A 72,089-nucleotide genomic window follows, 5' to 3' on the forward strand; every position below is an offset into this window, starting at 1 on the left:
TGACTAATCTTAAGCTCTTTAGTTGTCATCTGCTTGCTGCTTTGCTATAGTGATGTAACTTTCTCTGTTCTCTTTATTCTTGTTTGCTTCTCTTTTCATGTGATTTTGTCTTTGTGCACTGTTTTCTTCTTACAGTTTCTTTAATCATCAGTAAATAGCATGTTTGGCAGACCTATCATAATTTGATCACTTACCAGTCCAATTATTTTGACTGTTACAGCGTCTTTCGTCGGAGTGAAGTCGCCGTTACCGTTCAAATTGAGGAAATATGGAAAGCCATTGATACCGCATGGGATGAACTTTGCCCACGGAGGTACAGGGGTGTTCAATACATTAGTTCCAGAACCAAACATGACTACCCAGATTGATACATTTACACAGCTATTGAAAGATGGGTGGTACACAAAACACGACCTTAATCACTCTATGGCTCTCCTCTCGGTCGCCGGGAATGACTATGGTACCTTTCTTTTCCGCAACGGCAGTGATAAGGTAAACCACATTTGTATTCCTCTTACTGAGTAATGCAAACCGTAATCAACCCTTAAATCATCTCAATGTATACTGATTTTCGGAAGTTTTGATTTTTGCAGGATTTGCCGGCTTTCATAACAAAAGTGGTGACTCAAATTGGGGTAAATCTAGTGCAAGTACATGGATTAGGAGTAAAGAAAGTGGTGGTAATGGGCTTGCAGCCACTTGGATGTCTGCCAAGTAAAACATCACCTTTGGCATATCAAAAATGCCAAGAATCTCAAAACACAGCTGTGGGCTTTCACAATTTGTTGTTGCAACAAGTTGTTGAGAAGCTCAACAATGAAACAACTGGTTCTCCATTTCATGTCCTTGATCTCTACACTCCTTTCATGTCTGTTCTCGATAAGCAAGGACCGAAACAAAACTCAGGTAATTGATTTTAACTAACATTTTTTCGTATTTAACTACATTGCAACCGACGGACTAGAATTTGAGTATATTGATTGTTGTAATGCAGGCCATAAGTTCGAGAACCCGTTAAAGCCTTGTTGCTTAGGCATAAGTGACAAATTTAGCTGTGGAAGTGTTGATAACAAAGGGGAGAAGAAATATACTATCTGTGAGAACCCAAAAAGTGCCTTCTTCTGGGATGGGGTACATCCTACACAACAGGGGTGGAAAGCAGTGTATGCAGCTATGCAACCGTCTCTCGATAAACTCTACTACTAATTCATAACTTTTACAACTAAACTTAAGATGTTTTTTTAGTTTTTGTTACCTTTGTGTATGAGTTGGTGTTGCATTGTGGTTTTATACTTTTGTTTGTCAAGGGATGTGTTCAATTCAGATTGTTCGTTCTTAGCCTTCTTCTAGGGCTTTTCATGTTAGTACTCCATCTCTCAGCAGCAATAATATATATGTAAAATTTCAAATTCAGATTGTTTTACAAAACTACATCCCTGGAGGACTAACTGCACTGGTGTATTGAGGGATAACTCTTCCATTACATCTTCTTGTACTACTGTTTAATCACCTTGGGCTTTCGATAATGGGCTTTGTTTATTTCATGGGCTGAGGTAACCCAAATTTATCATGTTACGGCTATGAATGCTTAACATGGGTCATCTTACATCGTCAATAACCAAATTTCCGATTGAACTCAAATCATGAAACAACATTGGTTCAAGTCTTAAATCTTCAAACTACAGGGAGACCCATTCTCCCAGATTTTTCCACTGAGAAACCCACGCTCAGAAAACTACAGGCGCGCACCCATTTTCTGGAAAAAAAAAAATATTCTCAAACCCACAATTTCAAAAATTATGTTTTCGTCTGTTTTAATGGTCGAATTACACTTCTTCTTCAGTTCTTTTTCCTCTTCCTCCAACTGTAAAGTAATCGTTAAAATCTCTGGTGCAGGTTCAGGATTTGTCTCACAAGACCTTTATCTTCATGGGTTCTTTAGTGTTTCGATCAAATTACCAGCAGATTATACAGCCGGGGTTGTCGTTGCCTTCGATGAATAAATCAAGTTAGAACTGGAAGATGGTGATGCTGTTAATGTTTGTGATTAATCTCTTCTCTGTTGCTGCATCTAGGGTTTAAAATTGATGCTGCTACAGATCGAGACAAAGAGAAGAGTTGCTCAGAAATTGAAGCTCGGATTTTGAATCTGCTTCTGAGATTCAGATGGAAATGGTGGTGAATTTTAGTTCAAAGTTGCGATTTGAGAAACAGATGATTAATATAAAAATGGTGGTTGAGATGAATTTCATTGGTTAGAAGATAATCTGCTGCTGCTGTGAATTGGGGGTTTTAAGTGAAGAAATATGAAACTGGGTTTAGTGTTTGAGCAGTTGAGGAAGAGAATAAACTGAGATGCTCATGTCACTGGATTCATCATTGTGTTGCTGCTGGTGATGACTTGTAACCGATAGTGCTGTCTCAATATCTCCAATAGTTGGACCTGAGTAGAAGCTGTGTTCTGGTGGTTGTAGTTCAATTTGCAGGTCAATTTGGGTATCGAAATGGTGGTTGCTGTTTGGTGAAGATGTCAGTGGAATTGAGATTTGTTCATGAGCAGAAGCAATGGGTTTTTGAGAGCACTTCGATTGCAATAAGAAAAAGGAGATGTGCCTGTGCTTTGGTGGTTTTGCAGCCGAGTTTGGAGCTGAACTGGGTTCGATTTGAGCTAATATTTCATCAGTAAAATGTTGCTTCTATACAACTGAATGATGAACTGTTTACAGGGATTCGAATTGGATTAGTGTTCTCAACGGCGTGGCTCAAGTTTGTAAGGGTTTGGTCAAGTTTTTCTCAGGCGAAGGAGTTGGTGTTGCTGCTACGACGGAAGTAGAGCTGTTGAATAAAGGGAAGTTCATGAAAGCAAGGAATGAGGCTGGAATGACCAAGTCTGGGACTTATTTTGGTTGTATGTTGAGTTGAAGTCCAGTCTTAAGATATGTATTATTGCTATGGTTCTTTGCAGCTGTTTTCCAAGGATGTTGATGAATATTTACTGAGAGTCAGTGAAGGAGATATAATAATAGGAGGCAGATATGATGGCATTTTAAGCCGTGTACTGCTGGGATGATTCGCGGTTGTGTTTGAGGAATCAGGGCGTGGTTTAGAAGCCTGAGATGAACAAGGATAAGGAGGTTTATGGCACAAATATCATGGGTTTGTATATGGAAGTAAATCTCTCTTACTAACTCGGCATAATCTTCTGTTGACCCATCAAACCAATTAGTTGTTGCTCTTAGTAAATATTCCTCCATTACGATGATCTTCAACTTAACGCATACAATTCACAACATTACCAGAAGAAAAAGAAGTATTGATGGTAGTATAAGTAAAGATGATGAAATAAAGGGATAGGTGTTGTTGGTTGGAAAGCTACAAATGTATTGGTGTTGTTGTTGTCCATAATGGTTGAATAATCTGTTATGCAACTCTAAAACAGTTGCATAACCTGTTATGCATCTACAAAATTTGTTGCATAACGTGTTATGCAGTCCCAAAAATGATTACATAACACGTTATACAACAATATTTTTGTTAGTATTGAAACCAACAAAAAATAAGGTTGCATAACTTATCATGCACCTACAATAATATCTACATAACATGTTATGCAGTCGTGAAAATGGATGCATAACCTGTTATGCATCCGAAAATATGACTGCATAATGCATTATGCATCGAGAAAATTGTCGCACAATCTTTTATGCATCGAGAAAATAGATGCATAACCTGATATGCATCCGTAAATATGGATATATACTGCATTATGCATCAATTTTTTATACTCAAGAAGGGTGCGAAAACAATGGGTACATGACTTGTTACAGATGCATAACTTTGTTATGCAGTCGAGAAAATGGTTGCATAATTCGTTATGCGTCTGCATAATGCGTTATGCATCCTTTTTGGTGGCTGCATAATGGTTATGTATCAAGTTTTCGAAAAATTTGCCTAAACGATTATCACCTCCGATTTTTTCATGAAAAACGAAAATTTGATATTGTTGTTTGTACTCGTTGCTTAGCTCTCTTTAAAAGATTTCCAACCATATAAAATTTGTAAATTTCTAAGGCGCGGATTTTTAGATATGTTATGTCCAAGTTGAGTTGCCAATTATACCCTTGATGCATAACTCATCATGCAGATGCATAATCCGTCATGCAGAAGTTTTTAATAATTTCATATAATTATGGGTGTCACGGAAATAATTATGGGTGTCACCGTACCCAAAATTAATTATGGGCTTGACAATGAAAATATTATTTTTTTTGAGTCTCCCACTAATTTTCCCAATATTCAAATTGGAAGAATATCAGGAGAGATAAAGAATTCCGACTATTTTTTAGATTGAAGAAAAAAATATGAATTCAGTATATTTTTCACTCACATTTTTTCCTACAAAAACGTTTTATGAAACTCTTCAACTCCCAAGGCCCCAAATTTGGAGTGTCCCCTTTCACATTATTTAGGATTTCAACAAGGAATTGATATGTCGTGATCAAAAGTGTGGTACTGCATTCATGGCGGAACCAAAAACTAACTAATGGAAAGCAAAGTCTTACTAGAGATGTAAGAATGCAACTTGGAAGCAAAATTCTTCTAAATTAATTTTATGCTTGGGACCCAGTTGGGATGGGTGTCCTCCCCATACTTCCAACCGGCTTCGTCCCTAACCACTTGGAGCAGTGGTTATATATTGTATTAAGAATCGAAATATATTCTGAAGAAATAATATCTATTTGGGGTTTCTTCTTAAACTAATGAATTCTCTTGGACTCAAAAATGATACGATGGAAGAATATTTTTGGTCTTCCAATATCAATATGTTGATTATTTCGCTCCACGATTTCGCAAAATAGTAAAAGGTTGTCGAGAACTGTTTCACAAATTCGAGGAAAAGCATTTGGGTTCTTTTCAATAAACTACATATGTATCGTGCCTGACTTTAACTGGGATTAATTAGTAGTTCGAACATTATACATATTATGTGCGGTTAAGGAAAAATAACAAAATATGTTTAAAAACTATGTAGAAAATCTGATATCAAAGACTTAATGAAAGAACACATAACTAAACTCAAACAAACTTCTCTTAATTAATGTGTTTCGACTCATGGCTCAGCAACCTATTTATATGACTAACAAACTTGACTCTCAAGTAAAAAGACTTTCCTAACATAATCAAATTCTAACAAAGAAACTTCTAGAAAATTCTCACGAAAACAAACTCTTAAAACCAGTAATACTTGCAACCCAAGTAAACTTCTAAATACCGTACCACCGTATCAACAATACTTGTTGATCCATTCACATCGTGTCAATTGTACCAGTTGATCCAACCTCATTCTGTCAACTCTTATAGTTGATCCATACTAATTGTATCAACAACACTTGTTGATCCCTTATGTCTTCTTCATAGTATATTGGTTTATTCTTCAACATCCTCCCTTAAACCAAGATACTCTTTGCTAATCATTCCTATCTTTCCACGCAAGTAAATGAAAGTGTTAGACTTCAAAGACTTGGTGAAAATATCAGCCAATTGTTCTTCACTTTCAACAAACTCCACAGTTATCTCCTTATTATTGACAAGCTCTCTGATGTAATGATACTTACTATCAATGTGTTTACTTCTCCCATGAAGTACAAGATTCTTAGTTAGTGAAATTGTCGACTTATTATCACAAACTATTGTTGTTGGTGTTGTTTGTTCTTGAAACAATGACTTCAGCATCATTCTTAACCATACAGCCTGTGTAGCACAGTTGCTAGCAGCTATATACTCATCTTCTGTTGTATATAATGTAACAACTTGCTGCTTCTTAGATGACCAAGAGAAAAAACCAGTTCCCAACTGAAATCCATAACCTGATGTACTTCTTCTTCCTTCTGTATCTCCAGCCCAATCACTATCAGTAAAACCAACCAACTTTGGATCTTCTGAAACAGTATAGAATTTTCCCATGCTTGTTGTTCCTTTTACATACTTCAGAATACGTTTTGCAGCTTGTAAATGTGATTTTCTAGGAGATTCCATGAACCTACTAACCAACCCAACTGTATAAATGATATCAGGTTTTGTAGCAGTCAAATATCTCAAACATCCAATAAGACCTTTAAATTTTGTTGAATTTACAATCTCTCCTGATCCATCTTTTGTTAGCTTCAGTCTCTCTTCTACTGGTGTTAAAATTAGATTACAATTATCCATCTTGAAACGCTTCAAAATTCCTTCAGCATACCTTTGTTAATTAATAAAAATTCCTCTTTCAGTTTGTTGTACTTCAATACCAAGAAAATATGACATCAAACCAAGATCTGTCATTTCAAATTCCTTCACCATATCCTCCCTGAATTCATTAATCATCTCAGAACTATTTCCAGTAAATAAGAGATCATCCACATACAAACATACTATAATATGATTGCCAAGAGTATCAACTTTCAAATATAGAGTATGCTCATGTGAACATCTTGTAAATCATTTCTCAAGAAAATAAGAATTTATTCTTGTATACCAAGCTCTTGGTGCTTGTTTCAAACCATACAAAGCTTTGTTTAGCTTGTATACTTCATTCTCCTTCCCCTCCATAATGTAGCCAGCTGGTTGCTCTACATAAACTTCTTCTTCTAATACTCCATTCAAGAATGCTGACTTCACATCCATCTGAAATATCTTCCAATTCTTTTGTGCAGCCAAAGCAATGATCATCCTTACTGTATCAAGTCTTGCAACTGGTGCAAATACTTCTGAATATCAACTCCTTGTCTTTGTCTATAACCCTTAGCTACTAAGCTTGCTTTCAGTCTTTCTATTTCACCATTTGACTTGTATTTTCTTTTTGTAAACCCACTTAACACCAATAGGTTTCTTACCTGGTGGAAGTGTTGTTAGTTCCCAAGTATTATTCTTCTCAATTGACTCCAATTTTTCATTCATGGCTTGAATCCAACCTTGTTTTTTAGAAGCTTCTTCATAAGCTACAGGACCACAATCTCCAAATAGTACAAAATTCATTACTTCATCATCAGTATCTTCATCATCTCTTGATACAACATAATAATTCAACCTAGCAGGTATGATATATTTTCTTCTTGGTCTTGTATTTTCTTGTTATGTTATTGTTTCAGTTCTTGCTTCTTCATGTTATTCTTTAACATTTTCTTGAGCTTGCACTTCTTCCTCAACTATAATTGGAATTGTTCTGACAGCAGCAGGTGGACCAACATTCCTTGTTGATCCAACATTATGTGGATCAACATCCCTTGTTGATCCTTTGTTATTAGGATCAACATTGATTGTTGATCCATTATTCCAATTCCATTGTGAATCTTCATCAAATATCACATCTCTACTTATAACTATCTTTCTAGTTTCTGGGTTATATAGCTTGTATCCTTTAGTCACTGAACTGTAACCAACAAGAATACATTTTTCACTCTTATCATCCAGCTTCTTTCTCAATTCTTTTGGCACATGTGCATATGCAATGCACCCAAAAATTCTCAGATGTCTTACACTTGGTCTTACTCCTCTCTATGCTTCTTCTGGTGTCTTGTTATTCAAACTATTTGTAGGACATCTGTTAAGTAGATACACCGATGTATTAACTTCATAACCCCAGAAATTCTTTGGTAAATCTTTTGTTCTTCTTATAATTCTTGTCATCTCCATTATGGTTATGTTCCTTCTTTCAGCTACACCATTCTGTTGAGGTGTATATCTTGTTGTTAGCTGATGTAGAATACCATGTTCTTCCATGAAACTATCAACAACAGTATATATTATGTCCCTCTATCAGTTCTTAATATCTTGACGTTTTTACCAATTTGTTTCTCAGCATAGAAACTTCTAAAAGCATGAAAAACATCACTCTTTTGTTTAAGCTAATATACCCATGCTTTCCTACTAAAGTCATCAATGAAATTTATGAAATAGTTATTACCTCCATGTGATGTAACTTCTATAGGACCACACAAATCACTATGAATGATCTCCAACTGTTGTTCAGCTCTTCTTGCTTTGTTAACTGAAAATGGATCTCTATGTTGTTTGCCAAAGATAGAATTCTCACATCTTGACTCTGGAATTTGAATGAAAGGTAATTCTGACACCATCTTCTTCTTTGGTATATTTTGCAAACCGTTAAAGTTCACATGTCCCATTCTCTTGTTTCATAACCAAGTATCATTGTGAACACTGCTACTGTAACATCTTTCCTTTTGATGTTGAATGTTCAAAGGAAATAGTCTGTTTTTAGTCATCTCCACCCTTGCTATCAATCTTCTTCTTCTATCTTTGATGAAGCATAAACCATTGTAAATATTCGTAGAATTTCCTCTTTCAGAAAATTGACCCATACTTACAAGTTTTGATGTAAACCTGGAACATAAAATACATCCATGATGTATGCTTTAGAATCATTCTTGAGAAAAATTCTTATTCTTCCTTTTCCCATAACTGGAATAGTTGAACTATTTCCAAACTTCACTGTGGATCTTGCAGACTCATCCAAGCTTTCAAACAAATCTTTTCTGCCACACATATGATTGCTGCAACCTGTATCCAAGTACCACTTAAGTTGAGGTTGTTCTTCTGCTGTATGACATGCTAGTAACATGTTTTCAGTCTTCTGCTCTTCTGTTTCTTCTTCTTCTTGACTTTCAACAATATTAGTTTTGAAATTTGCTTTATAGTTATTAGCAACTATCTTTCTAGGTTTTGGACATTCAGTAGCAATGTGTCCAAAATCTCCACAACTATAACATTGTATCTTGATCTATCAAATGGCTTCCTATAACTCCCATTATTTGATATTCCTCTATTATTGTATCCTCCTTGAGAACTTCCAGCATTAGATTTTCCTTGATTGTTTCTCCAACTAACTTGACTCTGAAGTGCCTCTTCAACTTGTTTTGCAGCTGTTGTTTTCTCTAACAATCTTTGTTCATAAGCTTGTAATGAACCCAATAACTCATTAAGAGTCGTAGTTGCAACTGTGCTGCATTCCTCTATAGCAGTCCACCTTTGATTCAAATTTTTAGGCAAACTTCTTAATATCTTCTCAACAACTGTTGAATCTTCTACAGTATCACCACTAGCCTTCATCTCATTAATAAGATTCAAAGTCTTTGAGAAAAAATTTGATATTGTTTCAGTACTTTCCATCTGCAATAATTCATATTTTCTCTTTAGGTTTTGCAATCTAACCGTCTTGACCTTGTCAGACCCTGTGTAATAGCTAACCAAACCATCTCATGCTTCTTTCACTTGCTTAATATAGATAACTCTATCCATAAGAGATTCATGAATACCCTAACGAAGAATATATGTAGCTTTAGAATTCTTCTTTTTGTTTTCAGTTAATAGAGTTACCGCATCTCCTTCAAGTACTACTCCTTATGCTGGTTCAACATAACCATCTTTCACAATATCCCATACCTCCTGGTATGTGAAAATATTCTCCATCTTCAACCTCCAGATTTTTACCTTCAAACACTGGTACCTTAATCGAACTTAAACTCGTCATCTTCTTTAACTCAAATTCTCATACCCATAGCCCTAGAACCTGATACCAGTGCTCTGAATCAGATGTAGAAAATATGGTATCAAAAACTTAATGAAAGAACACAAAACTAAACTAAAACAAACTTCTCTTAATTAATGTGTTTCGACTCATGGCTCAACAACCTATTTATATGACTAACAAACTTGACTCTCAAGTAAAAAGACTTTCCTAACATAATCAAATTCTAACAAAGAAACTTCTAGACAATTCTCACGAAAACAAACTCTTAAAACCAGTAATACTTGCAACCCAAGTAAACTTCTAAATACGGTACGTACCACCGTATCAATAATACTTGTTGATCCATTCACATTGTGTCAACTGTATCAGTTGATCCAACCTCATTCTGTCAACTCTCATAGTTGATCCGTACTACTTGTATCAACAACACTTGTTGATCCCTTCTGTCTTCTTCATAGTATCTTGGTTTATTCTTCAACAAACTAAGATACCAACAATTAGTGGTGTGCGTTAATATGGGAATATCTAAAACTAGATCTTCTCGACATCACTCAATTTTACCTATACAACTATCACTTCAGAATTTTTTCTAGATAGCTCTAAAATTTAAGGACCAATATGTCATCAATTATGTTAACTAGATACCTAAGCTCTATTGAAGATTTTCTTATGTAAATCAAATGAAATAGAAACAACCATTTTTATCTTTTGTTTATACGAAAACTTTGACAAGCCTAAGAGAAATATGAAAAAGAGGATGTAACAAGTACACCGCTAAATTTTTAGTTTCGCAACCCATATGGACAAAAAATAATACACTTGCAAGTAGACCGACTTAATGATCCTTGACAATGTGTATGTAGAGTGTATATCTCTAACTCTTTTCAATCCGAAAGTCTAAACACAAGTGTTCGTGAATCCGATTGTAAGGATGAGTACCTGGACAATCTCGAAAATCAATATCCAAGATCAATCTAGTGTTATCCAAATAGTTGAGTCTGCATTCTTCCATGAATGAAACTTGTTATCTATCTTTCATGATACGAATTATTCTACAAGAAAGAGTCTTGTAATCTATCACAATTAATATGATTTTATACTAGAATTAGTTATTTACTACTTGTGTTATTCCTATTATAAAGATAAAAAAAAAATATAATGCGAAAAAGGATAACATGGAAGACACCAGAAGTGCAGAAAAAAACCCTGGGAGCTCGTCCAGATTTGAACATCGAACTATATATATGAATCCACTACAAACACTATCCTACTATCAAACTTCGGACTGTAATGTAGTTAAGAACCAATTCACCCTTCAAGCAATTCAGAAGCAGTTGTGCTCCTTACGTGTCTTGAACCTAGCAAGAATCTACGTAATTGATTCCCTTGGATGACATCGTTTACAACCTAAGAGTTGTTTCAGCCTATGTGAAGACTTTTTATAGCAATCTGCCTTTAATAGATAAGCCTATTTGATTTTCGTTTAGGTCTAACAGATTAAAGCTTGGATATCTATTTGTAGTAGACAAATCTTGAAAATTAATCACTCGAGAATAGTTTTTCAGATATCTATCTCGAGGAATTACAAAATATGAGACAAAGAGAACTTTGTGATTTCTATCTATCTTGTTCCTAAAAAAGATTGCTAAAACATCGATAACATAATGAACAAGATCAGGATACACGAATCGCTAAGGAAGTCTTTCGGTCGTAAACCTAATTATGTCTCTCGAGAAAACCTAAGTCAATATAAGAAGACTCTGGCTAACAACTAGGACATAGAAGTGTGAGAGATTAAAGCTTGGAGATCTATTTGCAGTAGACAAATCTTGAAAATTAATCACTCAAGAATAGTTTTTCAGATATCTATCTAGAGGAATTACAAAATATGAGACAAAGAGAACTTTGTGATTTCTATCTATCTTGTTCCTAAAAAAGATTGCAAACCTCACAAATCCGGAAAACTTACACTTAGTTATCTGAGAAGTCTGGATTCTTACCCACCTATCAAGAACAATCTTAAAAATTAATCACTCAAGAATAGTTTTTCAGATATCTATCTAGAGGAATTACAAAATATGAGACAAAGAGAACTTTGTGATTTCTATCTATCTTGTTCCTAAAAAAGATTGCTAAAACATCGATAACATAATGAACAAGATCAGGATACACGAATCGCTAAGGAAGTCTTTCGGTCGTAAACCTAATTATGTCTCTCGAGAAAACCTAGGTCAATATAAGACGACTCTGGCTAACAACTAGGACATAGAAGTGTGAGAGATTGAATTTCCTAGTTGATTGAGTTTCATTATTTATATATTTTCAAGACTCGGGTTGCTTAAAATTTTAGCTAACATAACTTGAGATTCAAGCACACACTTCTATGGTTAGATGAAACTCTTTTAAGGAGTTCATGTACGCATGTGAGGAATATGTGTAATACCACGATTCGACATGTAGAGTTCGTCGAATGGAATATAGGGTAATGGTTTGTTGTTTCCTAATACCGATGCATTTTCAGAACAATTGGCTCCAGAGTTGGTAGAAAAATACACAGTGAAGTGTTCTCAGGTGGGAGTAATCCAGGGATGTGTGACCTCCCGTAAAGTTGTTGTTGGATGACCGTAGCGGTGCACGTTGAAAACCCCACACTGCCGGATGAACGTAGTGACTAAGTGGGGACAATATCGGTGGAGGGTATGGCTATTACAAAATGGTATCAGAGCCGACGATGGGTCACTTGTCGATGGCGAGAGAGTACGCGCGTTAGACGTGATAGGTCAGGTACTGGTCTAATGAGGGGATGGGAACGTCGGAGATCTGGGCTTGAATATATTTGAGGAGACGAGGACGGCTCCAATTTAAAGTGGTGGTATTGTAATACCCCGATTCATCATGTTGTTTTGTCATTTCCTAACATTGAGGCGTTTTCAACACACTTGGCTCCATAGTTGGTAGAAAACTATGCAGTTAAGCGTTCTCGAGCGGGAGTAATCCAGGGATGAGTGATCTTCTTGGAATTTGTTGGATGCATTGGCTACGTGGGGACAATATCGGTGGAGGGTCGGGTCATTACAATATGTGTATTCGCGAACCCACACAAAACTCAGGTACTTGATTTTAACCGACGATTTTTTCCGCATCCAACTATGTTTCCCTCAATGAACTAGAATGTGAATATATTGATTGTTGTAATGCATGGCATAAATATGATAACCCGCTAAAGCCTTGTTGTCTAGGTATAAGTGAAAAACATACATGTGGAAGTGTTGATTGCAAAGGGGAGAAGAAATAAATTATTTATGAGAATCCAAAAAGTGACTTCTTCTGGGGTGGAGTACATCCTACACAACGAGGTTGGTATTATAGGAATCTATGCAACTGTCTCTCAACAAACTCTACTACTAATTGACAAGTGCAGCAACTAAACCTAAGATGTTTTTTTTTAGTTTTTATGTATGAGTTGCTATTGTACTGAAGCTTTATATTATTTATTTTTTGAGGTATGTGTTCGATTTAGATTGTTGTATTTTTGTTTGTAAAGGTATGTATTCGATTCATATTATTTGCTCTTAGCCTTTATCAAGGGATTTTCATTGTTAGTAATCCATCACTCCGCAACAATAATATATATGTAAAATTTCAAATTCAGATTGTTTTACAAAGTTACAGTTGGGAACTCTTGTCAGAGGATAAATTTTCTGGCACATCCATAGAGGACTAACTACACTGGTATATTGAGGGATAATCTTCCATTACAATTTCTTGTATTACTGTTTAATAACCTTGGGCTTTCGATAATGGGTTTTGTTTATTTCATGGGCTAAGGTAACCCAAATTTATTACCTCTATGGATGCTTAACATGGATCATCTTATATCATCAATAACCAAATTTCCAATTGAACTCAAATCATGAAACAAGATTGATTCAAATCCTAGATCTTCGAATTGAAAGGGATATCAAGAGAGAACAAGAATTCCTTCTATTTCTTAGATTCAAGAACCAAATCCGAATTCAGTAGATTTTTCACTCACATTTTTTTCCATCAAGAACTGAAAAAGCGGAGGTCTAATAACACCACCCAATATTTCGCTTAGCAATCTGTATGGACTAACTCCGAAACACTTTCTAGAGAATCAACTAGACAGTCAGACTAAATCTAGGTAAAAATATCTCAAGGAGTTAATATCTCTCTCTTGTTTTGATTTACTCAAGCTAAAAGAAATCAGCGAGTCTTTAATCAAACACAAGTAATAACTTGGACGGTACCAAAGACCAATGTCCAAGGATCAATCAATGATAATCAACAACCAAAGGTTGGATTATGCTAATTGATGATCTAACACACAACCTATATTGTTTCAATTATAAAGATAAAACAATATAATGCGGAAACTGAAATAACACAGACACCAGAAATTTTGTTAACGAGGAAACCGCAAATGCAGAAAAACCACGGGACCTAGTCCAGATTGAACACACACTGTATTAAGCCGCTACAGACACTAGCCTACTCCAAGCTAACTTCGGACTGAACTATAGTTGAACCCCAATCAGTTTCCCACCGATCCAAGGTACAGTTGTACTCATGCGCCTCTGATCCCAGCAGGACATTGCACACTTGATTCCCTTAGCTGATCTCACCCACAACTAAGAGTTGCTGCAACCCAAAATCGCAGACTTGATAATAAACAAATTTGTCTCACACAGAAAAGTCTATCAAAGGATAAATCTGTCTCCCACAGAAAAACCCTAGGTTTTGCTTCGTCTTAAGATATAAAATCAAGGTGAACATGAACCAATTGATAATCCGTTCTTATATTCCCGAAGAACATCCTAGATTAATCAATCACCTCTCAACAATCCTTATTGACTACACAAGCGGTTTGTCGAGGAATCACAAACAGTGAGACGAAGATCTTTGTGACTTCTTTATCTTGCCTATCGGAGAACTCTCACGATCTCAATCCAATCAAAAATTGTACTTGTACGATAGAAGTTGAAAGATCAGATCACACAACTACGATAAAACTAGTATCGGTCTGGCTTCACAATCCCAATGAAGTCTTTAAGTCGTTAACCTGGTTTTAAAGAACAAAACCAAAGGTTAAAGGAGAATCGACTCTAGCGAGCGTACTAGTATCACACAGACGTGTGGGGATTAGTTTTTCCCAATGCTAGATGTCCATATTCACTGTTAGATGAAAACCTGATTTAGATTCAAGCTAATATTTCTCAACCGTTAGATCGAAAACTTAGCTTGTCACACACACTTGGGTAGACGTTTACTGGGTTTGTGAAAACGTTCCCAAACTTGTACGTGTATGTTGGTTCAGCATAGTAACCCAAAAGATTAACCATATGAGCATTTCATATTAACCTAGTTCTTCTTCACCATAACTAGTTCAATTGACTCAAATGAACTAGTTAGATAGTTGTTCAATTGCTATGAGATCTTATGAAACTACACAAGACACAATTGAAACAAAGATGATTCGATTCGATGAATTGGCTCATGAACTTTATAGCCACGGTTTGCATAAAGCATTCCTTAGTAATTTCAGTTTCATTTTCAGAGCACATCTTTAGATCATAACCACTTAAGCTCACAAACAAGTTCGCGGACTTAAGGCAACCGGCAGAGTTTACCAAACTCAATAGAAAATCTCGGCAAAGAGACTTCCGCCAGTTCGCGGACTAGGTTCGCGGACTAAACACGCAAATGAGTTTTTGGAAAATCCCAGGAGAAATTCTCGGTAAGAGAACTTCCGTCAGTTCGCGGACTGAGTTCGCGGACTTGATTCGCGGACTTGGCAAAGCCAATTTCTCCGGTTTCTCTCAATCAACAAAGTTCAAAAACTTCGGATTAAGGTATACATGGTTATGTAATCTAAACTCTCATTCCAATCATTGAGACATTCTCAGAGGACGTTATATAGCCATTATTCACCGACCATTTCACGTCAGAGCAATTTCAAAGTAATTGAAACTTCTCATGACTTTCATCACTAGGTGAAGATAAACTTGATCAAAGCGAAATGCTTTACCAACACACGATTTCGAGAAAAAGATAAGTAGTGAATACTCAGCTCGAAATGTCAAATGTGTATGATCCAGTCTATATAGCATACGACTTTTTATCTCATAGAAGTATGAGATAGAATAGATAGACTTTTGAGTGATAGATAAGTTCAAGTCTCCACATACCTTTTTGTTGATGAAGTTCCACGGTTCCTTGAGTAGATATTCGTCGTTCTATGATGAATCTCCATGAAGTCCTTGAGCTCAACTACACTTTTCTATCCTAGTCCGAGACTTAGCTATAATAGACTAGAAATCAAGACTCATAGTTTTGATCACTAACATTGACAAACATACTTGATATAGCAACGCATGCGAGGTCGACCGAGCTATGCTCTAACAATCTCCCCCTTTGTCAATTTTAGTGACAAAACTATTAAAACATATGAAATACAAAAAAGATAAACTTTAGTAGCTCCTATTTCATAGTCTAATCTTCAACGTTCCTTGAAATCTTCGTCCTTCCAAGTACTTCAATGATCCCAAAGGTTGTAAGTTTAGCACCACCGTTGTTGAAGATCCGTAGCTATAACAATGAGAGAAATCGAGATTCTCGATCATTATTATACAGTGTCATAGTATCATTATGTAACATCAAATTCCAATTTCATCACGACTTTAACAACAATACTATGGTGATATGTATCACTCCCCCTTAGTCAATACTCCATCTCGATCATGGAAACCACTCCCCCTTACACAATGATCCGACAACCATATGTATTTGTAGTGTGAACTACATTATTTCTCCCCCTTTTTGTCAATAAAATTGGCAAAGGTAAAAGAACGGGATCATAATGAAATTTCCACAAGAGACATTTCATAGACTAAAATAAAAATACATACCAACTTAATTTATATGCAATCATAATAATCCGAAGCTAAATGCATTCATCAAGGAGTTTTAAGATACAAGATAACCCCTATAAAATCCCACAACCGCACACCCCGCAATATATTACCATTAAGCACAAGTTCAAAAGAAATCTCCCCCATTTGATGTCATTCCTGAAAGAACAACAAGAGCGACCTTAATTTCGAAAGAAAATAAGTATTTTTTAATTGGACACCAAAAACCATGGAATTGATTTTCTATATCCAAAACTCAACCAAATTAATCACAAGTAAACCCATGATTAATTTAATCAGAATACGCAACCACAAAAGTGATCAATTTAATTGATTGTACTCAACATAAGAAAAACTCAGGGAGCTACGACTAAGATAACCACACGGAGATGACTACCTTAATCGTTCAAATACTCAACATAAAGAAAACCTTACGGAATATACGACTACATCAACCAATAGAACATGATTAGTATAGCCGTTCATATACTCAACACAAGAACTTGTGGAATATATGAAAAACTCAACTAGATTAATTACAAGAGAACCTATAATTAATCTAATTGGAATACACAACCAAACTAATCACCGAAGCAATCAATTTAATTGTCAAAAGATTTCGCTCGACAAAAGAAGACTTTCGGAGCAAATAACTAAATAACCAATCAAGATGATTAATTTAGTTCAAGAATGCTCAACATATAGCATCTCATGGAACAAACAACAAGCCCAATAGTAATCGACATAGTTGTAAGGTGCTCAACATAAGATACACAATGGATCCTTCACGGTAAAACATAACAAAATGGATCAATGAAGATCAATATCGTGGATAACATACAAGGATCTATTCTATTTTCCATCACTATTGCATAACGACATAATAGACTTTATCCTTGTCAAACAAAAGATTTCATCATATCTTCCGTCAAAGATTGACAATATAGGCTTAACTATTGTAATTGTCAAAAATCCATTCATTCTTTAACCAATACATGAATATCGATCATAAACGACTTTACTTTTGACAAAGTATGGGACAAACATAGTTCACGGACATAAACACCAATATCCCATAACAAGTTGCAATATAACAAATCATAAAGATTAAATACTGCAAAGACATCATCCTCCAAATATTTTTAGAATTTAAACCAATAAATCTAAAAACATGAAGATGAAAATGTTGGACATAGCTATGTGTAATCACAATAATTGATATTTCAAACTCTAGTAATCCTTCTCGAAAACAAGAATAAATTCTCATAAAAAGTTTCCTAGGACAAACTCGTAATGCACATACAAGATGATTTGTCCGTATATGGTAGAATCAATCTTTTTCGCATGGATTTACACCAATAATAGATATCAAAGGCGTATAAAAAGATTTTCTTAAGAAAGAACAACATACAAAGTCAATAACGACTATGCACCATAGTTCACAAAGGATGATTGTGAACATTCAAGAATTCCATAGTACTGCGTACTACTTTCCTTTCTTGAACTTCCTTCTTCGTGATTCACCAACAAAATTCTTGTAAAAGCTACAAATTATCTTATAAGAGTAGTACTCCAAGAATCCAAGTGTCCAAGTTCAAGAGAAGTGGAACAAGTGCAACAAAATGGAGCAAAATACTCAAATACAAGAGACATGACAAATACCAATTTTAACTCATCCAAATTCAAGGTTTCTCGTCTCCATTTTGAATAGAATCCAAAGAGGAAGAGAGTTCAAAAAGAATAAGGTCAATCCGAGTTCGGACGAAGAAATTACGGCCAAAACAAGTTTATCGAATATCGACGTCTACAGGAAAGTATGCATACGGGTTTGCAAACGAATTTTCATGACTAAAAATGTTTGCAAACTGGGTTTGCGAACTTAAACCCATGGATTTTGATTTTAAAAGATGGTAAGCATACCTGGTAGGTGTACCATGAAGTCCAAACATCCCAAACTACTATTTTCAAACCTAAACGTTTAAGAACCTCAAACACATATCAAGTTAGGTAGAAATGAACGATAAGCAAGGTACATGGATTATTATAAACACAAAAATTGATCAAGATTATAGTCATACCTTTTTAGAAGAACCCAATTGAATTCTACAGCCTTACCGAACATGATATGTGCGTCTCAACTCTTGTGCTTCCCTCACCGTATACATAGCAGGGCATTTCTTGGTGAGGATGCACTTACAACACAATCAAGTTGTGTTGGGGTGAACAATGTTTTGCTCAGCACAAGTGACCTTTGGACTATCATGAAAGGGATCGCTTTTAAAACCTTTCACATCCAATTCCATTTTTCCAAAAAATTTGTTAAGTTCTAACATCATGGATACTGCCTTCTCCATAGACATGGAATTTTCTGGAAGATCATTCCTTTTCACACTCAAAGCATCATTGGATTTCTTTAGTACCAACTTCTGAGTGCGTTTAGGAACAACCAGAACCTTCTTCTCGTTACTCTCTTCAAGATTTCTCGGAAGAGAATTGGATTGACTATTATTTTACAAGTTAGTCTTTCTCCAATTGGGAGCATCGTATCTTGCCTTCGTATTTACGAAGTTATACTTTTGATAACCATTACGATTGTGAAAAGGATTCGTACGACGTTTATAGGCAAATCTAGGTTTATCACAACACTGATTTCTTTGCCTAAAGGTTGGACAGTTACAACCTGTAACGTTAGGAGGATCAGTCTTAACGTATGATCTTGGTTTCACAACTTCTTGTGATGCCCAAACAAGAACATCATGAAGTTTTTCATTCCTTATACGGAAACGACATCTCCTTTCCAGGTGAGCTTTATTCCCGCAATAATGGTAAACATAAGGAATGTTCTTACCTCGATCCATGTGTGCTGACTTGGGAGGTTGATATACTTTTCTCTTTTGAACCTTAACTGCCGGTGAAGGTATTTCACTTTTTCCATCAGTGGAAACCTTTTTTTGAGAAGAATCACTAGCCTTGAAAATTTTTACCTCTTTGCTAATACTTGGAGCATATATTCCCTTATAGCCCAATCCTCGTGTATCACGATGATTTTTACTTGCTCCTAGCATAGTGGTTAATTTGCTTGAACTAGTATTGAACTTTTTCAAGTCATCTTCCAACATCTTGATTTTATCAAGAGCAGCAGCTAAATCAGCCTCAACACGTTTTTCTCGAGCGAGAAAATCGTTTTCTCTGTCATCAGAACTTGCTTGATGGGAGTTAATCCTTCTTTCAATTTCTGCAAGTTTTTCTTCTAACAAGAAGTATTTTTGATATATACGATCACATTCAAGTGACATCCTACTCAGGTTTTCCTCGGTATCTTTGAGGACCGACTCGCAAGTGCGATTCTGACCATAAAGACCTCTGTAAATCCTTTTCAATTTCTTGTTTTCTCGACAGAGAGGAGTCAGAAGAGGTGTGACATGAGAAGTTGTAATGTTCTTCATTTTTCATGAATCCAAAAATTTAACGTACTCTGAGACTTCCTCATCAACATCTCTATCAATATCTGAATCACCTTCATCAGAAAGTTCATCCAACTGTTCTTCTAGGAGTGTTTCCCAATCAACAATTTTTATATCAAGAGAATGTTTAGATATTAACTTAGATGTGACAGTTTTCTTAGGTGAAACGAAGCTTTAAGAATTATCTGGTGATTTCTGAATTGGTACGTTATTAGAGATAGACTCGTCCATAATCAGATCTCTACAAACACAGATTTATAAGGTCTTTAATGTGTTTGCCTGCTTTAATACCAATTTAAAAAGCGGGGGTCTAACAACACCACCCAATATTTCGCTTAGAAATATGTATGGACTAACTCCGAAACACTTTCTAGAGAATCAACTAGACAGTCAGACTCAATCTAGGTAAAAGTATCTCAAGGAGTTAATATCTCTATCTTGTTTTGATTTACTCTAGCCAAAAAAAATCAGCGAGTTTTTAATCAAACACAAGGAATAACGTGGACGGTACCAAAGACCAATGTCCAAGGATCAATCAATGATAATCAACAACCAAAGGTTGGATTATGCTAATTGATTATCTAACACACAACCTGTATTATTTCAATTATAAAGATAAAACAATATAATGCGGAAACTGAAATAACACAGACACCAGAAATTTTGTTAACGAGGAAATCGCAAATGCAGAAAAACCCCGGGACCTAGTCCAGATTGAATACACACTGTATTAAGCCGCTACAGACACTAGCCTACTCCAAGCTAACTTCGGACTGAACTATAGTTAAACCCCAATCAGTCTCCCACCGATCCAAGGTACAGTTGTACTCCTACGCCTCTGATCCCAGCAGGACACTGCACACTTGATTCCCTTAGCTGATCTCACCAACAACTAAGAGTTGCTGCAACCCAAAATCGCAGACTTGATAATAAACAAATCTGTCTCACACAGAAAAGTCTATCAAAGGATAAATCTGTCTCCCACAGAAAAACCCTAGGTTTTCCTAGGTCTTAAGATATAAAATCAAGGTGAACAGGAACCAATTAATAATCCGGTCTTATATTCTCGAAGAACATCCTAGAATAATCAATCACCTCTCAACAATCCTTATTGACTACACAAGCGGTTTGTCGAGGAATCACAAACAGTGAGACGAAGATCTTTGTGACTTCTTTATCTTGCCTATCGGAGAACTCTCACAATCTCAATCCAATCAAAAATTGTACTTGTACGATAGAAGTTGAAAGATCAGATCACACAACTACGATAAAACTAGTATCGGTCTGGCTTCACAATCCCAATGAAGTCTTTAAGTTGTTAACCTTGTTTTAGAGAAGAAAACCAAAGGTTAAAGGAGAATCGACTCTAGAGAGCGCACTAGTATCACACAGACGTGTGGGGATTAGTTTTTACCAATGCTAGATGTCTCATATATATAGCCTTTAAATCAGGGTTTTGCCTTAGTTACAAAGAAATCCATATTCACCGTTAGATGAAAACCTGATTTAGATTCAAGCTAATATTTCTCAACTGTTAGATCGAAAACTTAGCTTGTCACACACACTTGGATAGACGTTTACTGGGTTTGTGAAAACCATGCCCAAACGTGTACGTTTATGTTGGTTCAACATAGTAACCCAAAAGGTTAACCCTATTAGAATTTTATATTAACCTAGTTATTCTTCACCATAACTAGTTAAATTGCCTCAAATGAACTAGTTAGAGAGTTGTTCAATTGCTATGATATCTTATGTAACTACACAAGACACAATTGAAACAAAGATGATTCGATTCGATGAATCGTCTCATGAACTTTATAGCCACGGATTACATAAAGCATTCCTTAGTAATTTAAGTTTCATGTTCAGAGCACATCTTTAGATCATAACCACTTAAGCTCACAAAAAAGTTCGCGGACTTAAGGCAACGGCAGAGTTTTCCAAACTCAGCAAAAAATCTCGGCAAAGAGACTTCCGCCAGTTCGCGGACTAGGTTCGCGGACTAAACACGCAAACGAATTTTTGGAAAATCCCAGCATAAATTCTCGGTAAGAGAACTTCCGTCAGTTCGCGGACTGAGTTCGCGGAATGGATTTGTGGACTTGGAAAAGCCAATTCCTCCGGTTTCTCTCAATCAACAAAGTTCGAAAACTTCGGATTAAGGAATACATGGTTATGTAATCTAAACTCTCATTCAAATCATTGAGACATTCTCAGAGAACGTTATATAGCCGTTATTCACAGACCGTTTCAGGTCAGAGCAATTCTCAAAGTAATTGGAACTTTTCATGACTGTTGTCACTAGGTGAAGATAAACTTGATCAAAGAGAAACGCTTTACCAACACACGATTTCGAGAAAAAGATAAGTAGTGAATACTCAGCTAGAAATGTCAAATGTGTATGATCCAGTCTATATAGCATACGATTTATTGTCTCATAAGAAGTAGGAGATAGAATAGATAGACTTTTGAGTGATAGATAAGTTCAAGTCTCCACATACCTTTTTGTTGATGAAGTTCCATGGTTCCTTGAGTAGATTTTTCGTCGTTGTATGATGAATCTCCATGAAGTCCTTGATCTCAACTACACTTTTCTATCCTAGTCCGAGACTTAGCTATAATACACTAGAAATCAAGACTCATAGTTTTGATCACTAACATTGACAAACATGCATGATATAGCAATGCATGCGAGGTCGACCGAGATATGCTCTAACAAGAACGTTTTATGAAACTTTTGAACTCCCAAGGCCCCGAATTTGGAGTGTCCCCTTTCACATTATTTATAGGATTTCAACAAGCAATAATTGATATTTTGCGATCAAAAGTGTGGTGTCGTATTCAGGACGGAACCAAAAATTTAACTAAGGAAAATCAAAGTCTTACTATAGAGTGCAAGAAAGAAACTTGGAAGACCAAATTCTTCTAAATTTTAGACTTGGGAGCCAGTTGGGATGGGTGTTCATGCCCATACTTTCAACTGCCTCCGTCCATAACTACTTGTAGTAGTGGTATTGTGTTATTAATCAAATATAATCGGAAGAAATAATCTCTATTTGATAAGGTTTCTTCTTAGACTAATAAATCCTCTTCAACTCAAAAATGATACATTGGAAGAGTATTTTTGGTCTTCGAATATCAATATGATGATTGTTTTGCTCCGCTATGTCGCAAAAGAGTAAAAGATCGTCAAGAAATGATTCATAGATTCGGAAAAAAAAACCTTGGGTTCTTTTAAAATCACTTGGTGTGCAGTTAGATAAGAAAAATTTGACATGGATTAAGTAAAAAAAATTTTAAGGACAAATCAGAAAATATGTTTTAAAACTAAGATATCAATGATTAATGGTGTGGCTTAAGATGGGAGTCTCCAAAACTAAGCATTCTCAACCACACTAAATTTTAACTATACAACTATCACTCGAGAATTTTTTCTAGATATAATCTCTAAAATTCAAGGGTCAATTATTTTAACGAGACATCCATACTCCATTGAAGATTTTCTAATGTAAATTAAAGGACATAACAACAAGCTTTTTTGTTTTTTGTTTATACGAAAACTTTGACAATCCTAAGAGGAATGTGAAACGAAAGGATGCCAAGTACACCATCAACTTTTTCATTCGGAAACGTTTATGGGTAATACCTAATACAATTGCAAGTAGACCAACATAATGATCATTGATAATATGTATACATAGAGCTTATATCTCTAACTCTTTTCAATTAGAAAGTCTAAACACAAGAGTATGTGAACCTGATTGTTAACAAGAGTACTTAAACGATCTCAAAATCAACATCCAAAATTAATCTTTTCGTATCCAAATAGTTGAGTCCGAATTCTTCCAAGTACGGAACTTGTTTCAAGATATGAATTCTAGAAGAAATGATCTCATAATAGATCACATTTAACATATATGGACTTTTCTGCTAGAATTGATTGCGTACTACTTGTGTTATTCCTATTATAAAGACACAAAAATATATTGCGGAAAAGAAAAAAAAAAACAAGAAACCAGAAGTTTTGTTAATGAGGAAAACTGCACCTGCAAAAAAAAAAAAACTAGGACCTTGTCCAGATTTTTGAACACCGAACTGTATTAAGACGCTATAGAGACTAGCCTACAATTAGACTTCATATTGTAATGTAATTGAGAACGAATTCACCCTCCAAGAAATTCAACTGTAATCGTGCTCCTTACGTCTCTTGAACCATGCAAGGTTGTATGCTACTGATTCCCTTAGATGACGTGCTATACAACCTAAGAGTTGCTTCAGCCTAAGCGAATACTTCTGATACCAATATGTCTCTAACAGATAAAGTTATTTGATTTCCCTCTAAAACGAATAAATCAAAGCTTCAAAATTGTTTTGCAATTGACAAACCTAGCAAACCTCACAAATCCGGACATTTACACTCAGTTAGCTAAGAATCCTGGATTCTTAATCACCTCTCAAGAACAATCTTAAAACTAAATACTCAAGAATAGTTTTTCAGATATCTATCTTGGGAAATCACAAAGTCTGAGACGAAAAGGACTTTACGATTTCTATCTGTCTCGTTCCTGAAATAGATTACTAAAATATCTATAACAAAATAAACAAGATCAGGATAAACAAATTCCTAAGTGAATCCTTTGAGTCGTAGACCTAATTATGTCTTTCGATGAAACCTTGATCAATAGAGGACGACTCTAGCAAACAACTAGGACACAGAAGTATCCTGGCTTGAATTTCCCTGTTGATTTAGTCTCTTTAGTTATAGATTTTGAAGACTAGGGTTACTTAGAATGAAGCTAAGATAACTTGATATTCAAACAAATACTTTGTCTTTTTATATGAAACTCTTGTAAGGAGTCCATGTAAGCATGTGCGGAATATGTCTTGAAATCACATAATAAATATTGCATGTGAGGAGTGTGTATAACGATAGTTCTCGACAATATGCCTTTTGAAATTATAAGCAATATGTATTCATTTAAACACTTAATATTTGAATCATGATGCACAATACAAGTGTTTAGTGATCATTGATGTATTAGAAGTGTTTATGAGAGTTGTAGCAATGCTAAACGTGTTTAGTAAAGTAGTCTATTAGCATCTGAAAAATTCGTACTAGGTAGGTATGCGAAACGATATGCATACATGTGACCAGTTCGTGAATTCAGGGACCAATAACACGCGTACTAGGTATGCATGCCGCTTTGGTTGTTCATAAACTCATATCTAATATAGTATACGTACTAGGTACGTGCATTGTCCCCTATTCGCGAATTCAAAACACTTAAGGTACGTGTACTACGTATGTTACCTATTCCAGAACCTTAGATATTTGTGGTATGTGAACTACGTACGTGTACCTTCCCTAAGTACTGATTTTAGTAAGTTCTTGAAATTATCTCTCTCTATTTTTGAAACATTTCCAAATGACATAGATATAAAATATCATTGTTTGGGGAAATTTTCGAATGATCCATATGACACAAACGTAGTTCTTGAATAATAAATTGTTTTGAACCAAAACTTTCTAGGACCCACGAAAATCCATTGCTTGAATCATATTTCGAGATGTTTAACAAGAAAATCTTGACTCGGAATTTCTTCTTTGTAACATTAAATCTACTATAAGTTATATAACATAGTCCCATATAGGTAGAATGGTAACTCATATGAGCAAATAAAATGGTTTAGTCTTCACATATCTCTTGTTGATGAAGTTCACTAAAGGTCTTCATTTGATCTCCGGTCTTCATCTTCGAGTGTTATTCAGTGATGTGTCATACTCAACTACCAACCACTAAAACTAGTAAAATACTTGAATTTACTAGACTAGAAATCAACATATAGTTTTGGGCAACTACTGTTGACAACAAGATTGAGATAGCAAAACTTGTGAGTTCGACCTAGCAGTGCTCTAACAATCTCCATCTACGTCAATTTTACAATAAAACATCACTCTACTCAATGGTTGTTATACAGAAACATAATATTGTAACCTTCCTCAAAGTTCAATGGCACCACAACTTTGAAGTAATACTACGATGATAAGTTCTCCCCCTTAGTTATTACTTACTTCTTTTGCATAATAGTTAAAACATATAGTTCATAACCCACTCCCCCTTGCATAATGCTCTGAAAAGCTATATGTTGTAGTAAGATACTACTCCATGATCCATTATCTTTCCATGTGAGAGAATGATGATTTTTCAAACTCACGAAAGATATATTCCTTACTTTTCTTTTAACTAACAAGTAATACACAAATAGCAAGTTCATTCTTAAAGGAGTAGAGAGTCAAAGTAAATTTTTGAAATGAACTTATCTAAAGCTAAGAAAACGAATAAATGCAAATTTCTAAGTAAATAAAGGAGATGATAAAGATCAAAGACTCATTCGCAACCACGAAACTTGAATCCTTATTAATTCCATTTACAGAGTCATGAGAATAATATACCTAATCACTGGTCGACTGTGTTTTTCCATGTAAGTTTATTTTAAAATTAAATCATATATGCAATTAATTAGTTAGGATTTAATTTCATCTTTTCCAAATAGACATCGGTAAATTCATTTACGAAGCCGTGAGATCACTTTAACCATCATTGCATGAGCGTGTTTGTAGGTTAGTTTACAAAACAATTCTTATATTTTTCCTCCAGGTTTTATTTTCCAGCATTTTGCGTCTGGGTACGTTCTTTTTTGTATATATCTCTTTAATTGTTATTCACAGTCTTATTTGTAATGCACTAGAAATAACCCGTGTCGTAACGACAGTGCATGAAACTAAATAATCGTTATTTCAAAATTGTGATTGGTTTACATGATTGTTCAACATTAGACTCTATCTGAATTAACATAGTGACACCATTGTTCAATTTTTTTTATTTACGGTACCTTATCTTATCTAACCGTTCCTAATAGAAAACATATTTTAACAACAATAATAATTGACACGGCAATAATAATTTGTATTGTACATGTTTACAACTCAACAGACATAAGTTATGGTCTTACTTATTATTTTTTTCACATTTAATTTTTATTTTATAATCCTAATTGTGAGGGACTCCATTCAATTTATATTCATAATGAAAATAGGCTACAATTCCTGCCTCCGTCAGATGTCTTTGGATGAGATGAGACCGGGATGGTTGGATATAACGTTTGGCTCTCAAAATATTATTCGTCCGTCTAAAACTCTAAAACCCATGCTATTCAGTATTATAGATTTATATTTTTCAAATACAATGTCAATAATCACTATAGGAATACTCTAGTCAGTCACTGAATGAGTTTCCAGTTTATTTACGAACCATGAGAGATATCAAAGAAGCTAGAATCTAGGAATGTTGATAGATAAACAAGCCATCTCAGTTAGATAGCTAAGTGTTGAAAGAAGTTAACTGATTCGCCGTTTGGAACTTATTAGATAAGATTCTATTAATACGCTCTCTCCACACCTGCCAAAGAGTATGAAATAACGAGGGTAACCAAATACACCACGCTTTTTCGTTTCAACATATAAGTCTGATACCAAGTGTAATCGTCTATGGAAAAAGTCGAGACAATAAAAAAACAAGGTATTCACTTGATAATATTTACGGTCCAAAACCGATTTACTATGGGATCAATATCAAGTGATTAGGATTTAACGTACAAGTGTAATTTATTTTATTATAATAAAAAAATATAATTACAATGCGGAAGTAAAGTAAATGACACAAGAAGGTTTTGTTAACGAGGAAACCGCAAATGCATAAAAACCCCTGGACCTAGTCCACTTTTGAATACTCTCATAATTAATCCTCTATACAAAGAAAAAATCCAACTTCGTATAGTCAAGACCAAGTAATCTACCCCTAGTTACTTAGTTCCCTTAATATCCCTACGTATACTACCTACTGGTCATGAACGTGAATTCCAAGACAGAAAATCACTATCTTGAGTTGTTTTACCAATGTAAAGGTTTAAGGACTCAACTCCTTTCGATCGTCTTCCAAACAGTAAAGGAACAAAGATGTTTGGTAACTACTCCGATAATCTTTTAGTAAAAAGATTTGTTGAGTTTTGACAAAGGTTGTTCCGTTTAAATTAGTGAACTCCTTTGTCGGATAAGATCAATCCAATCCAAATCAATAACTTAGATTCAGATTCACAACTATCAGATTCGAATATTGAAGAATACCACCAAATGATAGTTGTCGATCTAAACGACTATATGACGAAATCTATCAAAGCTAATCCTGATCTAAGTTGGATCCCATCCAATCAAGATGTGTGCACAAATAACGAGATACGAAAAACAATAAGAAAAAATCTTTTTGTCTTCAAATCTTCAATTGTCTTCTTATGTACCTGCACAACACAAACTTGAATCCACTTATGATCGGCCACGCACAAAACATAGTCTGTTAACAATGGATGATCACAAGTTGTCTTTAGATCTAAAAACAGTTTTAAAGGTCCCGTCAATACTTTGATCTAGTTTGAGTAACCCTTATGTCAGAAGAGAAGGCTCTCAAGAATAATCAAATTAGGCGTAATCAAAGTTTCAACCGTTAGTTAATCAAATCATTAATAGAAAACTAAAATAACAATGCAATTGTGTAGTTTCCGACCAAAGGTACTCGTAGAGCTTCTTGATCCCATAGAAATATTTAAACCAGAAGTCGTAAGAGATTTCGCCTAATTATGGTACTTTACTCTCCGGATAGACGGCTCCTGCAGAATCAACATGAATAAAGTTTGCCTGGCTCTTAGGATAGTTTGAAGGAAATGCAAACTCAACTATTTATAGACCAAGGTTGTTTGGACAACAATGAAATTCCAAAACCGAAAATATTCTCAAGAAATGCAATAAGTACCTAATTTCTTTTCCTATTTCCAACTAATACCCAACCTGTAATTCAAAAATCTCTCATTAAAAAATATCTAATATTAATTTAACACTTAAATTATATAACTTTCCAAGATATCTTTTTTGATTTGTTGGAAAATTAAAAGCATGTAATCAAAAATGCTTAATTCAAAGATTCTCAATATTTCGGATTGGGATCACCTAGAGTATCAAGGAATATCTTTGGACAACAAATTAAAGACACGAATTGTATTCATGTCCAAATTATGTCAACATCCAGAACTTTCCTATTTAGCAAACCCTAATTACAAACTCACACAAAACGATAAAGTAATAAGTGAATATGAAGGATCGGTTTTGCTCTTGGGACCGGTTCTACAATGACTCCTAACATAGGTTAAGATCGTTTCTACCAAGTATCCAAATACATATAGGGATCGGTTCTACCATGACTCCCAACAAAAGCTAGGTTCGGTTATACCAAGCATCCCAATATAGGTAAGGATCGGTTCTACCAAGACTCTCAACATAAGTCAAGATCCGTTCTACCGCATATCCGAAACTAGGTAAAGATCGGTCTACCATAATTCTCAACATAAGTCAAGATCGGTTCTACCAAATATATTACCTAGGTTCGAATTGGTCATCAAATTGATCTTCAATAAAAACCAGACCAACGCCTATTGATTTCCTTTCGATTACAAAACAAGATTGGTATATGTACTTCCTTTAAACATACATTATCAAACATAGCTTCCTAGGATGAAATCACATTATATCCAATATACAATCAAGTAACAAGTTACATAGATTATACAGATGTCATTTTAAGGAAGTTCAAAAGATAAACGTTATACTTCGTAATCAAATATTATTCCTTGACACTTTGATTATAATAAAATGACCAAGTCTAATAATACAATGTTAAATATAATCTCGCATGTTATGTTTTCAATTTTAGACGATTTGAAAGCAACGACAGGATGGAAACAATTTAGTCAAGTCGGTATCACTACACCTCAAGTGGAAGGATGATGTCTTCATTGTAGTAGATACGTCTTCACGATCTTCAGGTCTTCAAGGTAATACTTGTATGTCTCAACATTCCTAGACTTTCTAGTCTAATTTAAACGAAGTTGACTCTAATACATTTAATCAAGTGACTCTAATTGAGTTTTGATACTAAAATATAACAACCAAACTTGTCATACCAATGCTTGGTGGGTTCAACCGAGTAATGCTCTAACAAAGTGGCATGGAGAAGGACCTTACAAATAAAACATCATTTCCTTTTAAACGATTTTTGGCCCATGTATCCACCAATTGTGCAAATGTATCAGGTGTAGGCCATTGCGAGCCTGGAATCCGTAGAATTAACTCATTCCAATTATTATCGTATACCTATAGTGTAGGAAAAGGTGATTTACAGATTCATTTGTAGTGTTACAAAGTCCATAAAGACTTGAAGTTACAATACCTCTATGTGCCAGATTATCTCTTGTCCCAACTTTATTCAGTAAAGCCTTCCAAACAAAGAAGCATATCTTCGTAGGGACTTGAGAGAACGGGACAAAGGAGCTGGGAAAGAACGATTAACTTCAATTAACATTTTATCTTTAAGAAGCCAGACATAATAGTCTTGGACTGTGAAACCAAATGCAGGTGAATACTTCCAGCGGATACCAGGCTGTTGAGAAAGAAGATTAGACAGATCATCGCTCATAATTTGAAGAAAGATGCAGAGCTCGTTAGCCTCACTCGAGTGCAGCAGTCTCTTGAAATTGATAATCCACGTATGTTGATCACTAGAAGCGATATATTCTTTGACAGAACCATCTTTATTAACACCGATCTTGAGAAGTGAAGGGAAAGTGTTTGCCAGACAAACCTCGCCACACTTAATGTCATACCAAAAAGAGAGGCCGTCACCATCACCCGTCATCGGTTCATAATTTTTATAGCAAATAGTAGACAACTTAGGAATCACTATCCAGCAACTAGAACCGTAATTCATATTTATGGAACGAGCTAGAACTCAAGTTGGATTAAGATTGAATTTAAATATTATCACTTGTGCCCACAAACTATCCTTCTCGCACGTAAATCTCCATAACCATTTCGATAAGAGTGCAAGATTCCAGTTTAAAGGAAAAAGAATTACGAACCATGTATTCAAGATGGATAGTATTAAAGGAAATAAGGAGAGAGAAAACTTTCAAATAGTCTTTCCAATTATATTATATCCCCGATAATAAAATTGTTGTGAGATTAAAAATTATATATCACTTAAAACTATTACTGATTATTTATAAGTTTCATACCGGCGTTGAAAAAAGTATTTTAAAACATGAAAATTTATGAGAAACCCAAGTTTGGTTCCTCTTTTTTTTAGAAACCTATCATTAAGATGGTACATATGTATAACACAAAATGTATCTACGATTATGATTAGTAGTTTTAGATTAAATCTGTATTTCCATTTTTTTTAGATGGACTTAATTAATCTTCATTAGATAACTATTACTAACAAAAGTATTTTTATATAAAAATCGTTACTTTGGATGGTCAATTAATGGGAGTTTTTTGCGGGCAGTGAACTAACTCAATTTGGTTAATGGACTAATACATGTAACGTAATTATAAGATTCGGTATTTTAGCATTCTAATTAATAACTTATTTGATATTCCGTAATTTTAGGATCCCAATTAAGTGCGTTAGTGTATATGTCAGAGGAATTTGGCTTCCACTCGGCATTTTTCATTTTCTCGTTTAACTGACAATCATGCTAATTATTTGACGCTTTACTATTGATTGTTGTTTGTGCTTGAATCAAGTAATTAAACCGATTATTGGGAATTTCGTTTAACACTTTAACTTTAATCCAACTGCACATAAAACATATGAATGAAAATGACAATTATCACTAAACTGTGAAAATTAGAATTTTCAATATGCCATGATAATTATGATTTTCACGATAACTGATTAATGAAAGGTAAATTTTTTGCATTTTTCACCGATCATCTTCGGCGAAAACTGGAGTTATCACTAAATAGTGAAATTTAGAATTTTCAATATGCCATGATAATCATGATTTTCACTATATTTTTTGAGTTTTCCTTAATTCTTCATGGTGATAATTGATTATTTTCTTAAATTTTCTACAATGATAATTGAACATTTTTTCCCTCATGAATTACCTATTGTGATAATTCAGTTTTTTTTTTCTTGTCGGTTACAAAGAATTTTAGGTTCTGGTAGAAAATAACACGATAAACAAAGAGATAAGAATAAAAGAGTTATTTTAGGAAGAAGAAAAGAGTTATTTTAGGAAGTTGTTTATGAAAATTAAAGAGTTATTTGAGGGAATTTTTATAGGAATTAAATTTCAACTTCTTTTACGTTTTTGGTTTGTTTTTTCTTTAATAAAATCGATTTGTTTTTGGGATTAAAAAAAGAAGATGACGTGTGTGACGAGAAGATAAAGACTAGGTAAGCTAGCCTTGACCGTTAGGATTTTCATAACTTCTCAATTTTTTATTGTTTACGGTTTTCACTTTTCCCGTAAATCAAAAATGGATAATTATTATTATAAAAAAATAATTAATACTATAAAAGGCCAATATAATAAAATTACTAGTTTTAAAACTAATTATGGGTTTCAAATATAGAATATCTAAATGGTGGGTTTGTCATAAAGAAAATTGAAAAAAAGGGCTAGAAATATTTTGGGGATTTTAATAAAGTGCCACACTTCCAATATGCAGTTTCTGAAAATGTCATCGTTTTTTTCAGAGTTTATTAAATGCCATACTCTTGACTTTTTTCATCCCGTTTTTTTGAGATAACGGTTAACGGCTGTTAGTCTCTGTTAGTGCATACGTGGCATTAAATAATCCGTACAAAATTACATAGAAGCCCCTGAATCAGTTAACAAGGATTGAGTTAATCAGTTCACTGGGATTGAGTTAACCGGCTATAGAGTAGTGAGTTAACTCGCGACTCGATGCACGTGAGAAAAACGTGCAAGATTTGCTAACTGTCGGAATACACGTGGGATCAAACTAAGGGAAAAAATCGACGATCCATATTTTACCATATGTAAGGAACTTCAAAAGACTATTAACATGTAATTAGTTCTTAACTAATATCATATCATTTCCATTCATAAAGTAAGATTATCCATCAAAATAAAACTGAATTCTGGTACATAAAAAAAAAGATCTAACACAACAAGAAGCACACACACACTTCTACTTCTTCTTAGCCTTGCTTTGCTTTCCCTTTGTGACAGGAATATATTGACTAACAGATCCAATACCAGTAAAGTTCTGACTGAAATTCAGAACATCTTGTGTAGATCCATGGGTGCTAGGTTCTGCTGGTGCTCTTCCAAAGTTTTTAGGTCCTGTTGACTCACCAACAAATGAAGATGTACCTCTGGATTTGTTCACCTTTGCTTTACCCCTTGCACTGCTACTTTCAAGATGATCTCTACTAGTAAAGGTGCAGTTTGCAGCATCATACTCGGTGCTTGGCATGAATCCAGTTGGGTTTTTACCAACATCACCACCAGCACAGGTTCTCTTATTATGACCAGCACAGTTTGTTGTTGCTTTCAATGACCCATCATTTCTTCTTATTCCAGGCAGCGGCAAAACCTTCCTTCCCTGAATTCTCTTGACGGAATTCCATCCACAACACAGCTCGAGCAAAGAAATGTAACCTAAGGTTTATCAATAGCCTTGGTTTCATTCACCTTGGCCTCCAATGAATCGTGATGGGTCACAAGAGTTGGGAACTTACCTGCATTTCATAGCATTAAAAGAACACAATTAGGAATGACTATGTTGAAAAATTGCTAGTAAACAAGAGCATAATAACAAAAAGGCAAGACAAAGGAGCAGCAACAAATTGATAAGTACGTAGTTCTTAGTAGAAAAAGTAGAAGTGTGGAACTTCTTTGCAAGCTTCTTGACCAACTTCTTGTTCTTGTTAACCTTCTTAAGACCTTGAACATCCATGTACTCAAGACCGATCTTCTGAGCCTTTAATCAAAAGTAACAAAGTATTATTACAAGGGACAAAAACAATGTGATCAACTCTCACCAATGTGGCCCTAGTAACTAGCGAATTTGAGAACTCAAGCAAATAATTAACAAAATAAGAATATGAAGATGTAGCCATCATAGCGAGCCATAATCTGATTAAGACAGAGCATATGAAGTACACAGATACAAGAGTACTTTAAGCAAGACTAATATCTGATGATTACACTAAAATGACTTAAGAAACACATAGTTCTTTACCCCAGGCGAGGCCATCTCTACTGAATTAGTAAAACACTGGCTAGGACCCATCCAGGCAATGTGAAAACTGACAAAGAAACTCACATTATTCCAACCAATTCAGAAGCATTTTTTGCTTCAGGAGTGACATCAGCAAGAGCATAACTAAGACTGCATTTTTTCCCTCAATAACAAGTCGATTAATAAAAAATATGTTACAGTATTAACAACCAATAAGCTAGAGAAAAAAATAAACTGAACTGTAAATAAAAATTACCTGGACAAATTCAGGGCAATGAAGGAGAGATCCCCAAACATCCCACCCTCAACATACCCCTCTGCAATTCCAACAATTTCTACAACTTAAATCTTAAAACAACTTAAACAAAACAAAACAAAGTAAACCTACTAATTCATAGAATTGAATTAAATTTACAAAATTCGAGACAAAATTAGGGCTTATACCTGATGATAAAGTATGTCAGAATAAACCAACTGGTGGGAAATAAAATCACAATAACATATCAGATTGATGATTTTCTTCGATTTCAGGTACAAAATCGGTTTTCTAGGGTTTCAAAATAATTCAAGTTACTACACAGATCTAGATTTCTGGTATATGGGTTTCGATTAGGATATCTAACTTTAGAAGAAAAGTCTTTGATTGTTGGTTTTTTCAGCTGAAATCAGGAACCCTAATTTCTTCACAATTTCATTAACATCTCAATTCTTCTTCAAGACAATACTACAACTTCAATTTAGCAATAACCCTTTGATCTTCATCTGTTAACATCCCATTAAGCTTATCAATTCCAAATAAACTCAACATCAAACTCTAACCTTCACAGAAACACTTCGCTTCAACTCAATCGTGGATTCTAACTAAACCCAACTATGAACTCATCAGCACCACACTCGGTTGATTGGTTTCACTAATTTTCTGCAAGGTTTTCTCAACAGAAATTTCATCTCTGGAACGCCGGAGAAAAAGAAGAAGGAGAAGGACGAGAAGAAAGGAAAGAGAAAGAGAATTCAAGTGTAGTTAGGTAATGTTGCTTCTTGTGACTGATTCAAATCGACCTAATAGTGTGAGTCATTGTCGAGTTTGGACCAACACGAATTCAAGGGTAGTTAGGTAATGTTGACACGTTGTATTGACTTTTTCAATGATTATAGACCGAGTTAGTGGGCCCTGACGGAATATCTAACGGTTGTGGCATTTAATAAACTCTGAAAAAAACGGTGGCATTTTCTTGAATCGGGATTTGCAAGTGTGGCAGTTTGTTAAAAATCCCAAATATTTTCCCCCATTTTAAAACACTCAATGTAGCGAGTATAAAAGTGACTAGGGTTTTTTGATAAAGTACCCCTACTTTTAACATTACACTAAAAAAGTATCCCCGTTTTTTAAAAATTTGTTAAAGTACCCTTTCCTTGACCGTTTTATTAAAAAACGGTAAACGTCAGTTAGCAGCTGTTAATGCTTAGGTGGCAGTGTCAAAATGTCCAAAAAGCCCTTCCTCCTGAGTAGACTTGGATTTTTTGGAATCGCAGACTTGAAACGCCGAGTCTAGTCGAGTCAACTCCACTTTTCTTATTTGTGCTGTGCAAAATGCAGAATCCACATCTTCTGCTTGAGCTTCATTGACCATCTTCTTCACAGTCCACATGCAGTATAGCCAACAACAACATCATGTTTCCTACCAACTGCTCATACCCATTTCAGTTCAGTTCCTTTTCTGCAATATACAGATTAGACCCATACATTCATACAACACCAACATATTAAACATCCACTTGTAGTTCAGCTCAATAGCAGCTCCTGCAATTCTAGCCAGCAAACCAACACCCATCAACCAAAACAACACCAATCTCTTCTAGCAGCTCAAACTATCTCCCAGTGCTGACCACCTGCAATCTTACCCATTCACAATACCAACAACAACTTGAACTGCAACTTTCTGCCACACACCTGCAATTACAATTGCCTATAATACCATCGCCACGACATTTTCTCACTGCACAACACATTTCTGAGCCAAACACACAACACTACCAGCCTCATGTTTCTATCTGTTGCAGCTCAATACCACCATGCCTTCTGCAGTTCTGCAACATCATAAACTTCCACTTACTTTGCAACTCCATTACTCAGCTTTACCACCGCAGCCCACCAATACAGCCATTTCCCGGCCATTTATCACTTCAAATGCATACAGCCATTACCACCAGCATCAACTCATCCAACAGCTTCTTAGCTCCCATTTCTTCTCTACATTCCCAGCATGCACCTACAACTGCAGTGCCATCACTGTGACCATGCACTACAAGAAAAACAATTTATTGCAACACCAATCTGCCACATCCTGGCAATATATGCGGCAAAAAGTAGTTTTTTGCCGCACCGCCACTGAAGTGCAGCTAATAGTAATGTTTTTTTGCCGCACCCAAAATCTGGTGAGGCAAAAGAAATCTTGTTGTCACACCTAATATTTTAGTGCTGCAAAAGGGAAACTTTTGCCACACTTGTGTAGCAAAAAATTCATTTATTTCCTTCTATATATTAAATGGACAAAAAAATGAAAAATAAATTGTTTCACGGAAAATGCAGGCGCCAATTTTTTTTCGCAAAAATCAAAATCCGTTTTTTTCACCTAGAAGAATCCGCAACCAACCCTTTTTCTCTTAAGCAACCACCGAAACAAGCGGATCCTCATCTCCAAAAGAACTGAACCCAAAACTGCCGAAAGAACTTCGCCATCATCCCCCTCTCCACCTCTATCTACACCTCATTAGAAATCTAGGGTTTCAGTTCCATCTCTTCTAATCTATCCAAAAGAAAACAGAAAAATATATCGGTCGCCTTTACAAATAACTTGATAAAGATTTGGATTCTATCGATCGCTGCAAATCTCGAGCCTCATCTCCAACATGTGTAGAAAATAACGAATCTCGAATACAAACATTTGTTTCCACGATTTATTGGTGTTGAAATATTAGATTTCCGTTTTGTTTTTTAGTTATGATTTTGAAATTAGGGTTTTTTCAGATTTTACTTTTGGTTTTTGCTTTGGTTTCTAATTGTTTAGGTGGTATACATGGAAGATCATGTTGGTTTGTTTATCTAATCGATTTCTTGTTTGTTTGATTAGCAGGTACAAAAATTAGTGCCAGGAGGTATTTGGCGAATGGACACATTGTTAACAAGGTCTCAACCTGTTATCTTTGATATATGCTTATATTATTATGATTGTTCGTTTCTGATATGGATTTTGTGTTTATTATTTCAAGAATCGCACAGATTTCTTATGAAGCCTAGAAATCAATTGGAGGTCTTTTGATCTGGAGAAATTATATCAATCCAGTTTGCTTATATGAAGAGATGAGAGATCTATTTGGTATATTCTCTCTTTTCTTCCATATAAAACTTTATTTTAGGATTTGGTCATTTCAGGTCTAATTTTGGTTATTTGCATATAATTTCATTTTTACTTTACATTTGGATGGAGGGATCTTATAGAAAAAAGTTTGGTGGATTTGCTGGTTAGGCGGGGGTGGAATGCTCTTGTGGGCACCTAGTCGTTGCTTACTTCATCTTCATTGAATTTTTTAAAGTCAGACATTTGATTTAAGCATGTATACCCAAATGAATCTAGCTACACCTTCATAGATATTGTTCTTTTCTTCATAGGTGAACCATGTCCACTGGTTTGTGTGTAAAGATTAATGTTAGACATGCTTATGTCATGATTCTAAATTTTTTTCATATGCTTAATTATAGGTACTGCATTTTTTTGCAAAAAGATCCCTCTTACGGATGTGCTACTTGGTGATTGGAAATGTGTATGTTGTGTTAAGAAGAAGATAGAGTAAGTGATTCTTTTTCTGGCAGAGTGGAGTCCAATTTGGATGGCAGATTATGAAGGTATAAGTTTCATCACTAAGAATAATAAATTAATTTTGCAATAAGAATGTAACATAAATCGGACTCCTCTGAGTTTGTTGAATACTGGCCTACTGAGTTCTTCTCAACCTTCCCAGTGTGCAACATGAGCAGTATTGTGCTACCCTACTTGCTTATTACGCATTAATTCGTTCAAGTTAAAAGTGAAACGGGTGAAGCTCTCCACAATCTTCTTGGCAAACTGATCAATGTAGTTGTACTGATATATTTTGTTCTCATTAGGCAATAAAGAAAATGCTCTCCACGCTAAATGATCATTTACCTGCTTTCTGGAGCAAGAGTTAAGGGTATCAGTCTCTTTCTTGTTTTTCTTAATACACCTCTGCTGCAGGCTGAATCATGAGTAATTCATAAGCAGTTTAAGAGAAGTTTATTGGTTTTTCTTAAAATCTGTTTATTGTCTTGAAGGCCGTCTCGAACTCAAGGCACCCTTACCCGGAGCACCAGCTGACATATAGGTCAGATATTATGTCCGAAAACATCGGTTTGCTCACAGGAGAGAGAAGTTCTCATTTCTAGACTATATGATGTTGCTGCTATGGGACAAGGAATATCTTAGATTTGTTAAATTAATCTAAAAACTTTCAACCGAAAAGCTTCAAGTGACTACTGGTTGTTTACAAATTAGTTTGTAGGGCTTGAAACCTCTCTAGCTAACAGTGGATTTGGTTCATAAGTAATGAGTTCTAAGTGAAGCTTCGTCCCTTTTGCAGGAGATGCCAAGGAAGTAATTGAAACTCTACAAAGTAACAACGTCAATACTGTGTCGGAAGCGACTGATACTCACAGTTCAATAATTTATTGGACTTGATATATTTATCATTTCTTTTATTTTTTTATTACTTGGTCACCTAATGATGTTTTACTGTTTAGTAGGACACTAAAGTCTCATAATGGAGCACCGGAGAAGATTCAGTATACATGCATCTATCTGAAGCGTGAAGTTTTTTACTATCGGCCCATCGCACAAAGATTTGTAAGGGAACCTGGATGTGAATTCGAGAGTGAATCTGAGAACCTGTAAAATTATTTGTTTATGTTCTTATTTCTCTCATTAAGGTTGTGTACTTTGTAAAACACTGGGCCTTATCAATAAAATCCGACTTCTGGCTTTTTAGTCAATTTTGTATATTTGTTTACAAATGCTACAAGTACAATGATAATGCATATGGTTTATGTCTCGTAATAGTTGTGTAATAAAATTTCTGGAAACAACCATGATGTTGCAAAAAGAAGTCTTTTGCAGCAGCTAATTGGTGTGGCAAAATATTTTTAAAATAATAATTAATTAATTAAATTAAATTAAGTGAAAAGAAAAACATTTTACCTCACATTATTTCCACACCAGCTACTGTGGAAAAAATCCCATGTTCTGCCACATTATCCGATAGGTGTGGCAATAACTTTTTGTCACACAAATTGTTTCCACACGGTGTGGCATAAGATTTTGGTGAGGCAAAAACATTTTGCTACATCAAAATGGGGTTCTTGCCACACAATTGATATGTTGCAATACACTCATTTTCTTGTAGTGATGGCAGTAGCACCAAAATCAATTCACTGCATTCATTCTTGAAATCTCAGTGGCAAGCAACCATCAATGTCCCATTTCTGCCTACAATTTCAGTTCCTTGCATAACATCAACAAAAATCCACCACCTGTGACCTAAGCATACATCTAACCATTACCGCAATTCAATACTTCCACAATCTCAGACTCAAGTCCGTTACAGACCCATGGTAATCTCTATTTCCACCTCTACCAATTCAACAGCAGAGACAACCCCAGATTTCAATTTCTTCTCGGCTTCTCAATCACCGGCACAAGGTCTTCTTTGTTTTAACTTCAATTCACCAACAAAACCTTCTTCATTTGAATCTCCACCTCCATGAACCCTGTAAGCACAGCAGCTGCAACCTTGTTCTACACCACAAACCTTCATTAGAACATCATTACCAACTCTCACCATCATTAATTTGAAACTTAATTTGAAATTATATTAATTTGAATTGAACAATCATCAAAATCATAAAAAAATACAACTACTAATTTCATAAATTAGCAAAAGAAGTTCATAATACTAGAAAACCCCCAAATCTTAAAGAACCCTAATCAATAAAAAAAATCCCCAGATTTGACATTGATGATGAATTCAGGGCTCAAATTTAAAGAAACATGCAGAAGATGGATAAATATGAACCCATTCTTTCAAATTGAGAGAATTTCAAACCAACATTCATAAAAAATCATAATCATTGCCATTAACAAACCACTTTTCTTCTTCCTATTAGTGTTGTTGTGTATTGATGCTCACCACAACCCATTGCTCATAATCCATTCAATTCTAATACTGCAGCAATCTTCTTCTCTTCCATCACGAAATCAATGGCAGCATCACACCTTCACCGCAACTCTGTTCATTCACGCCAGCCACATCACTTGCAGCAACTACCGTTGTTTTTGAGATTCTTCTTCTTCCCCAACTATTTATTTTATGAAAACCTAAAAAACAGTTCAACCCCAAAAAATATATATACCAAAATCTGATTCTTTTTCCCTTCAAATACAACCCGAATCTCTATCGAAATTGTCTCTGTTTAGTTCAAAAACCCTAATTAAACAGAGCAGTAATCGAAGTATTGATTTCATTACAAAAAAGGAGATAAAGAAATAAGAAGAACGCGGTTGTTGGAGACAAGTCAAGGAAGAGGGGAATATAAGATTTACATGCTCTTACTCGATTTAGGTTTAGTGTTTGGGGTTTATGGTAATTTGACCCAGTTTTTGGCTAGGTAAACGACCATTGACTTCATTATGCGGGCCCAAGGGATGAAAGCAAACGGTAGGACATTTTAGAAAGTTTAAAAAAAACGGGCATTAATTTTATGGATATAATAGAACGGCGGTACTTTATCAAAATTCCCAAGTGACCGTCAAAAACTGAAAAGTACTAAATAACATAATTAATTCAATATAGTATTAGAAACATGGCCTTATTTAACGTGAAATATCAACTTTTTTGGGATAAAATATTAAAATGAAAAGATCCATTTTTTAGGGACCAAAGGAATATATATAATTTAAAATAGTAATTAATATTTTTCCCTAAATCAACACATTTGATAAAAGAAATCTTAGTAATAATAAATAACTTTACTTCGTTGCCATATCTATCCATCTTTGCACACATTAAAATTAATAATATAAAATTCTCAATTTTATGACAATTCAATTTTCTACATATATATATATAGTAGTTTGCATTAAATGTTAATTTTAATTTATCTATAAATACCTGTTTATTCCCTCTCGTCTTCACCCAACAATCTAATTTTTTTTACCTTGTTCTCTTTCGCTCTCTCGCATAATTTGACCTTGAGGTGGTACGAGCTTTGTTTCTTGTTCATTATGGTTTTATGTTCTCGTTTATACCTGTCATTCACAAAAATTTGTTTATTTTGTTTTGTGAAATAACATCCCGGTTTTCACTCTCTTCCATTTTCTTATCTTGTTTTTCATCTAGCCTAAGTAATTATATAAATATTTTGTTTTTGCGCAGAGGAAAAGATTTAAAATGGAGAACAACCAACAAACTTGTGCAGCATGCAAGATCCAAAACAAGATTTGTTCACCAGAGTGTCCCTTGGCTGGTTGGCTCCATATTTTCCTTCTCATAATTTGGAAGATTTCAAGAATGCAAGAGACCATTTCGGAGTGCGTAGTTTTCTAAAGCACTTGGACAAGGTAAAGCCTCATGAGAAGCTAATAATAGCTAAGACATTAATGATTGCAGCTAATTGCAGAAAGATTTGCTCCGTCGGACGGATATTGGAAGCTGTTTTTCATCAAAGAAAGATACTACTAGAAAAGCAAAACGAATAATATCTTCGCCAACAAGCTGAATTTCTTGGCCAACAAATTGAATTTCATCGCCAGAAATTAATTAAAAAGTAAACAACAATAATTTATGTTGCTTCAAAAAAAAAAAAAAAAAATTATGCACCCCAGAACCAGTTGCAGGAGCAACATCTATGTTGCCATTTTGTTAAGAAATAATAATACTGTTCATTTTGTTTTACGCCCATATGAATTGATTTGTTTTTAGTTGTGCCAACGAGCAAAGTAATGTAATACAACCCATTAGGGTTTGAACAACTAATAAAAAAACCGAGGGGCCTAGCGCTGGGTGATGGCAGTATTGAAAGAACAATTAAGAGATTTAATATAGGAAACCAACGATATTACGTTCCAAAGCTCTAACAAAACTATCAGCATACAGTGCGAATTACTCATGTTTTGTAACTGATTCTCCATTTCATGTCCTTGATCTCCACACTGCTTTCATGTCTGTTCTCCATAAACGATGGCCGAAATAAAATTCAGGTACTTGAATTTAACCAACATTTTTCGTATCTAGAACGTGAATACATTAGGTATAAGTGACAAATATAGCTGTGGGAGTGTTGATAACAAAGGGGAGAAGAAATATATCTGTGAGAACCCAAAAATTGCCTTCTTTTGGGATGGGGTATATTAATTTTACACAACAGGGGTGGAAGCAGTGGATGCAGGTATGCCACCGTCACTCAACCAACTCTACTACTAAATTGACGACTGCTGCAACTAAACTTAGGATGTTTTTTTAGTTTTGGTTACCTTTGTGTATGAGTTGCTATTGTACTGAGGTTTTATACCTTTGTTAACTTGTCAAGGTATGTGTTCAACTCAGACCGTTCGTCATTAACCAGTTCTTTTTCCTTTTCGTTTTGTAACGTAGTTTTGGTTGAGAAAATACTTAGGATTCAGTTTGATGTCAAGATACATTTTCTTCTTTTAAGAGCCACCGGCAAGAAGAAAAAACAACTATCCTTAAATCCGTACAATCGGCAAGAAATCCTAGTCATAATAACTTTACTTTGGTGCCATATACAGGTGTCTCGATTAAGTTCAAATGAAATCCATTTTTCCATACATTAAAACTAACAATAATAACAAGATTCTCAATTTTGTGACAATTCAATTTTGTACATATATGGTAGCTTGCATTAAATGTGATTTTATTTCAATTTACCTATAAATACCTGTTTATTTCATGTCGTCTCCGCCCAACAATTTCTTTGTTCTCTTTCGCTGTCTCGCATAACTTGACCTCGAGTTGGTATGAGTTTGTTTCTTGTGCATTATAGCTTTATGCTTTCGTTTATGCTTGTCATTCACAAAAATAGCGTGTTCTTTTTTTTGTGAAATAACATCCCCGTTTTCACTCTCTTCCATTTTCTTATCTTGTTATTCGTCTAGCCTCAGTAATTATAAAACTTCAATGCAATTTGTTTCTTGGATCTTCGTTTTCCTGTTATACTAGTTAATTACATGACAAATACTTTGTTTTTGCGCAGAGAAAAAGATTGAAAATGGAGAACAACCAACAAACTTGTGCAGCATGCAAGATCCAAAACAAGATCTGTTCGCCGGAGTGTCCCTTGGCTTCATATTTTCCTCCACATAAGTTGGAAGATTTGAAGAATGTTAGTGACCATTTTGGAGTGCCTAATTTTCTGAAACAATTGGACAAGGTAAAGCCTGATGAGAAGAAAATAACAGCTAAGACGTTAATAATAGAAGCTAACTGCAGAAAGATTTATCCCATTGGAGGGATATTGGAAGCTGTTTATCGTCAAAGGAAGTTACTAGAAAAGCAAAATAAATTTCTTCGCGAACAAAATGAATTTCTTAGCGAACAAATTGAATTTCATCGCCAGGAATTAATAAAAAAGTAAACAACAATAAATTGTGCACCCCAGAACCAGTTGCAGGAGCAACATCTACATTACCATTTTGCTAAGAAATAATAATACTGTTGCTCATTTTGTTTTACACCATATGAATCAACTTGTTCTTGATTTTCTCAACGAGCAAAGTAATGTAATACAATTCATTGGATAAATTGTAGCTAGACGGGATGGATCTTGTCAACGGCATCTTTCTTTTTACGTTGTTTCATGCCATAAACATTCCACTCTTAAATGATATCTAGCTAGACCCACAGCGGGTTGGCCATAACATTGTCAATTATGTAACCTCTTGGAGACACTTGTCTGTCTTGCTGAAAAATTCTCTCTCCTTTTTTCTTGGAGAGATATTAATGTTCATAACCTTGGGTTCAGTGATATGGGCTAGCCTAGTTTTGTTTCATAAGGCTAACCATACGTACAACTTGCCCGAATTTAACATGCTAGACCATGATACACATGATGCATGTGCAGTCAGCTAGGCTTCAACCCAACTTCCCAGACGTCAATTAATCTTTTCATTGGTTATCGTACTCTTAATAAGCTGGTCAGAGTTCCATTGAATTGGAGTTTATAGTATCAGGACACTAAAGTTGGAAGAACATTAGCTTGGTTCACTCATAGTACAAACACTTGCCAACAATAACTGAATTCAGTGGCATTTTTTCCAAATTGTCATGAAAATTAATGATATTACCACCTAACTTAACGCATTATTGGGTATTTTCCACCTATAAAACGGCATTTCTCTGCCTTCAAGAAAATGCATCACAGAAGCATTTCAATTTCAAAGAACGTTTAGTGAGTTATATCGTCTTACACATACTTCTCCAACTATCTAGATTAACACTTCGATGGAGATTTATAAGAGCATAATAGCATCTCTTGAGAACAAGTGCATCCTAGTTACGGGGGCTACTGGATTTGTAGCAAAACGTACTTTCTATGTTCTCTTTATACGTGGTACCACGATCTCTCTAGCTATCCAAGAATCATCATTAAATAGTTTTCTTCTTTTTAATGCAGTTTTCGTTGAGAAATTACTTAGGACTCAGCCTAATGTCAAGACACTCTATCTTCTTATACGAGCCACTGATGCGGCATCAGCCACAAGGCGTCTGCATGATGAGGTACGTAGTAAATGTTGTTAACATGTCAAATATGTCTATCTCAAAGAAAATAAATTTATACAGATGGTCAAAGTGTTTTTGGTTAATCTGACATGGAGTTTATATAATGCATGAATGCTGTTAATCAAGGTGATATCCAAGGAGGTTTTTAAAGTGATTAAGGAAACATATGAGGAAAAGTTTAACTCATTCATGTCAGAGAAGTTGATGGTGATACTGCTCTTGAAAACCTGGGTATAGGAGATGCGAAGATGAGGGAAAAGATATTCAGGGATGTAGACGTCGTAGTGAATTTTGCTGCAACCACAAACTTCAATGAAAGGTAATATCATATGTGCATAGTTAGCTTATTCATGACTACCAGACATTTCAGTCCGAAATGAGGTTAACGATAATTTCCTGCTCTAAATTATGGATAGATATGATGTCGCATTGGGTACCAATACATTGGGGCCAAAGAATATTTTGGATTTCAGCAAGAAATGTGTGAAACTTGAAATGCTTCTCCATGTATCAACTGGTAATGAATCTTTCTTATTGCTGATAGTTTACGACAAAATATTTGCTAATCAAATGCTAATAATTAAGATGTTGATGTGATTGACAGCTTATGGATGTGGAGAGAAGGCAGGATTGATATTAGAAGAACCATATAAGATGGGTGAAACACTTGCTAGGACTAAAACAATTTTAGACATTGGAATGGAGAAAAAAGTCATTGAACAGAAATTGGAAGAACTCAGAGCTAAGTTACTATCAAAGAAAGAAGAAACAAAGGCCATGAAAGAATTAGGCCTTGAAAGGTTTGAAAAAATTACCAACTTGTTTTTTCTAACTAATCGTGACAATCAATGCACTAATTTCTCTGATTATAACGGTGCTTAATTGTTGATTTGATTTGTGGTTGAGTAGGGCAAGAATGTTTGGATGGCCAAATGTATATGTGTTTACCAAGGCGATGGGGGAAATGCTAATTGGTGAACGGAGAGAAAATCTTCCAATTGTTATTGTAAGACCAACGATTGTAACGAGTACTATCAAAGAACCATTTCCAGGCTGGGTTGAAGGTGTCAAGTAATAGTAACTTCCTACACCAAAATTTTCATCATCTACAATGTCAAGAGTATGCATATACACTAACTAATTTTTACCTTGTTGAAATCAATCAGAACTGTCGACCCTTACTTTGCCGGTTTTGGCAAGGGGAAAATAACATTCTTCCTTGGAAACTCCAAAACAATCATGGATATGGTAACTCATTTTCATTTACTGAATCACTAAAGTCATGTTCGGAAACTGAAAAACTGAAAAGTTGTTTTTTTGACTTTCACAAGTTCTGAAAACGTAACCAAATAAATTGTTTTGTTTTTCATCTCAAGGAACTCAAAAGTCAAAAAATTAACTTTTTGAAGTCATCTAAAGATGTAATAATCGCATTGTTCCATCCTATATTGCAGATTCCAGGAGATATGGTGTTGAATGCTACAATAGCCGCAATGGTTGCTCATGGAGATAAACCTAATTCAAGGCTCATAATCATTTACCAAGTGGGTTCCTCTAATAGAGAACCAATGTATTGTTCCATGATTAAAGATTATGCTTACAATCATTTCGCAAAGAATCCATTGATGAGTAAAAATGGAAAACCTATCAAAGTTGTCAAACCTTATTGTTTCACAAGTTTGAAAAGCTTACAAATATACATGGATCTCAAATACAACTTCCCACTCAAGGTAGTTAGTTGCGCATCATCACCACACATTTTTACGAGCCATTAAGTTTAATAAATTCTTTCCTAACCGAATTCCGTGATTTTTGCAGGGGTTGCGTTTAGGCTACGCCATACTTCGCCATGATGATGGTGGCTTTTGCAAAGACATGGAACGGCAAGTGAAATTTGTAACTAAATTGGCCAAATTTAACGAGCCTTACCTGGCGTTCAAGGCAAGGTACATTTATACGTGCTCAATTAAAATGAATGTATGTTTCGTTCTTCAGTAACATACCGAGTACGTAATTCATTTATGGTTTTATCGCAGATTTGATGATTCCAACACAGAGAAGCTGAGGATTTCAGTGAAAGCGAACGTAAAGGAGGAGAATATATTTTACTTTGATCCTCGATGCATCAATTGGGACGACTACTTCATGAATATTCATCTCCCTGGACTAATGACATATGTTCTTAATTAATTACTGATGATGATGTTAAGTAATCGTAATATGTAGTAAGAAGTAATCCACCGGATAAGTGCGGTGACTGAAATTACTATCCTACGGTTTTTTTCTTCTGTTTCCATTTTTTTTATTTATGGGGGGTTGGGCACTTAGGCATTATGTCCCCTCTTGTTTTCTGTCTTTTAGTTCTTCAATATAAATAAAAACACTTTTATGCTAAAAAAAAATTATCAGTAAATTTTTCTACCGAGGTTTGTCATGATTATAATTGCAGATACCAATGCTCCTGTGAACACGGCCGTTAGTGATGATACCAACAACCTCAGTTTGAAATTCGTAAGCTCTAAATCCTCGTCCCAGAATTCTAATTATATGCCTAGTACTGCCTAGAGTTCTTTACGGATTAGGAGAAGCAGCAGCAGCCACCAGTGGCAGCAATCTTAATATTAATAGTTTTGTTGCTGGTAATTGTACTGGGCTTTGGCAGTGGATTGACTGAAATCTCTCAGCAACTCATGGCTGTAAGCAAAATCAAATTAAAGTGAACTCATGGTAATAGTTCTGTAACTCCTATTAAAACCTTATTTTGATGATTTCTATTCGATTGAAGAAACAAAATCAAATTAAAGTGAAGGGTTTGTTGGAAAATACCTCCGGAGTGGTCCCCTGACAGAATCAGGTTGTGGCTGGCGTCTTTTATACTCAATAAAATTATTATGTAACCGAACTTAATTATGATTACATTGATGTTGTTACATTTCTTAAATAGGCGGTGGTGGTGATGGTGGAAGGAGGTGGTGGTGGTAATCGGTGATTGGTGGTGGTGGTTATGGTAATCGGCGGTGGTGGGCGGTGGTGGTAATCGGTGGTTGGTGGTGGTGATAATCGGAGGTGGTGGGCGGTGGTGGTGGGAGGAGGTGGTGGTTATATATATAGGTGGTTATTAGGTTGATTTTAAATTAAATTAGGTTAAGGGTAGGTTAGTCATTTCAACGTTTTAGGACACCCCTTATCATTATAGGGAAGGTGGCCTAATAAAACCATGGTCCCCTCAAAAAAACCATGATCCCTAAAAAATCGTTCTTTCATGAATAGACTACTTCAAACTCGGCCAATTCAAGACCATAAGCATATGCTGGAAATGTTAACAGATGAACATTCATTTTTCATTGATTTATAACTTAATCTATCAGACGGAATTTTATAATTTACAGAAGACACTTTGGGGGGTTACAAAATACAATCCTAATTTACCAGAAAGCAGGAGGTTTTAGCTCCCAGGAGGTTTTTCAAATTATTATGAATGATATCATGATTGTCTAGTTCGACAAATAACACCTACAAGGTTAACTAACGAGAAATACACAGGCTCCTCGATATTCTAATCATTGTCAACATGTAGTCACGTAAATTGTTAATATCTAGTTTATCAGTCGTTGATCCATGTGTCTGTGTGCTTCTATGTTTTACTGGTTAGTATATTTAGAAGTTTAGAACATGTCAAGAAAGAGCAGGCTGAGGATCAAGAATACAACATTGAAATTGATTAATAAGGTTAAGCAAACACTAAACAGAAACAAAATTTTCTTTAATAGAGAATTTACTAATAATAAGACCTGACAAATACGATCATTATCTGGTAACGCAAAGCCATTTTCTTGAGGTTTCATCAGCAAATTCCCCTTCTATAGGAACGTGCCAGGATCCTTTCTCTGATTCCTGGAAGCAATAAACAGAGATTAATACTGCCGCCGAAGGATACCAAAATCTCAAGGAAAGATGCAGTAGCAGGCAATTATGTATGAAAACTGGAATCTTATAATTTTTACCTGAATGACCAATGAATATGAAGGTGGCATTTTAAGACGCAAATTAGATTTCACGAAAGTATAATGAACCTGAAAAGTAAAGGTTAACTTCATGAAGTCACTGAAAAGTAATGCAGAAAAGAAACAACAACATGGAATCAACTGGTCCAAAACTTGAGATAAGGTTCAAAAGGTAAGAATTTAATATTACGCACCTGATGTCGCTCTTTCCACTTGAGGAAAAAGCTGCTACCTAAGAACTCAAAAATGTGATCTCGCATTTCATCATTTGTCACAAGCGAACATTTAAGTTTAACGGCAGCATAAAGCCAGTACCTGGGCAACAAACCACGTAACATACTAAACTTAAAACCAGGGGAAAAAAGTTCAGTGAAGCTAGAACAAGAATACTTGAGAAATTCAAAAAACAACAATGGCACAGCCTCTATATGGCCAAGCAAAAAGAAGTGACAATTCAGCTAAAAAGGAAAAGCAAAGAGCACAGGGTATTCAATTTATATACCAATCATCATTTGAACCATTCGGAGTTGTGTAGAGTGCCCCTTGCGCCCTCCACCAATCAAGTATCTTTCTATTGGAAGGATTAGCTGAAAGTGATCGATAACGTTTATTGTGAAGAATAATAAGGGGCCATTTCCTTTGGCTTGTCTCATACAGTTCTTTCACGACAGCCTCCAGCTGCTCTATTCCAATTTTGAGAATATTGAGATATAAGTTATTTCAGTGGTATAACATAATGCACAAAGAGAAAATGAAATCAGTAACTCAAGACGAACCTGGGAAATGCTGAACCCGCCATCTGCAAAGTTTTGCTGGTGAAGTGCGACGTTTGCTCCATCAACTATAGCTTCATAATTAGAATTTCTGTCCAGCCACGCCTACACAGGGTATCGAACATATTATTAACTGACGAAGAATAATGAACATGATATCTTACAAACTGAAAAAACATATTTTGCATCATGTTACAAACTGTTACAGAAGTTGGACAATGACAAAGAATTACTCACCTGAAAATCACTGAAATTGGACTTGGCTTCTCTTTTCATGGCTAGTGATGCTATCATTTCTGCAAACTTCTCAGTCTCAACCCGATCAATATCAACACAATCTAGACGTTGACCACAATTACAACAGCACCCCTCTGAACTGACAGTTGATCTACTAACAACCCATTTCCCCTTCCCCAACCATCCCTGCCCGTGGAAACCTCCTCCATTCTTCAACATAACAGCTTTAATCCTATTCGCATCCCAACTCAAACAACCCACTTCTGAACTTAATTTACTAGAAAACCAACTTTCTATGATCTCCGAAGTTTTCACACTAGTGCATCTCACACAATTTCTCAGTTTGTGCAAGTATGAGTAAACCTTCTCTTGATTTCCAGTTTCAATGCTCACCTTCAACAACGCAGCTAATTCCGATTCCTCAAGATTAATCCCTAATGAAACCATATGATCCTCAACTGAATAAGCCTTTTCTGCCTCTATCTTATGACAAAAAGCAAACAATGCCGGATCACAAGTTCTCAACCTAGGCACCGCATTATATTTCCCCATTGTTTTCACAAGTTCAAAAGCAAAATCACTGTCTCCTTTCGCAGCAGCAAGTCTTGAAACTGCCGTAATTGTTGCTTCAGTGGGATTAATACCCTTTTCTAACATTTGATTATATATGCTAAAACCTTTACCTATAGCAGGATTTTCTACTGCATCCTCAGCTTCTGGTGAACCCAGTTCAGGAAGTGAACTAGAGCACAGATAAATCAGTATATTATAATGATTATGATTTAAACGAAGGTTCTGCGAAACAGCTGTTTCATATAATGCAAGTGCACCAGCTAAATCATTGTTTTTTGAACATGTACCTAGTTCATAATAAAACTGTCCTTCTGGTAATGGGTTCTTCTTCCTTTTCTTTGTCTGAGGATCCGTACAATTGACAACCTCCATGTCTTAGATTCTCAAAGAAAGCAATAAGCCAATATCCCAACTCCAAAGCAATAATCAAAGTTCAGTGTTTACGGCGTTCCCTATCACACCATAAAAGAATTCATGAATTACAAGAATCAAATCTAAACTCTTATCTTGATAACAAAACCCAAAAAAACGAAAAACAAATTTTAGCAGAATAATCTCTAATATGTACAAAATTTAACGAATTGATTGAATCTAAATAAAATCAAGATCAATAAGCTCCAAAATCAATAACCCAATGTTATAAATTTCAAGTGCATTATAGAATATTAAGTGAATAGAGAAGAAAAGATGTGAGATTCAGGTAACTGGAATAGAGAAATCTGAGACACAAAGGGAAAGAGATTTACCTGATTTTCGATTTCAATCGATCTTGAATACCTAATTTTTGCTCTTAGTCGGGCGGGCGGGCGGCACAAAGCTGCTAGTAATTTTGAAACCCTAATTTGTGGTGGCTAATGGTTAAGGTTTTGTTGGCTATAACGCAGATTTACTTAGTGCAACATATATCCTTGTGCATACAAGGCAACTAGACATACAGTACAGGCAAAAGAATACTCTTAGAAGGACTATTTAAAAATGTTATTCAACCGCATGGCCGCGTCGAAATGTTCACACTCCTCTAACGAGTGTATATTTCACATATTCTTTTGATTGGTTGGTTATTTAATTGATTGTCTCATTACCCTCCATGTTTAGAATCACGATCCTTCTTACATAACTCCCTAAATTTAATCAAGGATAGAGATTGAAATGTGAAATACACACTCGTTAAGAAGTGTGCACGAATTCGCACTCCGCATTGCCGGCACATGGCAAGGCCGGTTTCCTATTTTCAGTCATATTTTAGGAAATACGGTTAAGCAGTGAAAACTATGTCCACGGGGTAAGCTTTTTTTTCTTTTTTTTCTTTCTTTTTATTTTGTACCTTGTAGTAAATTTGACAATTTTATTTAATTGGTTAAGTAGCTAACGAGTAATTTTATTACTAGAACACCGATGTCACGGTGGGGAGGGCTGATCCTGACCGAAGAAAAACGAAACACCACTTCTAGTGACTTCAAAATGACATTCACCTACAATAAGATATCATTTAATTGAATATAAGCGCTTCAACGAAACACCACTTCTCGGTCGGCCCAATTACCTTGCAACAAAAGTTTCCAATCCCAGTGAATATAATCGCTAGCAAAAATTACCAGTTGATAGAACATCTGGGTACAGTAAGATTATTAGAGAGACATGACAAAGTGAATCAAAGTTTTTTGTTTTAGACAAATTAGTATGAACGCACAACATGTTGGTACGTCCTATTTAGGAAAATATAGGAAGTGCACGCCAAAGGTTGGGTGGTTAGTGCTTCATATGTTGTTCAGGACATGGCAATCAACTGATCAACTAATTTGTCACTGAAAACTAATTTTAGATTTGATACAGATATTTAAACAAAACAATATGGTTCCACCTATTTGCCGCCCACATATTTCTTATTTTCCACCCCTATTAGAATTTTTATAGTAATTTTACTTTTTAATTCTACTTTCCCTAATTATTACCGGTAAAAGTCAAATCAAATTTTACTATAACTAATTTATCTTCTTCTCCACTAACATCCGTTTTTCGTTAAAAACCCATTACAAGATGTTAACACTAGGTTAAATTTCTGTTTAATTAAATTAGTGCATCATTATATTGGCTCGAATTGACAAATGGATTAGCACAGTTGATTAATTTTTGGAAGAAGACGACGACGACGAAGTTGAAGTTAGCTGTGGCCACTGCCACCTTAATTTTGTTTAAATTAGTACCAATGGATCTGAAAGAATACAAACAAAGGCATTAAAAAATAATCTTCATTCCTTGCTTCGCACTTCCCCATCCAAAGCAATACACACCTCTCCGTCCCAAGCAATACCTTAAATTGTGGAGGAAACAGCCGTACAGTGGGCCGCATATTCCATCTTCTTCATTTTTGTACAGAGAGGACACATTCAAAATCAGGTTTTATATTGTCGAGGAAAGAGCCGTAATAGGAAATCTGATTTTAGTTTTTAAAAATTCGAAAATCAAGTCGACCCAAACTGGACGACTGGTTCTTTATCACTAGAACAAACAAAATCAAATTTCAACATGATTTTTTATATGTAATCGCTGATTAAAATATGATAATTAGGTTTAGTTTCACTACTCTCTTTTTTTAGGCATTTTTTTGATATAAAATCAAATTTTAGTTATCAGGGTTGTTTTTATTGTTGGGCGTAAATAAATAGCCAATAACTGGTATTTAGGATATATGAAAAATTATATGAGTGGCAAATAGGATAAGTGAGGGTGGTAATTAATGAGGGTGGCGAATAGGAAAAATGAGGGTGGCAAATAGGTGGAAACAAACAATATTTAAGAAACATTTTGAAAGAACCATACAACTAAAAGCAGCTTGTAAATAAATCAGAACGAAAACAACTTTCAGAGGATAACAAAGATCTTGAAAATGTTTCCTTCTTCTATCATACTCTTCTTCTGCTTCTGTTCTCTGCGTTATAGCCAACGAAAATAATACCAACCGTAGTCCTAAAGCTGCAAAGCCAGAAATTATATTGCAGGGCTTTCTGAAAGAACATTTAAAATTGTTGTAAACAAAATCAAAATCAAAATCGTCTCTTCTAATAGATTGTTGTCAAACATGACCGTTACAGGAATGTTTTAACAAGTATAATAACATCAAATGTTTCCTTCTTCTATCATCCAATCTCCTTACACTAGTGACCAACTGCAAGCAGGTGCTTGAAATCATGTGTTTCACTATAGATTTTTATTTTTTTTGATAAATGTGTTTCAGTATAGATGACTGAAACAATTTAGTAACTCCATAGACAGACTAGCAAGTTGGAGTTGGACTGATCCTCGGGAAGAGCAACAGCAGATCCCAAAGACTACCTTGAAACTAAAACACTACTGTAAACATATTAGAACACAAAACACAAGACCTCGTCCAACCGGGAAATTCAGACACAAATGCGAACAGGCACAGTGATGTAAGATAACACGACAGAAAAAAAAAATGGAGTAACACGACACACCATCCAGATTTGGCAGGTGTGAAGAATGTTTACCAAGGTAAAAAGGCACTTACGTTTCAAATAAGCATCAAACAAACTCCCAGTGACACCTTCAATGGCTTTGAGCTCCAACAACACTGCAATCGCCACTTCTTGCTATCATGCCTGCACCAGCTTGTCTCCTTCACTTTATCGTGAGTAGCACAGCATTGCACATACAAGAAATCAGACGATATAACCTGTCAGATAATGCAAGGAGATCAATGAATACATAATGTGCAGATAACCGGTGGAATCTAATTAAATCTATGCACATAAGTTTGATATTCAGATTAACCAGTTTGATATTCACATAAATTCTTTTATTGGGGTATTTTCTCAAATAGTTGAAGAGCATGAACAACTAAACAAAATTACCAGTCAGTTCAGTCAAAGGTTCGTATCATAAAAACCATTAAATCTAGGGAAAATTTATTTGGTCCTTTCAAAAATTACCTTTTCCATTTGTTACATAATTATTTAAAAATATTAAAATATCTAAATTACCCTTTTTTATCTCTTATTTTCTTTCTCCTCATGTTAGTATTTTTTTTTTCTATTCTTTATTTTCTCTATTAATTTCTTTTTCTTCTTAACTTTAATAAATAAAAACTTAAAAATGAAATATCTCTCAAGATATAAGTCGAAAATTTAATAAATTTTATATATTCGGAAAGCATTCGACGATAGCTTTCCAACGAGTACCATTGTCGCTGTGTTTCGGTGCTTTTATTTTTTTTCGATATAATAGTAGTTCATTTCCGAGAATGAACACTATTTTTGAACATGTTGTTCATTCTAGTTCTAGCAGTTCATTTCGTAAAATGAACTCGTATATACTAGCAATTTATTTTGTACAATAAACTCATAATAGTAGCAGTTCATTTAGTAAAATGAACTCGTATATACTAGCTATTTTTTTTTGTAGAATAAACTCATAATAATAGTTCAATTTGAAGAATGAAGTCGTAATGATAGTTCATTATTATAGTTCATATTGAAGAATGAACTCGTGATAGTTGTTCTTAATTTCGAGTGAACTCATAATAGTTGTTCATATTGTAGGATTGATAATTCATGTTGTAAAATAAACTCGTAATAGTAACTAAGAATGGTAGTTCATATTGTAGAATGAACTCGTAATAGTTGTTCATTATGGTAGTTCCTTTTATAAAATGAACTCGTAATAATAGTTCATTATACCAGTTCATTTTGTAGAATGAAGTCGTATGGTAGTTCATTTTGTAGAATGAACTCGTATGTTATTTAATACAAAGAGTTCACTTTTTGGAATGAACTAACTAGCATGATAGTTCATTAAAGTAGTTGATTTTGTAGAATGAACTCGTATAATAGTTCAGTAAAGTAGTTCATTTTGTAGAATGAGCTCGTATAATAATTCATTTTATAGCTAAAAGATAAGGCAAAAATTAAAAGCTACGAAACATAGCGACAATGGTATTCGTTGGAAAGCTATCGTCGAGGGCTTTCCGAATATATAAAATTTATCATTTTTGGACATATGGTTCAAAAGATATTTAAGTTTTAAGTTTTATTTAATTCTTTTAATTAAGAGAGAGAAAAAAGAGAAAATAATATTTTTTTACTATTTGGTCACAGGACCAAACCATTATTTTCCAGGACCAAACAATAATATAAGGGTATTTCTGTCACCACACAATGAAAATTACATCATCCATGACATCACCTTAGGACCAAACTATAATTTGTAGGACCAAACTATAATATATTTTCACAAATAAGACCAAACAGACACATGACTCGGTCAACTGGACTAGACTCTCTCTAATATATTATTACTATGACCATATGGTATTTCCTACTTAAATCTATACCCAATCAAAAATTGGTTGGAAATCAAATTGTGTTTGTATTATAGATTGTACATAAAAAAGAGGATGGTTATGTACCTGGTGCTGGTAGTGATGGTGGGGATTATCGGAATCGAAATTGGCATGGACTGAAATCCAATTGAACTGGTATGAACTGAAATTGAACTGAACTAATGTTAAAAAGAAATCTGTAATGGTGGTGATGGTGTTGCTGGAGGTGGAGGGTAGAATTCGAAACTGAAGGAGGAAGGTGGTGGTGGTGAGTAAGAAACGGAAATATGAAATGCTCGAATTAGTTCAGGTCTATGGTTCCACGGTGGTGGTACAGGTTACGGTGGAGATGGTGGACACGTTGCGGTTGGTTATTCTGCTAGTGGTGGTGGTGAAGTCGTGAAATAGAGAGATAGGATTATGAAGGAACTTGTTTCCAAGTATAGGGTGTTTTAGTATTTTCAGATCCCAAAGATTATGAATGTACTCGAATTGATCAGACAAGACTTTATATGCAGATTTGACAGAAAATTGTTCGTTTTTAGTGAAAGGCCAAATTAGTCTGTCGTGACCAGAAAGAGGGATTCTAGTACTCTGAATGAGTTGAGCGTTCTGAGGAGTGAAGTAAGCATTAACTAGATCTAGATTCCAGCTATTAATGTCTTTATCTATCAGATCAGAAACTAGAAGATTAGGATTTGGATAAGCATTGCATAAAAGCTGAGCAACATTGGGAATCCAATTATCTCTAAAATCCAAAATGCTATTGTCATCTCTAAGGTCCCAAACAGTATTACGGAGAATGAAATCGAAATCTATAAAGATGGTTTTCCAAACCCAAAAACAGTCCCCTGTCAAATCATAATGCAATGGAAAGCAATTTTTGAAGTACTTACATTTTAAAATCCTAAAGCAAAGATCATTCGGAGAATGGATTAAATTCCACGCAGTTTTAGCTAGTAAAGCGACATTAACATGACGAAGATTTTTAAAACCAAGACCCCCTTGAAATTTATGGGTACAAATCTTGCCCCATTCTCTCAAGTATAAGCCACCAGGTCTGTTTTTCCCCCACCAGAAATCCCTTTGGGATTGTTCCATCTGGTAAATAACTTTATCAGAAATATATAAGGTATTCATGTGGTAGATTGGAGAAGCCTTAAGCACATGATTAACAAGAACAGACCTCCCAGCTTGGTTAATGTTTTTACCTGACCATTTTGTTATTCTCTTGTCAAATTAACTAGTAAGATGGATAAAAGAATCCGTTTTGGACTTACTGATGAAAAGAGGAATACCCAAATATTTTTCATTTAGAGGTATCTTTCTAACATTAAGTGTCCTAATGAGAGAAATAACAAGGCTAGGATCAACATTATGACTGAACAAACAACCAGATTTATCAAAATTTATGACCTGTCCAGATACAATGCTAAAGTCTTTTATTAAGGCCATAAGATTCTCAGCATCAGCATGAGAAGCTTTGGCGAAAACAAGACAGTCATCTGCAAAGAGCATATGACTGATGCTAGGTGCATCTTTAGTGACCTTGAATCCGTGGAGAAGCTGGCAATTCTCGGCATGGATTAGATATCTGGAGAAAGACTCCATGCAGATTATAAAAAGGTATGGAGATAGGGAATCATCCTGTCTCAGATCCCTAGTTAGTCTATAAGCCCTGCAAGGAGATCCATTTAACATTATGAAAATGCTAATAGTACTTATGCACTGGTGAATAAGCGCACTCAGTATAATGCACTCAGTAGTAGCTCCAGCAAAATGATGCACTCAGTATAGTCAGTAGTATAAAACGTGAGACAAAACCCAAATAAAACTGTAAAATAGAAAAGTAAGGACACAAATTATATCCCATGTCAAGTGACAACAACAAAACAGTGTCTCAAAAAATAGATGTATAATGAAAAATGAAATGGACATAACACGAGTAGCAACAATAGGGAATATCCTTGCCTTATCTCATTACATCCGTGAATGCTATCAAAGAGTACACCAATCATTGTGCTAACTTTATCATTTTTGTAGATTCTACACTTAAAATATATGGACTGAAGAATAGGGTGTAAGCATTTGTCATGATATCTTTCAGATTCATGTGTAATACCGTGGTTATTCTGCGGGTCGGGTGTCCAATGGATGGGTGACGTTCCACCCGCATCCAATCCGTAAAAACGACCGGGTCTAAAAATACAGCCGCATCTACCGATCGGGTGTCCATCTGTTAAGATACGGATTGGGCCGGATAAAATCCGCGGGTATGGGTGTTTTTCTCACCCCTAATTTGACAACAAAATTGCCATAAAAGAGACTTCCTCCCTACGGGATTTTCGCGACCTCCAGTCGGTCGGCCCAATTAGGTGTGTTAAAAAATTTGTCTATTAAGGTATGTGAAAACTACAGCCAAACCCATTTTACAGATTTCTTTCACTGTGAAACTCACGCTCAGAAAAGTTCAGGCGCGCACCCATTCTAGGATAAAATTTCGCCCACACCCAGAATTTCTAAAATTGTTTCTTCGCTTATTCTTCCTCGTTTTTCTTTCATTACTTCTTTTATTTTTCTTTCCTAATATTATTTTTTTTGGATTCGACATCAATCAGAGAAGAAGTGGGTTTTGGCTAGAGAAGAATCGTATATCAATCATATCTCATCCTTTTTTGCTTTTTCTATCTGTTCAGGGTTCACCGAGTTAGAGGAGAATCAATCTCGATCTTGGGGTTTGTTATTCTTTGGATTTTACCAGCTTGAGTACGCGTACGGGTATGCGTACCTTAGCTACAGGATTTGATTTTACAAACTCAGGAGAAATTTTCGGTTCGAAAACTTCTGTGGGTATGCCTCCCTAAGGTGACTGGTTTACTAGTTTGCAAACTTAAAAACTCAGCAGAAATTTTCGGTTCGAAAACTTCCGCAAGTACGCGTACGGGTATGCGTACTCAACCTGTCTCCTTCACCAATACCGCATGCACACATATGCACGCACTTGGTTTCCGGCACATGGATTTATACACTAATGTGCGAACACACTATATATGTTTGTATCCATAGTTGCTAATATCAACTCTACATTTCAATTATTAAAACATTCTTCTATAATGTTATAACAATCGTTATTCACGACTATTGTCATCAAAGCTATTTTCAAGATTGAAACGCCATCATGAATTTCGTCACGGTTAAAGATGAAAATGGTTAAAGCAAAAGCTCGCCAACACATATTTCGAGAAAAAGATACGCGAGTTAACTCGGCTCGAAATAACAAATGTGTATGTATGAAAACTATCATACTTATACGACTTTGTCTCAAGAGTAGGAGATAGAATAGACTTTTGAGTGACAGATAAGTTCAAGTCTCCACATACATTTTTGTCGGATGAAGTTCCACTTATTCCTCGAGTAGTTCTTCGTCTTCGTAAGATGATCGCCATGGAGTCTGGAGCTCAACTGCACTTAACTATCCTAGACCGAGACTTAGTCATAAGTAAACTAGAAATCAAGACATATAGTTTTGATTACTAATATTGACAAACATGCTTGAGATAGCAACGCATGCGAGTTCGACCAAGCAGTGCTCTAACAATCTCCCCCTTTGTCAATTTTAGTGACAAAACTATCAATACATATGGATTACAGAATAGATAAAACTTTGTAGCTTCTCGTCCACATTCTTGATCTCCTTGGCGCTTCAACATTACTCGAAAACTTCGTCTTCTCCAAGTACTCCCATGATTCCAAAGGTTGTAAGTTCAGCATCATAGTTGTTGAAGTTCTGTAGCCATAACAATGAGAAAATAAAAGTTCTCGATCATTGTTATACAGTGATATTGTATTATTACACAACATCAAAGTTCTCATATCCCAACTTCGACAACAGACTTAACTTAGAAAAAAATGAGCATTAGTAGGAATACTATGGTGATATGTATCACTCCTCCTTAGTCAATACTTCGTCTCAACACGAAAACGACTCCCCCTTACATAATGATCCGAAAACCATATGTATTTGTAGTGTGAACTACATATCAATTCTCCCCCTTTTTGTCAATAAAATTGGCAAAGGTACGAAAACGGGATCCTAATGAAAATTTTCATGGAGACACTTCAAGAAAAATGAAAAGAACATATCAACTTTATTTAGATGCAATCATAAATCTGAAGCTAAATGCATTCATCACGGAGTTTATAAAGATAAAAGATAACTCCTCAAATATTCCACAGCCGCACTCCCCAGAAAGATATGGAAATTAAGCTCAAGTTCAAAATAACTCTCCCCCATTTGATGTCATTCCCGAAAGAACAACAAGAGCGACCTAACCTTTACAAGAAAAGAAGGATTTCTTTACAAGTTCAAAAGAACTCTCAACCACAAAATGATTTTGTATCCAAAAATTCTCAGTTAAACTAATCACAAGAGAACCTATGATTAATTTAATCGGAATACACAACCAAATTAATCACAAACGAATCTATGATTTGTTTAGTTGGAAATGCTCACATAAGAAGACTTACGGAGCCACACAGTATATACATAAAATATGGATCAGGAAAGATCAATACTGCGGAATATACAAAGATTCATTCTATTTTCCATCACTATTTGCATAATAACATATAATAGACATAATCCTCGTAAACAAAAGTTCATCCTATCTTCCATCAATATTTGCATAATGACATATAATAGGCTTAAAACTTTTTTCATGTCAAAAGTTCATTCATTCTCTTATCAATACATGCATATCGACATATGAAAGACATAACTTTTGACAGGGTATGGGACAATCATAGTTCACGGATGCAAACACACATATCCCATAACATATTGCAATATATAAAACCATAAAGATTAATATTGCAAAAATGAATCTTTGTCCTTAGAAGGTAGAATCAATCTTTTTCTCACGGATTTACACCAAGAGTGGTTACCAAAAGCGTATAAAAACATTTTCTTAACAAAGAAGAACATACAAAGTCATTAAAGACCATGCATTATAATTCACATAAGATGATTGTGAACATTCAAGAATCCCATACAATGCGTACTACTTCCCATTCTTGAATTTCCTTCTTTGTGATTCACTAACATCATTCTTGTAAAAGATACAAATGAGCATAGAAGAGAATTACTCCAAGAATCCAAGTGCCCAAGTCCAGTAGAACAAGTGCGACGAAACGGAGCAAAACACTCAAAAACAAGATACGGGACAAATACCAACCTCAACTCATTCACATTTAGGATTTCTCATCACCATTTTGAAGATAATTCAAATAGAAAGAGAATGCAAAAAGAATGAAGTCATTCCGAGTTCGAACGAAGAAGTTACGGCCAAAACAAATTTACCGAATATTGACATCAAGTATGCGTACGGGTTTGCAAACGAATTTTCATTCCTGGAGCAGTATGAAAACGGGTATGCGTACCTAAACCCCTAGATTTTGATTTTGAATGATGTTATGCATACCTGGTAAGTGTACCATGTAGTCCAAACATCCCGAACTATTATTTTCAAACCTAAACATTTAAGAACCTTAAACACAGATCAAGTTAGGTAGAAAAGAACGATAAGAAAGGTACGTGAATCATTATAAGTTCTCTAAGCAAATAAAAACACAAATCTTGCTCAAGTTTATATACATACCTTTTTATGTGAATCCAATTGAATTCTACAGCCTTACCAAACATAATCTGTGCACCCCAATTTTCGTGCTTCCCTCATCGTGTACATAACAACGCATTCCTTGGTGAGGATGCACTTAAAACACACCCAAGTTGTGTTGAGGTGACCAATGTCTTCCTCACCACAAGTGACTTTTGGATTATCATGAAAGATATCACTTTTAGAACCTTTCACATCCAAATCCATCTTTCCAAAGAACTCTTTAAGTTTCAACATCATGGATACTTCCTTCTCCATAGTCATGGAATTTTCTGGGAGATCATTCCTTTTCACACTCAAAGTGTCATTGACTTTCTTTGAAACCCACTTACGAGTGCGTTTAGAAATAACCGGAACCTTCTTCCAGTTACTCTCTTTAAGATTTCTCAAAAGAGGATTGAATTTACTATTCTTTTGCAAGTTAGTCTTTTTCCAACTAGGAACATAGGATCTCGTCTTCGTCTTTACGAAGTTATCCTTTTTATAACCATTACGATTGTGAATAGGATTCGTATGACGTTTATAGGCAAAAATAGGTTTATCACAACACTGATTCCTTTACCTAAAGGTTGAACAGTTACAACCTGTAGCATTAACGCGATTAGCCTTAACATATGATCTTAGTTTCACAACTTCTTGTGATGACCAAACAAGAACATCATGAAGTTTATCATTACTTATACGGAAATGACATCTCCTTTCTAGGTGACCTTTTTTTTCCGCAATAGTGGCAAACATAAGGAATGTTCTTACCTCGATCCATATGTGCTGACTTTGGAGGTTGATATACTTTTCTCTTTAGAACCTTAATTGCGGGTGAAGGTATTTCACTTTTGCCATCAGTGGAAACCTTTTGTTGAGAAGAATCACTAGCCTTGACAAATTTTACCTCTTTGCTAATACTTGGAGCATCTATTCCCTTATATCCCAATCCTCGTGTATCACGATGATTTTTACTTGCTCCTAGCATAGTGGTTAATTTGCTTGAACTAGTATTGAACTTTTTCAAGTCATCTTCCAACATCTTGATTTTATCAAGAACATCAGCTAAATCAGCCTCAAGGCGTTTTTCTCGAGCGAGACAAGCACTTCTTCTGTCATCAAAACTAATTTGTTGAGAGTTAAACCTTGCGTAAGATTCTTCAAGTTTCTCTTCCAACAAAAAGTACTTTTGACAAAGATTATCACATTCAAGTGACTTCATACGTAGGTTTTCCTCAGAATCCTTGAGGATCGATTCGTTGGAACGACTCGAAAAATAAACACCTGCTTAACATATTCTCAATTTCTTGTTTTCTCGACAGAGAGGAGTCATAAGAGGTGATACATGCGAAGTTGTAATCTTCTTCAAATTCCACGAATCGAGAAACTTAACATACTCTGAGACTTCCTCATCAGCATATCTATTAATATCTGAATCACCTTCATCAGAAAGTTCATCCAACTGTTCTTCTAGGAGAGTTTCCCAATCAACAGTTTTTACATCAAGAGAATGTTTAGATATTGACTTAGATGTGACAGTTCTCTCAGGTGAATCCAAGCTTTTAGAATCATCTGGTAATTTCTGAACTGGTACGTTATTAGAGATAGACTCGTCCATAATCAGGTCGCTACAAACACAGACTTATAAGATCTTTAACGTGTTTGCATGCTCTGATACCAATTGAAAAATCGGGGGTCTAACAACCTCACCCAGTATTTCGATTAACAATCTGTATGGACTAACTCCAATATACTTTCTAGGGAATCAACTAGACAGTCAGACTCAATCTAGATAAAAGTATATCAAAGAGTTAATATCTCAATCTCTCGATTTGATCTCTACTCAAGCAAATGGAAATCTGCGAGTCTTTATCAAATACTAGAGAGATAAACTTGGATGGTACCAAAGACCAATATCCAAGTGTTAATCAATTTAAATCAACAATCAAAGGTTGGATATTCTAATTGATTGATCTTAACGCACAACCTGTGTTTCAGTTATATAACAAAATATAATGCGAAATAGAAATAATACAGACACTAGAAATTTTGTTAACGAGGAAAACCGCAAATGCAGAAAAACCCCGGGACCTAGTCCAGATTGAACATCAGACTGTATTAAGCCGCTACAGACACTAGCCTACTACAAACTAGCTTCAGTCTAGACTGTAGTTGAACCCTAATCATTCTCACACTGATTCAAGGCACAGCTGCGCTCCTTACGTCTCTGATCCCAGCAGGATACTACGCACTTGATTCCCTTAGCTGATATCACCCACAACTAAGAGTTGCTACGACCCAAAGTCGAAGACTTCAATAAACAAATCTGTATCACACAGAAAAGTCTATAGTGATATATAAATATGTGTCCTACATATAAACCTATGAGTTTTGTTCCGTATTTTGATAAATCAAGGTGAACATGAACTAATTGAAAACCCAGACGTATATTCCCGAAGAACAGCCTAGTATTATCAATCACCTCACAATAATCTAAATCGTATGGTAGCGAAACTAGATATTGTGGAATCACAAACGATGAAACGAAGATATTTGTGATTTCCTTTTATCTTTCCCTATCGGAGATATAATCTCAAGTCAATTATTCAACTGAACTCATAAGATAGAAAATGGAAAGATCAGATCGCTCAACTACAAGAAAGTAGTTTCGTCTGGCTTCACAATCCCAATGAAGTCTTTCAGTCGTTAACCTACAGGGTCTCGAGAAGAAACCTAAGGTTAAAGGAGAATCGACTCTAGTAAAACCAACTAGTATCACACAGGACGTGTGGGGATTAGATTTTCCAGTTGCTAGATGTTTCCTTTATATAGTTTTCAAATCAGGGTTTGCAATCCAAGTTACCTTGGTAACAAAGCATTCAATATTCACCGTTAGATGAAAAACCTGATTTTTCCAAGTTGATATCTTTCAACCGTTAGATCGAAACTTAGCTTGTCACACACAAATGAAATGTATTCATTTAGGTTTGAGTAACCGTACCTAAACGTGTTCACTTAGTTGGTTCACAAATAGTTAACCAATGGTTGGACATATGAGTACTTTCATATTAATCGTATTCATCTTTCTCATAACTAGTTCAAGTGACTCATAATAACTAGTTCAAGAGTGGTTCAATTGCTTAGGTCTTTATTCATAGACACAATTGAAACAAAATCGGTTTGATTCACTTGAATCAATTCATGAACAATATATCCACGGTTTGCAAAGATTGCATTCCTTATCATTTATTGTTTTAAGCTCATGAACTACCGATTTGAGAAATAACCAGCTTGGATACGTGTACCTTAGCTCCCGGATTTGAGTTTACAAACTCAGCAGAAATTTTCGGTTCGAAAACTTCCGTGGGTACGTGTACGGGTATGCGTACCTAAGGTGACTGGGTTACTAGTTTGCAAACGTACAAACTCAGCAAAAAATTTCGGTTCGAAAACTTCCGCAGGTACGCGTACGGGTATGCATACTCAGCCTGTCTCCTTCACCAATACCGCATGTACACATATGCACGCACATGGTTTCTGGCACATGGATTTATACACTAATGTGAGAACATACTATATATGCTTATATCCATAGTTGGTAATCTCAACTCTACATTTCAATCATTGAAACATTCTTGTATAATGTTATAACAATCGTTATTCACGACTATCGTCATCAAAGCTATTTTCAAGATTGAAACGTCATCATGACTTTTGTCACGGGAATAGATGAAAATGGTTAAAGCAAAAGCTATACGCGAGTAAACTCGGCTCGAAATAGCAAATATGTATGTATGAAAACTATCATACTTATACGACTTTGTCTCAAGAGTAGGAGATAGAATACACTTTTGAGTGACAGATAAGTTCAAATCTCCACATGCCTTTTTTCGGATGAAGTTCCATTTATTCCTCGAGTAGTTCTTCGTCTTCGTAAGATGATCGCCATGGAGTCTGGAGTTCAACTGCGCTTAACTATCCTAGATCGAGACTTAGTCATAAGTAAACTAGAAATCAAGACATATAGTTTTGATCACTAATATTGACAAACATGCTTGAGATAGAAACACATGCGAGTTCGACCGAGCAGTCCCATCGCATGGAGCTTCACGAAAGTCGAGACCTTATTGGTCGCCAGAGTGCTCGTATCGCTCAGTTAGAATCGCAACTTGCTGAGGAGAAAAACATCTCGTCTGCTCTTCGTCGTAAGTTTGTCTTTCTTAGCCATTTGATTTTGCCTTAGATTTCCAGATAGCTTACTTACTTATCTTTCTTCATCTCAGGTTCTGAGCAAAATCTTAAGGACCAAGTCTCTTATCTTCAAGAAGATGTCTGCGGCTTAAACGAGGATCTTGACAAGATGGTGAAGGATGCAATTTTACTTGCAAAGAAGCTTCGCCGAAATTCCCAAGATGAAAAAGTCAGGCTCTTTAATGGATTATGCGACTCAGAGAATATTCCTCGCGTTCCCCTGGAGCTTGAGGTATTTTCAGAAGACGAACCCGAACCGGAGCCTACCATCCACGAACCAATCCTTTCTTCCGATGAAGGCACAAAGTCTGATGAAGATGATGAGGCTGATGGAGATGATGATTAGAGAATAGATCTTTTACCCTTGTATTCTTCGCTCATGTATATAAACTTCAATCCTATATGTATATTGTGATCTTGCTATTTTCAATCAGAACTATTGTTTCCGCCTTTAATCTTTTCACCCCAAGTATATACTTGTATTCTCGTTGTAAAAATATGCCTTCGACTTCGCTCTTTTCCTTCGTGCTCCTTTCTCCGAAGTCTTGTCTCTTATCTTTTAAATTATGCCTTAAGCACTTCGTAGTCTTGAGAGGAGAATGCTGAAAAAGGACAAAAAATATAAAAAGTATATACTTGCCTCTTGTTCTTATTGAGCTTTGTCCGATCAAGACGAGAGTATTCTGGTTACGCTCTTCATATGTACGCCATTTCGGTACGTACGTCTATTTTTTGTTTACCTTTTATTTTCTTATTTATGAGGTCTTAATGCGCCCCCTAGTTAAGGTCTTATTGCGCCTCACCATATTATGAAGGGTATTTCTTCGGCGAAGTTTCAGTCGCTTGCTATTTTTGCGAATAACAATCCATCAACCTCGCCTTAACATCTTTGGTAAGTTTTCTTTTCGCGACAATATGACAGGCCTATCTATTCCCATGAATAGCATCCCCATGACATTGCTGTCTTTCTTGGTCACACAGCTCCCTAATTTGGAGGGTGCCATCCCTTTTATATTCCCCCTGAGTGCCCCTTCAAGGAGGTTAACCCTAACATGCATGTTGGTCTCCTCCCATCCGGTTATTACGACATTCAGTTGTTTTCGCGACTTCTTATCCTCTTCGCCGATAAGGCTCGGATTTACGAAGTCACACCCCTAAGTGGGGTTTCTTTGGGATCGAGTGCATCGTAGCCAAGACTTGCCAGACGGACATGGCCGGTAACGCTCCAGACATCCCAGGCACCCGCAGCTCAATCGAATACGTCGGCGCCTTGTCATATTTCTGCACTCCTTACCGAAGGCCATCATAAAAGGGACCCTCAGCGGATAGGTCTTATTGTTGCCCCTAGCTTTCTGTCTGAGAATTGTCCACAACATGCGTTAGGTCTTTGCCTCTTGCATTTTTATGCGAACTAGAGTGCATGTCGCGGGTTCCCATCCTTCCTAGGCGAAGGTTTTAAGTTTCCCTAGAAACCGCTTATTTCGTCGCCATTATTTGCCTCCTAATGTGAGGTCTTATCTGCTCGTGTAAATGGATCCATTTGTATAAAATTGTAGAAATATTATTGATAAGTTCTGTTGGCTTCTTACATTTAGGGATAATATTTCTTAACGTAAACAGGGATCCAAGGATGATATAGCCTTCTATCTTGTCGTTCTACTTCTCCGTAAATTATCTTCCCTTCTTCGTCAGTATCTTTCCCTTTGCAGTATGCTAATTCATATGCCCCATTTCCAACCACCCTCTTTACGATGCATGGACCCTCCCAAGTGGGTTCTAGCTTTCCTCCTGGTCCTCGCTCATAAGGTGGTATTTCTCGTAGCACCAACTCTCCCATGACGAAGCTTCTCGGTTTACCTTTTTATTATATTCTCTCGACAGCCTCTGGTGGTAGTTCGTCATATGTTGTAACGTAATTTCTCTATTTTTCTCGAGATCGTCCAATTTTGCAAGAATTAAGTCCGTGTTTAACCCTTTTTCCCATGCCTCTCTCCTTGTTGTGGGCATGATGGATTCTGCTGGTAGCACTGCCTATGCTCCGTACGTTAAACAAAATGGTGATACTCCTGTTGCTTCTCGCCTTGTGGTTCTATATGACCATAGTACGTTCGGGATCTGCTCACACCATCCTTTATGATGCCCTTCCAGCTTCTTTTTCAACGTGGATGCCACCGTTTTATTTGTAGCCTCTGCCTGTCCATTACTCTGGGGATATAATGGAGTAGATTTCCCGGATTGAATCTTAAAGGTGTTGAACAAAATCTTCACATTCTCCCCTTCGAACTGTTTTCCATTGTCTGAAACAATCAGGACTAGTATACCAAATCTACAAATGATGTGTTCAAGGATAAAATCGTATATATCCCTGTCTTTTGTATGTTGCACAGCCTTTGCCTCCACCCACTTTGTGAAGTAGTCTGTTGCTACAATCAAGTACCTTCTTTGTTTCGTCCCCGTGACAAAGGGCCCCACGATATCTATTCCCCATGGCGAATGGCCACACGCTCAATACTGAGTTCAAGCTTGTGGCTGGTGCATGTATCCTTTTTCCGAACCTTTGACACGCCTCACACCTCGTAGAAATGTCTTTCGCATCTTTATGCATGTAGGGCCAAAAGTAACCCTGTGTTCGGGTCTTGTAAGCTAGTGATCTGGTTCCGCTGTGGTTTCCAGCGTCCCCATAATGAATTGATTTCATAATTTCAATCCCTTCCTCCTGCGACAAGCACCTCATCAGTGGACCCAAGAATGATCGCCTATAAAGGATCCCTTCTCTCACCTCGTAATTCGTGGATTTTCTTTTGATTTTGTTTGCCTCTTGTCTATCTCGTGGAAAGTCTCCTTTCATCAAGTAGCTGTAGATGGGTGTTCTCCAATCCTCTTTGCTCATTACTGACTTCTCCCCTTCCACCGTCATTACCTGAAGTTCTCTTTCTTCTCTGCTTACTGACGGCTGCATCAACCGCTGAATCACAATATGCCCGATTTTTGGATTCTCAATCATGGAAGCTATGAAGGATAATGCATTTGCATGTCGATTGTGATCTCTATTTATGTTTCTCCATATGATACTTCGTATTTTCGCCGAAAAGTCTTGCACGAGCTGCTGATATTTCTTCATCACTGGATCGACTGTATTATACACTCCTTCAATCTGACGAACTACTAGTTGTGAGTCACTAGTAATTCTTACTTCGTCCAATTCCATTTCTATTGCAATTCTCAGAGCCTGTATTACTGCCTCATACTCGGTTTCATTATTCGTGGCTTTGTATTCCAGACGAAAACAAAATACTATTCGCTCGCCTGCAGGCGAGGTGAATATTATTCCTACACCCCCTCCGCAGCTATTATACGCCTCATCAACGAAGATTTCCCATCTCCTGGGATGACTTTGCTTTAACAGATCCCTTGGGTCCGGTCGGCTTTCGTCCGTCTCCATCATGTCTTATAATAGTGAGGGTGAAACCGTAAAGCTGGTTATATTCTTCCACGGTCTTTCTTTGAATGTTATGTAGTGTAGATCAGGAGGAGATTCTTATAAATCTAGTCTCACGGCAAGAAAGAAGTGAAACTAACCATGAATTGTGTAAAATTTATTTTTCATAATGAGATCTACTTTCCTTTGCTGTTTAAATGAACGTCTTGATTTGGTTTCATTTTTGTTCTCTCAGATTCTAATTTTTTTTTGGAGATTACCTAACCCATCTTTGCTGGTATCTCAAATTGTTGCAATTTTGATTGTCAGAGTCAGTTAATTAATAACCTTGGCTTGTGATGAATTTCTACACTAGTCTTTGTTTCAGTTTTGTATGACTGTAGGCTCAGTATAAACATATCCTTGAGTGTATTCCAAATTGTTTTTCTACGGCAACCTAGCAAGTAGCAAAGTAAGGCAGTTCCCTTGTGAAAAAAATGCGGTCACCAAATGACATAGAAAATTAAAGGTGGCCAACAAGCAAAGTAAGGCAGTTCACTTTTGTTTAATATTGATCAAGTAATGCCTAGAAGCCTGAGCAAAAATTCCAATTAAAAGCAGAACAAGCAAATATACTTAAGGCTGAAGAAATGGTTGGGAAATCTGAGTTACAATTGGATTTGGCGAAAATTTGAAGAAATTTAGCTTTGATGTAATGAAATTAGAAGCAAGAAGAAAGTGAAAAATGAATTCTTTTTTCAAACCGTTATTTTGTTGTCTCTTAAACCATCCATATGTATTCATCACCATCTAGCAGTCATAGAACAACTTCTCTTACACAAATCAACCATCATATTGTTCTTCTGCTTCAAAAAAAAAATCTTCTTATTCTTCTTAGCTTCACAACCTCTGGTGGTCACCGCAACTTCCTTTGATTGTTGGTGCATCCATGGTGAACTTCTTTTTCTGGAATGCTTTCCAATCTTCTTTCCAATTGCCCATTGTTCTTACAAATCCTCCAGTATAACGAATGACACTGTATGTCCCAAACTAAAATGTTTAGGGGCCTCTTGGATTCGATGATAATGTCCTTGGAGAATAATGTTCTCCAGGAATATTATTTATATAAAATACATAATATCTCATGAGAATACAGGAGTTATGTTGGAGATAATTCTCCTTATTCCAAATAAGGTAATGAAGATAATATATATTCTATTATAGTTATCTGCTAGAAAGCAGATCCAGTTTGTGCCGACCTCTAGTCTGCGTTGAGAAAGATCAAAGAAGAGAAGACAGAAATCAAAACCTAACCCCAACTCTCTCATCTCATGATTTATTTTCAATGGCAACAAAACAACGTCACGGAAGATGCTTCTTGGATGTACCGTCATCAACATCAAAATCTATTAGCATGATGATTTCTCCTCTCATAAATCTTAAATCTGCCTTAAATCTTAAATCTTGGATATACCGTCATCAACGTCACGGCAGATGCTTCTTGGATACACTTGGAAGATTTGGCGAAAATTTGAAGAAATTTGGATTACATTTGAAGGAATTAGATGAAAGACGAAAGTGAAAATGTTCAAACATTTCTTTCAGTTATCTAATAAAATGCCATGTGAGGATTGAGTATGCATAAAATCGGACTCTCTGTCTCAGCGGATTTCCCACGGTATCAAGAATTTTTATATTCGAAAGGGAAAACTATCTGGAGCACAAACACTTGGGATGTTTTTGAGCGATATGTATCTAAGTCACTCAAGTGGAAGCTAGTTATACAAAGTGCTGAATCTTCACCCTCATGGAACCTAGATTCCTGTTCCAAGCTGTGTCAATGGCTCTATATCTTGTCATTGATCAAATAGATAAAGTGATTTATAGAATATCTATGGAATGATGATGAAAGTAATCAAAAAGTCCAAATGATCTAGTAGGATTTGGGAGTGGCTTGTGCTAAAAACTGTTTTATAAGCTCTAATTACACTAGACGCCATTAAGTTGAGAAATAACTACTAAACTCGTCACAACTTCCTTTGATAATTGTTGCATTAGTTTTGTTGGCCGTTGCCTACAGCTTTTTAATGCCAGTAGTGTTTTCGGAACAGATAATATATTCGGAGGATCTCTTTAGAAACTTTTCAATCTCCTCCTTGTAAGAATGCATCGAACTCACGAGTAGCCGCCATGCGCAAAAAATAAACACTAGTAGTCATCAGGCAGCAAGTCCAAATTATAATGTTCTAGGGGCCTTTGTCTTTTGGCTGTACCAAATTGTCCAGGATTTATACCATCTTACAAAAAGAACCTACCCATTAAAATCCGGGAGAATTAGGGGAGACCCAAAAAAAATAATATTCTCATTGTCAAGCCCACAATTAATTTTAGGTACCATGACATCCATAATTATTTCCGTGATACCCATAATTATATGAAATCATTAAAAATGTATGCATGACGGATTATGCATCGGGGGTATAATTGGCAACGTAACTTGGATATAACATATCTAAAAATTCGCGCCTTGGAATTTTACAAATTTTATATCGTTAGAAATCTTTTTAAGAGAGCTACGCAACGAGTACAAACAAGAATATCAAATTTTTGTTTTTCACGAAAAAATCGGAGGTGATCATCATTTTAGGCAAAATTTTCGAAAACTTGATACATAACCATTATGCAGCCACCAAAAAAGATGCATAACACATTTTGCAGACGCATAACGAATTATGCAACCATTTTCTCCACTGCATAACAAAGTTATGCATCTATAACAAGTTATCTAACCATTGTTTTGGTTGATTTTAGTGCGTACATAAAAAAGATTGATGCATAATTCAGTATGCATCCATATTTACGGATGCATATCAGGTTATG

The 72,089-nt window shown here is 35.6% G+C and overlaps 3 protein-coding genes and 1 pseudogene across 5 annotated transcripts in view; 2 read left to right on the top strand and 2 right to left on the bottom strand.

The window, feature by feature from the left end:
- LOC113342947 (GDSL esterase/lipase At5g03610-like) overlaps nucleotides 1-1,413 on the top strand; it is a 3,041-nt gene extending 1,628 nt beyond the window's left edge. Inside the window, exons 3-5 of the mRNA XM_026587310.1 lie at nucleotides 221-492; nucleotides 594-906; nucleotides 995-1,413. Of these exons, the coding sequence (XP_026443095.1) occupies nucleotides 221-492; nucleotides 594-906; nucleotides 995-1,206 (797 nt within the window). The 3' untranslated portion in view covers nucleotides 1,207-1,413. The remainder of the gene's footprint in view (nucleotides 1-220; nucleotides 493-593; nucleotides 907-994) is intronic.
- Nucleotides 1,414-44,609: 43,196 nt separating this feature from the next.
- Nucleotides 44,610-47,148, top strand: LOC113342922 (annotated as a pseudogene).
- Nucleotides 47,149-48,649: 1,501 nt separating this feature from the next.
- Nucleotides 48,650-51,438, bottom strand: LOC113342903 (proteinaceous RNase P 2-like). Of its 3 annotated transcripts, none has more exons than XM_026587279.1 (7): nucleotides 51,292-51,438; nucleotides 49,973-50,997; nucleotides 49,739-49,840; nucleotides 49,465-49,640; nucleotides 49,157-49,277; nucleotides 48,963-49,031; nucleotides 48,650-48,852 (listed from the first exon to the last, which is right to left on the bottom strand). In XM_026587279.1, the coding sequence occupies exons 2-7, from the start codon at nucleotides 50,915-50,917 to the stop codon at nucleotides 48,766-48,768; spliced, it is 1,500 nt and encodes a 499-aa protein (XP_026443064.1). In that variant the 5' UTR covers nucleotides 50,918-50,997; nucleotides 51,292-51,438; the 3' UTR covers nucleotides 48,650-48,765. The 3 variants fall into 3 exon arrangements, with proteins under 3 accessions (XP_026443064.1, XP_026443066.1, XP_026443065.1); XM_026587281.1 differs by lacking the exon at nucleotides 51,292-51,438 and having other exon boundaries at nucleotides 49,973-50,714; nucleotides 50,833-51,213; XM_026587280.1 differs by lacking the exon at nucleotides 51,292-51,438 and having other exon boundaries at nucleotides 49,973-51,213.
- A 16,384-nt stretch (nucleotides 51,439-67,822) lies between these two features.
- Nucleotides 67,823-69,236, bottom strand: LOC113342923. The gene is made up of 2 exons (XM_026587292.1): nucleotides 68,229-69,236; nucleotides 67,823-68,074 (listed from the first exon to the last, which is right to left on the bottom strand). Exons 1-2 carry the CDS (start codon nucleotides 69,234-69,236, stop codon nucleotides 67,823-67,825), a joined length of 1,260 nt encoding a protein of 419 aa, XP_026443077.1.
- Nucleotides 69,237-72,089: the final 2,853 nt, after the last annotated feature.

This window comes from Papaver somniferum, unplaced genomic scaffold (genome assembly GCF_003573695.1).
Source record: "Papaver somniferum cultivar HN1 unplaced genomic scaffold, ASM357369v1 unplaced-scaffold_5, whole genome shotgun sequence".
Taxonomy (NCBI): Eukaryota; Viridiplantae; Streptophyta; class Magnoliopsida; order Ranunculales; family Papaveraceae; genus Papaver; species Papaver somniferum.

Coding starts and splice junctions, on each gene's coding strand:
- LOC113342903 (XM_026587279.1), bottom strand. CDS start 50,917: ATGGAGGTTGTCAATTGTACGGATCCTCAGACAAAGAAAAGGAAGAAG. Junction 49,641..49,738: donor GCGGGTTCAGCATTTCCCAG/GTTCGTCTTGAG, acceptor GGAATAGAGCAG/CTGGAGGCTGTCGTGAAAGA. Junction 49,278..49,464: donor AATGGTTCAAATGATGATTG/GTATATAAATTG, acceptor TTTGTTGCCCAG/GTACTGGCTTTATGCTGCCG.
- LOC113342923 (XM_026587292.1), bottom strand. CDS start 69,236: ATGATGGAGACGGACGAAAGCCGACCGGACCCAAGGGATCTGTTAAAG. Junction 68,075..68,228: donor ACGGGGACGAAACAAAGAAG/GTACTTGATTGT, acceptor AATGGAAAACAG/TTCGAAGGGGAGAATGTGAA.